This window comes from Saccostrea cucullata, unplaced genomic scaffold (assembly GCF_032062105.1).
Source record: "Saccostrea cucullata isolate Sc308-1 unplaced genomic scaffold, CSIRO_AGI_Scuc_v1 ctg6403, whole genome shotgun sequence".
NCBI classification, from domain to species: Eukaryota; Metazoa; Mollusca; class Bivalvia; order Ostreida; family Ostreidae; genus Saccostrea; species Saccostrea cuccullata.
This window is the reverse complement of record NW_026934883.1, coordinates 1-61,713: the sequence shown is the minus strand read 5'-3', so window position 1 is coordinate 61,713 and position 61,713 is coordinate 1. Positions and strand designations below refer to the sequence as shown.

The window sequence follows — 61,713 nt, the reverse complement described above, 5'->3', positions numbered from 1 at the left end:
GAATATGATAACAGAGGTTTGCAATATTCAGTACACATTTCATTGTTGGTTTACATGATAATGGAGTCACTGGCACGACAGAAATGTCTGTAAACTTCCGTCTTTGTGACATAACCAAATGTTTACATACAGTCCAAGTATGCAATTTAATTTTTTCTTTAAATATCTTATTCTATGTTTGATTTACCAGTATAGCAGGTTTCTGTGTGCAAAATATTTAAGGAGAATTTCAATGCTAGGCTGATTAACTCGTTAACTTAAGTCCTGAGTTTTTTTTTATAATGTATTCTTAAATCATTATCACAATTTTTGTATAAAAAATATTTGGCAATTCACGATATTAACTTTATTGCAAAGTAAAAAATAATTGTTTATAGACATTTAAATAATTAGCTGAGACTGTTTATAAACTAAATATAATGTATGTACGATGTTTTTTTTTATTTTAAAATAAATATTATTTACTGTTATTCCATACCATGTTTTGTTTTGTTTTTTAATATTGAAATCCTTAGACAATGTGCTATGCATAACTCAGTAATGTGGTGTCCAGTGATTGACATGTTACAGGGGCTGACAAATAGATTTTTAAGGCACCTGTCCAAGGGTAAGAACATAGTAAAAATTTACTTGCCCTAACTAAATTTTTGCTTGTTCTACCAAAAACTAATATTGTACTATTTATGAATTTAATAAAAAAAAAAAAAAAAGGAAGACAAATACTGCATGGGTAAATCATTCAAGTCCCTATGCCCAGCTTTATGGCTTACATACTGATTTTATTTTTGATAAGTTACTTGCCAACGGGCAAGTAGTTGACAAAACTTCAGTTGTCCATCCCTAAAATTCACTAGCATTGGGTGTCGGGCAATGGGATTTATCATCCCCTGTGCTACAAAAACATTGTGTCAAATTAGCAAAGATAATCATCATCTCTTTCAAGCAAGGAGAGGTTTAAACCTGAGACATAGCTATGAGCCTATGACCAAGTGTTTTATGTATCAGACCAATAAATTATCACTGCCAGGCCATCTTTAAAATAATGTTTGTTTGCCCCCTCCCCCCTGAATCAAGGTAAAATTATTGGTCCGATGAATAGGTGGGAAAAAAAAATTTTCCATAGACCTGTATGAATTCTAAAGGCGGATTCCGCCTGGAATTTGGGTGGAATTGAGCAGGAATTGACAAATTCCAGGCGTACTTGAGGCGGAGACGGAATTTTCAAAGTGTTACGCCTCAGTAGAAGAGACGTCTTACAGGCGTCATTTGTAATTTCCGGGCGTCAATTGGCAAGTTCAGATTTTCCGGGCGTAAAATGGCAGGAAAATAGAAACAAAAATTACGCCTGGAACTTTCAGGAGAAGTAAAAGCCTCTGATTGGTCAATTTAATTATCAATTAAGGGTCATTTCAGATAGGAGGTTAAGTTTGAATTTGATCATAAAGGAGGGAGTTTAGTGTGAGTGAAACAGGAAATGCAGATATCTCAATGTTAAGGCTTTTACACTTTTTGAGGATGACACAGTGTACTCTGCTGGTAAGTGTGATCATGAATATCTAGTACCTATTTGAGTAAATTTGATTATGATTATGTACAATGATAGTTATAACTGGTTGACCCTAAAATTACTTTAGATATTTGAGTTTGTCCTTGCACACATTCTGAGAAATATCAGTCTGATAGAGGCTGCAGTGAGAATCTAACTGTAAACTGCTGAGTAAATGAAGAATTGTATTCAGTCAGTAACTAAAATGTTTCAATATAATTATTGAAGTGATAAAATGTACATGCAGGTATTGTAAAAAAGTTTAATTCTAAATACACACTCAATCATGGTGGTCGTGTTTTAGTGTCCCTAATGCACAAAATTCCTGTTATTTTTCTATACTTGTTAATGATATATGTTAATGACCTGTCATTATGTTTTCTTACAGTTCAAAAAGCTAAATTTTTAGCTTTAACATTGTAAATCATAATCTGAATGTTTTTCTTTGTTAACATGGTAAATATATAGGTTTTTAGGTCACATAGTATTATATAATAATAAGGACATTCCAGGCGTAATTCTATTCCAGGCGTCATTTTAGTTTCCAGGCGTAATTTTTTTACGGGCGTCATTTATTTTTACGGGCGTAGCTCATTTGCATTTTTCGCCTCAAATTCCTGCCCATTTACGCTTGGTTTCCGCCTAAGTTACGCCCGGAACCTGTGTATCACCATATATGTAGAGAGACAAATTGACGCCTCTCCAAGTACGCCTCAATTCCCCCTATATTCCAGGCGGAACATTTCATACAGGGAATTTCAACAAATTTGTTGGTGGGATAAAGGGAATAAAAAGAAGAAGGAAAAAATGCCCTGAAATTTGAAAAAAAAAGTTTTGAGTTGGGCCATATTTAGTCAGTTGGTCGAGAGAGGGCAACTAAACAATTTTTTAAGATGGCCTCATATGTCATATTAAACAAATGTTAAAACATGTAAAAGACAATTACAGCATGGAAATATTGACAGAAGAATTATTATTTCAATTGAGTACCGTGCATACTGGCCTATAAGTTGGTTGCATTTTTTAAGCTTGTAAATAAGAGAGGGATTGAGTCCGATTGACCCTAAAAGATACCAACCTTTTTTATAACTCACCTATAAGTCAGACTAAGAATTTTGGACCAAAGTTTAACTCCCCCCCCCCCCCCCCCAAAAAAAATTAGAGGCGAGTATATACGGTATATCTGATGAAATTTTGAATGGTCTGTAACATTTATGTGTTGATCTACATGTTCCAAACTTTTCTATATGGAAAAAGGATTTCCTGACATACATATATATAAATGCAATAGCTATAATATAGAGAATTTCTGTCTCACCCCTTTGAGGTTGTAACATCAGCTCGTGACCATATTTTTGTTTACATTTTAGTTTCATACCATGATCTTGCAGATCTGGAAATGAAATTATATCCCTCATCAAAAGCTACAAATCTTAACATTTAAAGTTAAACTCAATATATATTGTACACATTTATGAGTATACTGGAGGCTACAGAATTTATTTAGTAATGAAGGTCTCCAGAGTGTTGATACTACACATAAATGTAAAAATAAAAATGCACTTTAGATCTCTTGCTTAATTACTCAAGCCCTAGAGGGGCTTGAGTTATCTAAAACGATGCTAGGTCCTAGATTTACTCAGTTTAAAAACACACAAATATATCATATTTGTAGATGAAGATATTTCTAGAAACAAAAATGAAGCTTATCTTGAAAACGTCTGTATGTTCAAAGATATTAAGTGTTGAATATCGGATTCTATTCTATGGCGAATGAACAATGAGTAAAGCTCCGCAGCCGCAACAGTATCTATATACAGAGATTTTCGCGCTTTCCTTTGCGTAGGAATCTCAGGTAACTTTTTACAATCACCGATGAAGCACACTTGGACGAGTCCACTGCAGACTCTGAAAGGTGACGCAGGTTATACCATCGTTAACAAATTCTACAATGCATGGCCAGAAAATGTATGGCTGTACCCCCCAACTGAAATTGCTTTTCACGGGCCTGCAAATGATGTGTACTTTGAGTGACAGGAAAATAAAAGCACAAAATCAATGTTAATTTCTCGTTTTATCTTTAGCTTTAGTGACGGAACCTTTTTTTATAAGAAATTCTTTTGGATTCATAAGGAATATATTATACATTAGGGCATGCCGCTCAGCTAGGCCATCGTCTCAAGCCACGGTTCGGCGTAGGAGAGGATCGTACATTTTGGCCATAATGGATGAACCCGTTAGTCACGTGGATTTCTCGGAGCCCGAAGCCCCCTATCCTTTTTGAAAAAAAAACTTTTCTACAGGCTTGTAGCAAGCGATTTAGATTGATGTCATATATTGAATGCAAGGCAAAAAATACAAAAACTTAATATAGTTTGCAGTATACCATGCAAAAGTCTACAAAAAATAATTTCATTAATTAAGAAACGGCAACGTTACTATGCTCTATAAAACATTCCTAAAATAAGTGTGTCACGTAAATTCATCTTAAAAAGTAGTACGATTAATTATATTTCTTCTAATTAAATTCAATAGATGAATTTTGTTTCATGTACATGTATGTAGTTTATTCAACAGAAGATTGAACTCAGCCCTCATCTTATACCATTTTAGGATATTAATGGCACTTCCTAATTCACTTTCTACAGCTTGAGTATTTCTGACGTTTTGTCAGTATATACTTGTTTTTTTATTACATATATTAATCTGCCAAATGCATGTCCACATGAAATGTTATAATTGAAAATGAAAGTAGAAATAAAATTTAAAAAATTAGTTACTGTGTTAATCAGCTGTTATTTCCATTTGGTATCATTTCACCTAATTGTTTAACCATCTTCTTTTTCCATTATAATCATAGATATACCCCTTTTACATTTTTCACACATTGGCTTACATACAGACCGTTATAGCACTAACGGTTTACCATGAGCCCTAAGCAGATATCTAAATGTCAGCATGTCACGCGTAATAAAATAAATATATATTCTGATCATTTGTAGACACTTCTTTCTTGTGTGTATATAAGCTAGTAAAACAACAACAGCTACATAAAAATACCATAGATTAAATAAACAACTTACCGTCTTACGTTTTTAAACACTGGCGAGCTTGCATCATCATGTCAACATCCATTATCCACAAGTTGTACTTCGTTAGATTCGGACTATTTTCTCGCAGTTTATTATTAAATTTTGTAAATGCTGTTAAAATATATTTTATTTCGAAGTAAAGGTTATTTTATCAATAAAAGCAATTTAAATGAATTCCTTTAATTTTTAAAGATTTTTTGTAAATTTATTCTGCAAAGGACGACTACTCCCTTCGAAAACTGGTTCCCGGCCCCGTAACCTAGACGTTAATGGACGAGTTTACCATGTTAAATCCCCGTAGACTTTGAATTTGCCGCCGTGTGTATACACTGGTTGACCTCGAGGGTTCGGATAAACGGAGGAATGTTGGAAAAAAAATGATCTATTAATCGTAACTGGTTTAAATGCCAAGTTATTTATATATTTTGAGATATTATGCGAAAAGTGCTTTGAAATTTGAAGTGTCTGTGGGTATGATCAACATCCAACTTTCTGAGCCTTAAATTCGTCCTGAAAGTGAATCCGTTCGTGACACCAATTATCTGTCAACCCTCTAACATGACCAATTATTAATTTCATGGGATATCAATGTATACCCTGTTGAGGTTTAAATGACCTCTCCAATTCCATGGCCAATGTCATTTAATAAACTAACTTCTTATTTTAGAAATGTAGACTGGCGTTTACTAAATACTGGTATATTATAACATGATTATCATTAATTTAACCAAGGTGATTCTCCAGTAATCATATTTTTCTCTGGATATTTTTGAAAATAACCTTTGATGTAAAAATACTTTCAGTGAGAATACATGTACATTTAAAAAGTGTGCTTAGATTGTACGTCTGAGAGTATATGCAATATTTGTCTCAAAAAACATTGTAAAAGAAACAGTGAATTTTTTATTTTGAAAATATAGATTTGATCTATGTAAAATTGTGATGTTATCAATTTTTTTTGTAATTATGTGGCACTAATTATTTCAGTTTTCATTGTACTTGTATTTGGAATTTGTAATCCTGGAATTCCATGGATTTCCATGGAATTCCTTAGATTTACAAATATCTTGGAATTCCATGGATTTCCTCCGCAAATTTCCTTTCTGGAATTGTTCCGCTCTTTTCCAGGCTAGATTCAAAATTCCAAATCATTCCGAAAAAAGTCCCGTCCCAATACTCCGGAGAATTCCTAAGAATTCTGCAGAACAAAAACTCCATGGAATTCCATGGAATATGCCTTGGAATTCCATGGAAGTTGCGGAAAATCTACATTAGGGCCCCTGAACACAGTCTCACATTTCCACAAATATTTAGTAAATATGAAACTGACATTAAAAATTCTATAACCTATATGAAACAAAACACTTCAAATTCTTACAAAGAAATTAATTTGATATATTTGTTTTATTGTAAGATGTTGTGATGTTTATTACATACTAAGACCCGTCAAAAAATCCATTGAAACAGTCTGGAGCTGAACGATTTCGAGCCCTTAAAAACTTCAGGGGTGAAAAATGAAACTTGTAAAATGTTGACAAATTAATATACGTTTAATTTCTGTATTTTTTCTAAGGTGGCAATTGCGAAGATAACTTTCTTCATCGACGTAGATGAAGTGAGGAGTACCGATAATAAACTTCACGGCGGAAGATGTTGTCAGGGTGTGACGGGTATCCAGTGTACCAAGTTGTGTAAACCTGTACTCACCGTATGTCTCAAGTAAGTGATGGCTGGCTTTTCCGACTTTGATAACGTCGAACAAACGCACACAGATTTTGATTATTTTATTTTTATTGCTACAGAAACAGAAATCACTCCTGTCGGTCAGGTTTTACTACAACATTAGACATGGGACGACAGGACGTTATTTATGGTTCTAAACTCGGAAATACAACGAACCTCCAGTTTTTAGAAATTGATTCTTGGGTAAATCCTCCTGAAAACAAATATGTACAGCGGGATATTTTTTTTCAATTTCTTAGTAAACAAAAATTCAATAACTCTTTTATCTTATAAACTCAGAAAAATTATTTGGACAAGATATCAGTGAGAGTGGAAGATTTACAACACTCCTCTTCACCGCTCATCTACAAGACAGACTTCTTTGACAGTCTCAAAATAGGAAACAACATACTCTCTCAAAACTGGCAACAGAAGAAATTGGCATCAAATTTTTTTTCGGCCAACAATTCTTTTTCGTATGTTATTTTTTTTTCTCTATTCACATCCACTAAAAACGATTCTCACAATAAGACATCAACTTTAAAAACTATTTTTTTACTACAAAAATGTCAAATTAGACTGTCATTTCAGTATCCAGATAACGTACAAGGCGTACTGTTCTGAGGGTTACTATGGATCAGACTGTACAGCTCATTGTCCTGGTAATCCACAAAAATGTGTCGTCAACGGTCACACCTACTGTAAAATAGGTAAGCCATTTACATAATGTAAGAATTACACAATTTTTCTTCCTATATCACTTAGATTTTCGGAAATGAAAAAAATCTAAATTAAAATTATTCAGTTGGCATTATTCCAGATTTTACTGTACATTATTGTAACTAATCTTATATTATACATTATTTTGTTTAACTCCTTGTCATTTACCTCATAAATTTACCAATTAATGGCAAATTCAGTTAGCCTAAGTATTTCCTTATCCGATTCAAGCAACAAGAACAAACTTCAGAAAAAGCATTTAACTATACAAAAGCGTGTATACCAGAATAGTTCCAGATAACTATAATAAACACAGTGATTAATATGTTCCTTTTCCGTACATTTCTTCAATGTAAAGGTGACTATTATACCCCTCGCTTGAAAACCAGGAGGTATTTAGTGACTGGGGTGTCCGTCCGTCCATCCGACTAGATGTACGTCCGTCTATTACGAATTCTAGTACCATGTCCACAACTCCTCTTATACCACCGAATAAAATTTAATTAGACTTTCACAGAATCTTTGTTACATAGTGTCATAATGCTCGCGCTAATTTACTTTTTGATTTGTCACATATTTCGGTTAAACCATAGCAAAACCTGGACTCTACCATTTTATCTATGATAATGGAAATGATAGGGTTTTAAATTTCCAGTGTTTAAGTGAAGATGCAGCGGTGTTGTAACCACTATTGAAATAACGACCACTATTGAAATAATTATATCAATAGTGGTTGAGAGTGCATTTCAATAGCAAACATAGTTAGTAACCACTATTGAAATACGCCCACTATTGAAATAATTATATCAATAGTGGTTGAGAGTGCATTTGAATAACAAACATAGGTAATAACCAAAATTGAAATACGACCACTATTAAAATAATTATTTCAATATAGTGGGTGAGATTAATTTCAACAACAAACATAGGTTGCAACCACTAATGAAATAATGTTCTCACTGGAAATAAAGATTTCAATGTGGATTAAATTATGGTTTTAGGTATGAAGTATTATCAGCAACTATCAAAATAATTATTTAAATCACTTTTGAAATTATGATTTTAATAACTATCTAAATCTATGATCGTTTGAGGAAAGTTGATACAAACAAAATATGGATGCCTGGATTGATATGTATTTTTTGGTCTGATTTCATTGAAAATGATGTAAATAATAAATTTCTAGAATATAAAGAAATTGTAAACCTTCCGTGTTGTTCAAAATTTTGCCTCACCAAAACCACCCTTATTGATGTATACACTTTAATTATTAATCTATATATTTATTACCTAAAATCCAATTTTTGTGAAATTTTGGATAAAAAATTAAAAATTACGCGGTGAAACTTTTCTTTCAATACTTGAGCATTATGCAATTGAAATGAAAAAAAAATATTGTCAATTCTTGAAATGAATCTCACCCACTATTGAAATAATTATTTCCATAGTGGTCGTATTTCAATAGTGGATATTACCTATGTTTGTTATTGAAATACTTTCTCAACCACTATTGATATAATTATTTCAATAGTGGTTGTATTTCAATAGTGGTTACTACCCATGTTTGCTATTGAAATGAACTCTCAAACACTATTGAAATAATTATTTCAATAGTGGTCGTATTTCAATAGTGGCTACTAACTATGTTTGTTATTGAAATGCACTCTCAACCACTATTGATATAATTATTTCAATAGTGGTCGTTATTTCAATAGTGGTTGCAACACAGCGGTCTTTCCCTCAACCTTCAATAGGCAAACAAAGGAATTGGTGCGGTAAATTAATGTAATATTCTTCATCACAAAAGGGCATTCCACCGTATTTCAAGTTAAAGATAACACCTTGTATTTCCAATAAATATACATCGACTATTACTTCCAAACTTTAAATTACAAGAAAACTTTACAGGGCCTGGATACCAAATACTTAAACCTGCATATAATGCCGCATCGTGTTCTTCTTCACCCTATACCTATAGTTCTGCTGGACACGTTATTGCACGTGACGTAAATAATATGAATAATAAGGACCTTTGATCACTAATTCAAAAAAAATCCTATATAATTATATAGGGGACCCCTTCAACTGGCGTCCAAATTTCGTAAAAATTATGGATTTTTTAGGAAATTTCGCCAGGTGATGGACCAGAAATGAAAAAGAAGACATTGACAATTTGTCAGAATGGGTTAAATTTATCAGATCTTTGTTACAATATCCGGAAAATATTTAAAAAATAATGGAAAAAATCCGTCGTCAATTCAGTGCATAAATAATGGACTAACAATTGGTATGAAATATGTCAGCCAGCATTTGACTCAGTGATAAACTGTATTTGCTAAAGGTCTTTGTATCGACCATAGAACTTACGAAATGATGACTTTAAACGAGACTGCTGATATTCTTGTTTCGTCAACTTGCTTGTCAATAATTTACCTCGTTTTGGAAATTTTTCATACAGCAAGTGTTTTCTTCTTTTCACGCATAAGATTTTGCATAAATTCTGCTTCATATGAATATAAAAATAAGTCTATTAATAACGGAGCGCAATTAATTTGTACCCATGGGAATTCCAATAGATTGTTGAAATACCTTGTTTTCAAAAACCACATAGATGTTGTCAATCAGAAATTCAAGCATATTTGTCAACTTCAGAGTACTGATGTGTGCAATCAGAATCTGTTTTAACAAAATAATTTTGCAAATGACCAATGACGAGGTGAGTAAATTTACGAGTTCCATTTTTATTGAAGAAGCAGCTGTCAATGATATCAAAAAGCCTGGATCTTAATTTGTCGTGGGGAATTGTTGTGTATAAAGTTGAAAAGTCGTAAGTTTTTAAGCCGTTGATTTTTGTAAAGTCTTGGGATTTCAAAGTGTCCAAAAGTTCTTTAAAATTTTTTAGTATCCACATCTGATTCACACCACTTCTTGAATATATATACTTTAATTTACTATGAAACTTTACTGTAGATTTTGTTTGAAGATTTGAGGCTTTAATATTTTTAAAATACATGCATGACATGACATGATAAAAAAGATTATGAAAAAACTAGAGCCGAGCTCGTTGCAAAGCAACGAGTAGGTCTTCCGTCGGAGCTGCGGACAGGGAGAAATGACCTTGGGTCAAGGTCATGCCACGTTCTAATGTTAAAGCAATCTTTTAAGGGTAGATCTCATTTTATTTATGTTTTACTATTAAAAAAGATAGTAAAGGAATGTTTGCAACCTTGACCTTGTTAAAATGACCTTACGTCACACCATGACACACGCTGGTGAAAAGCAAAGCCAATTTGTGTGCTACCGTATTGACGAATTCTTAAGCTATACTTTTTTCGATAGGCCTTGTCAAAGCTAATACGTGTATGCATGTGTAATTCTAGGTATGAAAGCGTTATCCTTTCTTTATCAAAAGTCATGGTCAATTTTAGGCAATGTTTAAATTTTGGAAAAGCCTGTTAAACTTCAAGGTCAAAGGGTCAAAAATCATAATGAATTTTCAAAGGCGTTGACACGGGTAATACATTACATGTTTATAAAATGAAAGCTTTCAATAGTTATGGTCAATTTAAAGTAGTGTTATTTTTTAAGTAGGTCAAGCTCCAAGATCAAGGTCACGGGGTTAAAAATCACAGTATATATGAAAATCACATGTCACAAGTAATGCACATGTGAAATATGAAAGTCCTAATTCAACTCATTCAATAGTTATTATCAAGTTTAAAGTTCTCGTGACAGATGGACACTGTCAGACTGGTTGAAAAATAAGGTTTAATGTGCCCTAATAAAAAATAATACACGTTATTTGAACATGATAAATTGAGAAATACGAATAATAAAAAAATAGAAAATATTAGAAAAAATTGCGCTGAAGCTATATTCAATATCCGTGTTTTTCAACTGCTTGAATCTAAAAATATTATTTACCGTGTGTCTCTAGCACATTCCTTAAATTTTTCTACAGTTAAACATTCCTTACAATCGTTTTTAATAGTACTAGTCCTTCTGAGCCTGAATTTGAGATAATGCTGTATGTGTAGCACTGTAGCTCTCTGGTGATCCATCTCAAATTTTTAAGAACAGCTATTGTCATAAAGTTAATTTTACAAATTCATTTGAAATGTAACAGAATTGAATTTTATGAAAAGAATTATTTCTAATGCTTATTTTTAACATTTGCTAAAATTATTTACCTATCAAGTTAAGTTAAGACAGTAAAAAGGAATTTGTCACTCAGTATTTATCTAAGGAATAAGTGTCAATCCTCAACCTCAAAGAGCGTTCTACTTGTATGATAATTGCGTATGTGTGATAAAACTGCCGTGGACTATCCCGGACGTGAACATTAGATGTATTGGACATTCCGTATCAAGAAAATATAGCTTTACTCTGGACTGTTCCGAGTTACCAAAACATTTGTGTGTATGTCCATGTGTGAGCGTTTCAACCTGTCTTTGTTTTATGTGACTTGACTTGATTTATTTTTCAAAATACAAACTTTAACTTTTTATTGCTTGACTTTCGTTTTATAAATCATTTGTGTTACTTTCACCAATTATATTCTATTAACTTTGTTAACGTTGAATTGCTAAAAACAATAGTGTAAAAATCTAGAATGAAAATAATGAATGTAACAAATAAAATTATTAATTGTCGGAAATGCAATGCAAAATTCGGGAAATCAAATGCAGCGAAAACTGGTAACCCCCCCCCCCCCCAAAAAAAAAACTACACTGTAGTACATGTAGTACATGTACAACACACTTCGATGCTCGATTGTACACTCTAATCGGCACAAGTTTTAGAAATTAAAAAGTTTATGAATAAGAAAGTTTAGTGAGGCATACTTATCTTTGCCGACTTTTTAAAAAAATTTATTTGACAACCTGCGAATTAAAAAAAAAAGATCGCGTATGATTATTGGTTAATATTATAATGGGTTATGGATTAATCATGGATTTCAACACCAGCTCTGGCCTGCCATTCTCGAGTCTGAAGGAAAGCATTGTATCATTTCAGGGGGGTTACGTATCGCAATGAGTGGACATTTAATACTTTAATCTCTTTTAGTCTAATAAACACGAAAGAATTTAAAGGCTTGGAATATTTGTTTGAAATTACAGGAAGCAATTTTGAATTTGTAAGAGAAATTTCTAATTCTTCATTTTTTTTCTCGTATTCTTAAAACTCATATATGTTGGGTGCTCTTCTGTGTAAAACAGCATGTACTTAGTTAATATCAAGTACATGCACATAAAATCGTGTCATTGTGATATTCTAGCTTTTTATTCGATGAAATAAAAGAAATTTATAATTTAATTTTCGATTTTCATGAGAATTGAAAACGTCACTTCCACTTACAATTTACTGTGTGCATTTCTCATGTTTGTTTGTAATTGCTATTATAAACAACATCGCAATTTTTCCTGAAATGATTTAAGCAACTAGAATAACTTGATATTGGCCCGTATACATGTAACGATTGCAATTACTTCAAAGTCGAGAGGGAGACGATGGCGCCTAAATATGTGTACCTTTCCAATAATAGAATCATCCGTTCAAATTAAAAACAATTAAGTTGCAGTTGTGATATCCCGATTCTTTAAATAACGAAACTATAATGTACTTCACAAGTGTAGAATTCAACATTAATTTATGTACATGTGCAGTTACAATCACAATCAAAATTGGCAGAGTTATCGATAGGTCATCCTGCGTCACCTATCAATGTAACCGATGGACTCGTCCAGAGAAATCATCTGTACCTGAGTAAAATCGCAACGCCTTTTATTCATCGTCAAAGAATAGAATCAGACATTTTATCTTTTAATACTCATACATGTTCAAGAAAACCTTTATATTTGTGTCTAGAAATATTCTTACGATTTACGCAAATATTATGTCAAATTCTTGATTTTAAACTGAGTAAATCGATGACTAGCATCGTTTTAGATAACTCTGGGACTCGCGTAAAAATCAAAGAGCGGTAATGTTGACCTCCGGAATGTATATAGGTCAATGCGCGATCGATAAACGGGTTGCACAATTGTAAACAAAAACAGTCGAAGTCCGAGGAAAATTCACGATGCATGAATTAAATGACAGTGAATTATTTTAAGCTTGATTTTTTTTTTATATAAATAATGCTACATTGAGTATCAATCGAATGAAAGATGATAAGTATTTTTCCTTTCTCCCGTCTTGTAATTTAAACTAAATACAAGGAGAAAGTTGTCTCTGAATAATCTGTATGACATCCAGCTAGAGAATACGTTAAAAACTTTATTTCAACAAAGTTTAACATTCAGTTTAGTTAAGTATATTATTCTTATCCAGTTTATTTCAGTTATAGTACGTGTTATTCGCGTACGCAAAAAGAATTCTTCACTTGCTGTATAAAATTAATCAGTTACCTGTACATGGATTATAAAGTTTGCTGCTCATTTAATAACACAAGATTCGAACAAATAACGTTTTCATGAGATCAATAAGATGTTAAAGACCCATTTCAAATCGATAACCATATCGAAATATTTACCGTTTTTGAGTTATAATGCAAAAACTTTCAAGCTCCCTTGACCCCTAATTTGAGGGGCCAGCCCCTTTTTAATGATGTCAAATGATAGATCTTAAAATTATGCACAATATTTGTGAAACATGTCTTAACAAATTATTTTTAGTTTAAAAGATACACAAGGAAATATATGTAAAATTTGGCGCTTTTAGGCATTCTCATTTTTGACCCCTATCTAACACCGTTTTGAGCGCATAAATCGAAAAAGAAAAACCGATGTGCACAACTTCAATTCTTTTAGTATTTAAATGCAGTAGACATTCTGCTCCAGCTTTTGTCGTTTCTGAGCCTTTGTGAAACGAACAGTACCAAATTTTCATTTAAAGGGAAATAACTCGAAAGCGGAAGGGAATTTTTGAAATGTATGAAAACATTTTAATTGAGTTTTGTAACGTCCAAAAACTCTGAAAATTTGAGCGTAGTCCGTTAAGAAATGAGCGAGTTACGAGGTCTCAAAGTTGGCGTCTAGAAAAAAAAAGAATAATAGGAATAACTAGAGCCGAGGTCGTTGCAAAGCAACGAGTAGGTCTTCCGTTGGAGCTGTGGACAGGAAGTACCGACCTTGGGTCAAGGTTACTGCACTTTCTAATGTGAACAACCTTTCTTCTCAGCATGAGCCTCCAGTGAATCTTAATTACAAAGTTATGCTTAAACATTTTTTTCTCTGTCAGTGACCTTGATTTGCCAGAAAGACCCTTGATCAGGATCATGACACAACCTCCAATCATAAGTAATCTATGTTTCAAGTAAGAGCCTCCAATGTTTTTCACTTACTAGTTCATAGCGTGGAAAAGAAAAGATTTCTTCTGTCAGTGACCTTGATTTTAACACAATAACCTTGGCTCTTTGTCAAGACAAACCCTCAATCTGAAACAACTTTTAGAAATTCATAACCCTAACAGGAGTTTTACAACTTTTCAGTCATTAGCCCTAAATTTGTTAAAATGAACTTATTTTAAGTCATCTGAAAACCGGCGGACTATAAGCAATTTGTATCAAGTATGGATTTAAACAAATATAGTCAGAATGAAAAAAATACTGTTTTCTGAGTCAAAATCGTAAAAAAAATCTTTTTGTCCCAAGCAATCTCTGATTCAAGTATGAGCTTACAGATATTCTCGATTACATATAAATGATGCAACAAAACATTAATTCTTTCTCCAGTGACCTTGAATTTGCCGTAATATTGCCTTGAATAAATAAATACAATGACACATCCTAGGATCACTTGAAATCTTTGTATCGAGTACAAGCTTCTGGTTTCTTTATGTTATAGCCTGACCTTCTGGGAAAAACTTTAAGGGGCAGACAGACATATGGACAGTTAAACAGACCGTTTAATTCCCATTCCATCCACACTACCCCCCGAAATACACAATCACTTTGCAAGGGAAAACTCTAGTCATGATTTGAAAAAAAGTAATCTTTCTTATATCAGGAAGCTTTCATAAATATGGTTTCTCATTCTTGCCCTGAAGTTCGTAAGAATAATACTTTAAAACGACCCCTTCTTATTTTTTACTAACCGTTTTCTTCATTGTTTTCATTTTATATCCCCCAAGGTCGCCCGCATGGCGCAGTGATTAGAGCGTCTGTTTTATAGTAGCGAAGTAAGGAGTTGATCCTTACGTCGTGGTTCGAATCCCACTGTGGGACATGGGTACCTGTCCTTCCGATGAGACCGTATAAAACAAGGTCCTAGCTGTGTCACTTTAGGTACTGGCACAAAAAAGACCCCTCCCTGTTCAAAGGCCGTAAGTGCCGATTGTAAGACAATTAATGTTTAACTATGGTGCCGGTTATGATTTTAACAGTTTAAATTAGGTCATAAAAGTGTGTAATTACATGATAAGTTTGTGATATTCAGTAGCTGCAGATTGATATATATAAGTTCTTAAATTTTCGATTCCGTACATACTGCCCTCTACAAAAATTTGAATTTTTCAATTAAAGTCATATACAAATTTTAATTGAAAAATTCAAATTTTTGTAGAGGACAATACGATGCGGGTTTATTACTACTTACATGTACATTGTATAACCTGCTACTGATATTTTTAAAATCACAGAACAAAATTAAAATGTTAGCACACTATACTAATCATTTACAGGTTTTGAATAAATTATAAAACAAATAAAATTCATTTCTTTACAATATTGAATTATTTTTTTCAACTTGACTATTCAACGTGTAATATAAATAGGCATTGTGCAGCACAGAAGTCACTTATGAAGTTAAAACGTGCAGGAGATACTTATCGATGTTTAGTCCATTTCATTGAGTAAAATTCTGAATAAATCCTTATGATTCGGAAGATTTTCTTTAAAATTTAAAACTGAAATAGCCATGGTAAAACTCTGTGATGAACAAAAATGAGTTTGGGAAAATTTGTGTTGAAAACATATTTATTTGTGTATTAAAAGCGCAAATTAAGCTTGTGCATTTAAATCAATTTTGGTTGAAGTAAAGTTACCGCAGATCGCCAGTCCTTACGCTATGAATCGTCAAAACGAAAAGTAAAATTACACATGGAGCTAACGAACTATAAAAATTGAAGACTTATCAATGTACATGTAAAATAAATACCCCAGCGTTTTGTTCTAAAGTCAAACCTAAGATATTTTAAAATATTTTTGAAAGATTCGATTTACTTACAGAAAATAATGTTTTCCGTAAGTTTGTAAAATAAGATTTAACATTCGACCACGCTGTGTAAATTAATGTCAACAAGCGATGGAAGGAATGGTTGGTCGCGTAAATGTAAACAAACACAAAACCAAGATAGCTGTTTTAGATAAACATGTATCACGATCAAATTTAAAACGAATTAAGCCAACATATTAATCTCAAACATACGACAATAATAATTTTCCATTAATTGTAAAATGGTTTTAATACACCAATTATTTTGCCTATCGATGGTTCGCCGCGGCGTGTCGCTTTAGATTTTCTTGGACACGTGTAATCGTAATATTACGCAATGGTCAACACCTTAAAATCTGGGTTCCAGGTGAATGTGAGAATTGCGCAGTAAATAATTTTTGTATTATTTGACTCTTTAAAAGTTCTTTTTATGAGATCCGGGCGTGTATCGTTTTCGTTCATATTGTTTGTGTTCATATTTTAACGAAGAAAAGATACTCGTGCTTTTTTCTAAAACTCTTTCTCTTGGAAAGATCTTCAAGTTGATTAATGAAAGGAAAATGATGCCATTGAATACTCTGAACGGGAACCAAAGAACACGTTTAAAACCTAATTAAAAAAAGAGTTATGATACAGCATTGTAAAATATTTATTACGTACGGCAAGTTTACTTCAATTCTGCGCATAAAGACTACAGAGTTTTTTCAATAGCAAGATGAGAACTGTCTAGCTTTCTTTCCTATAATACGTAAGACTCGAACAAAATAATATTTTCATAGGACAGAGATAGTATTAAGGTACAATTTTATATATTAAAAAAATGAATTTAACCATTCTGTGTTTTTATTTGTGTATAACTGTGGGTCGCTGGATTACCCGCCGATTGATTCCCGGTGTCCGACTTTGGCCCGCGCTATCGAGGGAGGCGTGTTATATAATTGTAAACAAACAAGGTGAATGTAATCGGAAAAACGCTACCTGTTTACCTTGCCTGCTTTCTACCGCATATTATGCAATATTCCCGGCATAATCGAACAAAACAGCATTTTCATCAGATCAAAAAGGTGTAAAAGAACAATTTTGTTCGTAAGATCTAGATCGAAACATTTACCGTTTTTGAGTTATAAAGCAAAACCTTTCAAGTTCCATAGAGCCCTAATTATAGGGGCCAGCCCCTTTTGAATAGTATTACATAAAAGCCCTTGCAATTATGCACAACTTTTGTTCTACATGTCTTAACAAAATATTTTTAGTTTTTAAGATATAAAGGAAAATATGTCGAATTTTTTGCTGTTTTCCGCGTTCTAACTTTTGACCCCTCTCTAGTGCCATTTTTAATGCAAAATTCAAAAAACAAAAACCGATGTGCACAACTTCAATGCTTCCTCTCCTCGATTTAAAAGAGTTTTGTGCTCCAATTATTATCTTTTCTGAGCCTTTGTCTGGAAATCGGAGGTAAGAAAAATTCAATCAAAGGGCAATAACTCGTTAATAGAAGGTAATTTTCGAATTGTGAAACAATATTCTAAAAGGGTTTAAAAAAGTCTAAAACCTCTGAAAATTTGAACAAAATCCGTTCAGGAATGAGCAAGATATGAAGCGTCAAAGTTCGCGTCTAGGAAGAAAAAAAAAAAAGAATAAGAAGAAAAATCTTAATCATCAGAATCAGTAGAAGGTCTTCCGTTGGAAACGGAAGACCTTAATTTTAACCATCAGAATCAGTAGAAGGTCTTCCGCCTGAGCGGAAGACCTTAATGATAACTAACAAGAAATTTATTTTAAATATACAAAATTACTTGTAGGATGTTCTAAAATATGTTATCGCCGAAAACTATATATTAGCAATAATATTTTGATTTACTATATGCAAACTGTGAATTAGCATAGTCAAGTGTTGTATATTGTTTTAAATATTGCATGGTTATTGAAGACACTGAACATCTTTCGTAAAAAGTGTAAACTTTGTGAAAATATTTGGAGGAAAATTAGTTTATTTTTTCACTACTAAGTCAGAAACGTACTGACATTCCCATTTTTTACTGACAAACTTAGAAAATTACTGACAATGTGCTGTCGTTGCTGTAAAACTTAGACAATTACTGACCTTTTTACTGCCGGTACTGATAAACTTAGAAAAGTGCTGACAATCTTAGTCGGTGCTGAAAAACTTAGACAATTACTGACCCGTTTACTGTCCCTGCTGAAAAACTTAGACAAGTGCTGACATTTACTGATAATTACTGTCCCTATTGTTCTCGCTCTCGGGGATGCTGCAGTGGTGTGAAAATGACTGTGTGTTATACTTTGAATTTAAAAACAGTCTTACTTTAATTTTTGATGAAAAAAACCCAGGCAGTTCTCATTTTCTTAATGTAAACATTATTGATATCTGTAAAATAATTCAGAATATGATTTGAAATTAACTATGAGTAAATCAAGTTTAAATTTATGTGTTGAATATATCTATCCCTGTTCAATTACAGAATTAAAATTAATTAATCTTCAAGTTAGTTTTCATCTATTTATTTCTTTGCAGAAAGATATCTGACTTTAATGTTGAGCCCCCCCCCCTGTTTTCACGATCGGAAAGTTGTATCAATTTTCTTTTCACGAACAGGACAGATGTCTCTTGTTAAAAAAGGAAATCTTCTTAATATTGAATAATTACTGATAGGTAATTCAGTTTCCTAATGTTCTTGGACATCTGTACAAGTCATATAATTATATACCCCTGTTTAAGATTTCCGGTTTCATTTGCTCATGCGGGAGTTCCCCTATTGAACAGTACAGTGTTCCATATATAAACTTGTACTATGCCTTGTTAATTTTGTCACTTAAAACATTATTTCTAAATGAATGGTTGGTTGATCGATTACGCAGGGTTCATAAGTACCCAATGTCTGTAAGTCCGAGACTAATAAATAACTATCAGACTAGTAATAAAAATTCATGTACTGGCAATTATAGTAATCTTACGGAAAATATTTATATTTACTAGGTCAGCGGTAAGACTAATATTAGCAGTAGCACCATTCTCAAATATTTTTCTTCTCTCTCTCCCTCCCTCTCTCTCTCTCTTAAAGATACAAACAGTATTGACACTTTAAGTTACCTAAATACTTGACAAGTGCTCCGTTTATTCACATTGCCGAGGGGGTTAGATCACTATTTAGTTTTTAAACTTAATCTTTAAGTATTTTTTAATCATGATTCAATTTTAACAAAAATATTACATGTTTCGAACCTTCCATTTCCCCCCTGTAGCTATTGGTGAATTGGGAATTAATTTGATTTTAGGTGCCGAAATTAGATTTCATCTCATTAAAGTAGGTAGGCGTAGGGGGTGTTATGATGTTAACAAAATGATAAGGCAGAATGTGGACTTATCTAGTAAAATATTTTACAAAGTAGTGAAAATTGGAAGTCATTAGTCCGTCGAACCAGTGCTCACAAATATTTATTTCGAACCCTCTAGCATACATGTATAAGTCCCCCCCCCCATGCACACACGTTACATGAAAAAAAAATCTAGTATACCGGTACTTGAATATGATTTATAAAAATGTGTAAGTTTTTTGAATGATGCAAATTTCTTTGTCCATTTGATCAATTTATACCCGTCCCGTAATCATTATTTATTTGATTCAGGTTTCATTAACATCTTTAATTCCTTTTCATAAGATTAAGATTATTCGCTAACTGAAGGTTCCCACTATCTTCCGTGACGAGTTACCATTCATCTCTCTCTCCGTCCTCTCTCTCTCTCTCTCCAAAAAACGATATTGGCCCAGACAAAGTTTAAAATACATGTATAGTTAAATTCCGGCTGATTTTTTTTTTACTGTTATAATACTGCTGCATATAAATTGTGTTTGGTTTTTAATTATTCTTAATTACTGATTTACTATGAACTATTTTTATTTGATTGATAATCAGACAAATTCCGCACTCCGCTGTCTCACACACACACTAACACAACTTAACAAAAAATATTTAGTACCAGTAATTTTTACAAAACTTTGGACGTAATGTACCCCTTCTCATAAATTCATTTTTGCTGAAATCTTTAAACAATTTGTGCCTTTTCCCGGTTAGTTTTTACATCAATCTTCTTTTTCATTAATCTTCCGTTTCCAACGGAAGACCTTCTACTGATTCTGTTGGTAAAGATTATTATTCTTTTTTTTTTCTTCTACTTCCTTTACGCCAACTTTGAGGCCTCATATCTCACTCATTTCTCAAAGGATTTCGCTGAAATTTTCAGACATTATAGACATTAATAAACTCTATCAGTGAGCTATTTAACATTTCAAAAATTTACTTCTGCTTTTGAGTTATTTCCCTATAAACGAAAATTTATAGACTTTCATTTCCGGATAAAGGCTCAGAAACCACAAAAGCTGGAGAAGAAATTCTACCGATTTTTGGTAACAGAAGGATTGAAGTTGTGCACATCGGTTTTTGTTTTTCGATTTTTGTATTCAAAATGGCGCTATATAGGAGTCAAAAATTAGAATGCCTAAAAGAGCGAAAATTTACACATATTTTCCTTTTTATCTTGAAAACCACAAATATTTTGTTAAGACAAGTTGAATAAAAGTTGTGCATAATTGCAAGAGCTTTCATTTGATATCATTTAAAAGGGGCTGGCCCCTAAAATTAGAGATCTACGGGCCTTGAAAGTTTTTGCTTTATAACTCAAAAACGGTAAATATTTTGATATGGTTATCGATTATAAAATATTCCTTTACATCATTTCTGTCCTTTGAAAATATTATTTTGTTCGAGTCTTGCGTATGGTAGGAAAGAAATCTAGATCCGTAAACAAGACTATGTTCTCATTTTGCTGTTGAAGGAGAACTGTTATGTGTATAATTGAAGTAAATTTGCCGTAAGTAATAAATATTTTAGAACGCTGATTATATCTTTTCTTAAAAAATAGGTTTTAAACGTGTTCTTTGGTTCCCGTTTAGAGTATTCGATGGCAACCTTTTCCTTATAATAAAGATCTTTCCAAGAGAGAGAGAGGGAGAGAGAGAGTGGTAGAAAAAAAAAACGAGTATCATTTCTTCGTTTAAATATGAACACAAACAATATTAACGAAAACAATATACGCCCGGATCTCATAAAAAAAGCTTTCAAAAGTCAAATAATACACAATTATTAACTGCGCCATTCTCACATTCACCTGGAACCAGATTCTTAGTGTGTTTACCGTTGCATGGTATATCCTTCGATTACATGCGGCCGAGAAAATCTAAAGCGACACGCCGCGGTGAACCATTGACCCGTAAGTCATAGGCAAAATAATTGATATATTTAAACCTTTTTACAACAATTAAAACAATGGTAAATTATCATTGTCGAATATTTGAGATTAATATACTATGTTGGCTTATCTTTGTTTTAAATTTGATCGTGATACATATTCATCTAAAATAGCTAAGTAGGTTTTGTGTTTGTTTACAATTACGCGATCAACCATATTCCTTCCATTGCTTCTTGACATTAATTTACACCCCATGGTCGACGTGTTAAATCTAATTTACAAACTTACGGGAAAGTATTATTTTCTTTAAGCAAATCGAATCTTTCAAAAATATCTTAAAATGTCTTAGGTTTAACTTTAGTACAGAAGGCTGTGGCATTACTTTACATGTACATTAATCAGTTTTTAATTTTTTAATATTGTTAGCTCCATGTGCATTGCATAAGGAATAGCGATCAGTGGTTACTTTATTTCAGCCAATATTGATTTAAATGCACAAGCTTTGCGCTTTTCACACACAAATAAATATGTTTTCAACACGAATTTTCTCAAACACAATTTTTTCATCACAGACTTTACCATGGCATTTACTTTTAACATTACCAATTCTAAACTTTTAAAGAGAATCTTCCGAATCATAACGATAGAATTATAGTCAATGAAATGGATTAAACATCGATAGGTAACTCGGCACGTGTAAACTTCATAAGTGTCTTGTGTGCTGCACGTTGCCTATTAATATTACAGGTTTGATAGTAAAGTTAAAAAAATAATTTAAGATTATGAAAGCAATGAATCGAACTTAATTTGTTTTATAATTTATTCAAAACCCATAAATGATTAGTATAGTGTGCTAACATTGTATAATTTTGTTCCGTGATTAAATATCGGTAGCAGATTATACAATGTACATGTAAGTAGTAATAATCTCGCATCGTATGTCCAGAATCGAAAATTTAAGAACTTACATAACAATCTGCAGCTACTGAATATCACAAACTTATCATGTAATGACACACTTTTAGAACCTAATTTAAACCGTTTAAATCATAAATCAAACCATTTGTATCATTTACCGCGTATATAACTCAGTATTTTCTTTAAAATTATGAACTTATATCTAACGCACATTACTTTTCTTGGTTTAAAAAAATACATGTATGAGAGAAAGCGAGAGAGAGGCATTTTATTCAGGTACATTCATGTATTTACCAGAGAGTCCCTGTATCAAGTACTGTCTAATTTATTCTATTAAACATAATCTCCCTTTCCTATTGAAATTAAATTTATTTGATGATTTTATTTAACTTCAAGCACAATATGTAGTACTAAAATGAAGTCCATGCACGGATGCTTTTGTACATCGGGAATTTACTTTAATCTTTTATCCTTTATGCATTCCTCCTTTAAGGAAAATTATTATGAATAAATTAATTGAACGATGTGTAAAAAACCACGTGGTTTTGTTTTGTTAACGTGTTTAAGGTCATGATTAGCAAATCACAACTTCTTCGAATGTACTACGTATACATCATGACTCCCCCATGCACCTCACCCCCTTTCCCCAAACTTTAAAATATATGAGGGAAGATGTTTTATTTGTTTTATTTAAGGTAATTCCACCCTCCTATGATGTCATAGGTTTTTGCAAAAACTGTAATTAGTTTAAATTCATACCTTATAGAAAAATATCTCTTGGAAGAATGCTTTACAATAGGTGTAATAATAAATATTGTTTAGTTAAAGAATTTTAAAAATGCATATTTTCTATATTTAATCAATTATTCAATCTTTAAAAAATGTTGACAAGGGCAATAACTCCTTCTAAGGTCTCTTCATTCAGTCATTTGCTTTACTGTAAAATATTTTATCTGATATTCACAATTCAAAAGTATCTTTTAAGTAGGAAGTGTTTAGGAACACTCAGCATCAGTGTCAGAAGTGGGATGATTAGTCTGTTCAGTCAGGAGTATTTTTGTATATTACACTTATGTTTTTTTTTCTTTAATCATTTTTGTTGTATTTTGCAGTCAAAGAGTTTGTAGATTTTTGACAGTCTCAGGGTGTGAGTACTTGGTTTATTGATGGAGCCCCAAATGGAGAAAGCTAGGTTACCGTTGCTTTGTTTCGTATGAATTGAGTTTGTATACTTAATTTATCTGTTGAGATACTAGTATACACATTTTTGAGAAAGATTTTTCACATTTCATTTTTGTTTTGAAAATCAATGTTGTTCTACTGGATTGTAGTAATATTTTTCATATTTAGTCAGTTAGTGTTAAGTTCTATTACAATGTCGACATTGAAAGAACTTGCAGAATATGGACAGAGTCTGAACTTGACTGGTGCGGACTTGCAGCAGTTTATACAACAGCAACAGGCACATCAGCGTGAGCTACGAGCGGCGGAAAGGGAGAAAGAGAAGCAGGACAGGGAGTATCATCTCAGTAGAGAAGCACTTGAAATTGAGAAACTCAAACTACAGGAAAAGAAAGGTATGGAAGAGATTGAGAGTAAATTCATGCAAACTATTCAAACCTTAGAGCAAAAGTTAGCTGTAAAGGAGTCAGAAACGAAATCAGAAAATCCTAGTAATGCAAAGTTTCCAAAAATGCCTGTATTCGATGAAGTTAAGGATGATATTGATTCTTATTTGAGACGTTTTGAAAGGTACGCTGCAGCACAGAAATGGAAGTTTGACAGTTGGGCAGTTAACTTGAGCGCACTACTCAGAGGTCGTGCACTTGATGTGTATGCACTGTTGCCGCAGGAGAAAGCGTTGGACTATGATGCTTTGAAGACGGCGTTACTAAAAAGGTTTGAAAAGACGGAGGATGGATTTCGTCAAAAGTTCCGTAAGAGCAGTTAACTCTGATCTGCCGCATCGAATCATTGTGGAGGGATGACCACATCAGCGGGTTATAAACCACGATGCTTCCTAGACATCGAGATCGATGGAAAGTCCGAAGGAAGAATTGTGTTCGAGTTATTTGCTGATGTTTGCCCCAAAACTTGTGAAAATTTCCGATCATTATGCACAGGAGAGAAAGGAGTTGGACAGAAGTCTGAGGTACCTCTGCACTACAAGGGAGCCCCGGTCCATCGTGTGGTGAAGGACTTTATGATACAATCAGGCGATTTCACCAGAGGTGATGGAACCGGGGGAGAGTCTATATATGGAGGGATGTTCCCAGATGAGAATTTTGTGTTGAAACATGACAAAGAATTCCTTCTGTCCATGGCAAATCGTGGTAAAGACACAAATGGCTCCCAATTTTTTATAACAACGAAACCTGCACCACATCTTGATAACAAGCATACAGTCTTTGGACATGTGATCTTTGGTCAAGAGGTGGTCACAAAGATAGAGAACTTAGAGACGGATGAAAAAAGTCGTCCAAAAGTGGATGTGAAAATTGCCAACTGTGGAGAATTAGTTCTTCAAGTAAAAGCCAAAGCTAAAAAGAGAAAGAAACACTCGGAGTCGGAAGCCAAGAGTTCTGGTGATTCAGATGAGTCATCTTCAGAAATGGAGAAAACGAAGAAGAAAAAGAAGAAACACAAAAAAGAATCCAAAAAGAAGAAGCACAAGAAAAGAAAAAAAGAGGAGGAAAGGGGTTCCTGATGTTATCCAATGTTAATCTATCCATGTGTGTGTTGGCAATGAACTTACCAGACCGGGATACCCACTGGGAGCCAGTTGGCGGGAGTCCGTCGTGAAACGGGTCGTGTCTGGATAGACGTGGTTTAGAGTCAACGATATTGAGGATTAATAGAGACTTTAATTTCTGTGTATTGTAAATAATAGCTGTAAAAATATGTTGTAAATATTGTTTTTATTGATTTTATTTATAGATAAAAAAAAATGTAAATAGAAAAAAAAATCTTGTTATATCTGACTGGACAGAGCACGACGGCTGTCGTGACAATCAGATTTATGCATTTTAACCAGTTTTTACATATTTTTCTCAATACTGTTTACAAAAAATGTACAATTTTTTATGTGGACATACACTTCCGTTTATTTATATTTCGCATCTTAAATAATATGGTGACCTATACATTTTTTGCAATAAATGGAAAGATTAAAGTATATTGAATGAAAATAAATGCAGTTTTTGTACTTTGAACCTATAAAATTGTGAGGGTGGAAATTCCTTAAATGGAACGAGATGATGCGAATTTTAAACATCTTCATCGGCCGATATATAATCAATCCAAATAAAAAGGTAATTAAATATTTAACTGTAAATCACAGGAAAAAAATTTTTTATAAAAAAAAGTTTCAAATAAATAGATCTATGCAGATAATCAAAAACATCTATATAATAGTTATTTTAGTTTGTCTATAGCAGATGTCAATTCTGTTCTAAGCTGAAATTAACTTAGTATAATACGTTTATAAATTGATACGAAGACTGTACAATTGTAAAGAAATATTCCGAAGTAAACATTCTTTTTCAATGGTCTGATAGTTGTACGTAACCTAAACTTTCTACACCCCTCCCGAAATAGTTCAAAGGCAAAATTCTTATTCGTTTTATTTGGGGGGGGGAGGGGTCGATTGTATGTTTTAACGTCCCTCTCGAGAATCTTTCACTCATACAGAGACGCCATCCTGCACTTGCCAGTGGAGAGCTTCAAATATTGTCTTATAGTCGACTCTTAGGGCCTTTGCACAGGGAGGGATCTTTTTCGTGCCAGCACCTCAAGCGACACGGGACCTCGTTTTATAGGTCTCATCCGAAGGACAGGTCCACACGCCCCACAGCGGGATTCGAACCCACGACGCAAGGATCAACTCCTTACTTCGCGACTATATAGAGCAGACGCTCTAATCACTCCGCTATGCGGGCGACATTTGGGGATATAAAATGAAGATGATGAAGAAAACGGTTAATAAAAATATACTGAAAGGAAAAAGAAACGCAGGGTAGCATAATGTTCGAAAAAATGTTGACCACATGACCGAAAATTACGAAAATTGGTCAGAAGAGAAATTTAGTTACTGTGCACCAAAATCAATGTTCAGAATTACTCAACCGTAAAATTTCTGACGTCACGTAGGGAAAACGCTAAAAAGCCCAAAACACGTGCAATTTGATAACAACGAGTTTGTAAACAAATCTTGTTGCATTATTTGATGCATATGAGGTATGCACAACGTTTTTCATTATTTAAAGACATTATGAATTTCTTCGATCTTGGCACAGTTTATGGAAGTTCAATGGGGTCTTGTTGTTGAATTGCCTAATTAATGAAAACGGCAACAACGGTTTACTAAGCAGTTTCTTGTAAATTTTCCCCCATAAAACTTGTCACCCATTGTCAGAGAGGGTCTGGAATGGTTTTTACTCAACCGTGACGATGACGTTTACACGAAACAGAGTCATGTTACGAGCGGGTTATTCGTCCTGCCATCTCTTAAATCGCCGCCTTACTACCACAAAAACAGCCATTTATACAGTAGACGATTATTATCATTACATTCATACGAAATTTGAAAGAAAACAATTCCGCAATTTGGTTTTTTGAGACAGTCAACTTACTGTTGTATTCCTCTCACTGGCGCATGCGCACGCCTTTTGACTAATTTTTTTGCGTGGTCACCCATGCCAAATATAGCCAGGGTTTGAAAGATAAACACTCTGATGAAATTCCATGCGACGGAGAAATAAGGCTCTGACAGATGCACGGGAGAGACATTGAAGATACTGAGAGTTTTCAATTTTCACTTTTGGGGGGTATTGTCGTTTGAGCTTCAATAACTCATGATTTATTAGCCAAAATCAAATGGGAATTTGGTTATACATTTTTGAAAGATGATTTTAAAAGTTAGATCGGAAACTTATAATATATTTTAAGAAAAACAAATTTAATTCACCTCAAAAGTTTACCCTGCGTTTCTTTTTCCTTTCAGTATAATAAGTGGTCGTTTTAAAATATTATTTTTACGAACTACTGGGCAAGAATGAGAAATCATACTTATGAAAGCTTCCTGATATGAAAAAAGACTACTTTTTTTAAAATCATGACCACAGTTTTCCCCCGCAAAGTCATTGTGTATTTTGGGGGGTAGGATGGATGGGTTGGGAATTAAATTGCCTGTTTAACTGTCCACATGTCTGTTTGTCCCTCAGAGTTTTTCCCTGAAGGCAGGGCTATACCTTATAGAAACTGGAAGCTCGATACAAAGATTTCCAATGATCCTGTTTCATTGTATTTATTCAAGGCAATATTCAAGGCAATATTACGGCAAATTCAAGGTCATGTTTTGTCACAATCATGTATATGTAATCGAGAATATCCACAAGCTCATACTTGATACAGAGATTGCTTGTGACAAAAAGGTTTTTCTACGATTTTGGCACAGAAAATAGTATCATATCAATCTGGACTATAATTGTTTAAGTTCATACTTGATACAGATTGCTTATAGTCCGCCGTTTTCAGATGTAAAATAAGGTTATTTTGACAAATTCAGGGCCAATGACAGAAAAGTTGTAAAATTCATGTCAGGGTTATGAATTTCTAGTTCAGATTGAGGGTTTGTCTTGACACAGAGCCAACATTATTCCGTTAAGGTCAAGGTCACTGACAGAAGATATATTTTCTTTCCCACGCTATGAATAAGTGAATGAAATCATTGGAGACTCTTACTTGAAACATAGATTACTTATGATTGGAGGTTGTGTCATGACACTGATCAAAGGTCTTTCTGGCAAATCAAGGTCACTGACAGAGAAAAAAATGCTTAAGCATCAATAACTTTGTAATTAAGATTCACTGGAGGCTCATGCTGAGAAGAAAGATTGTTCACATAAGAAAATGCAGTGACCTTGACCCAAGGTCGGTACTTCCTGTCCATGGCTCCAACGGAAGACCTACTCGTTGCTTTGCAACGAGCTCGGCTCTAGTTATTCTTTTTTTTTGTTTTCTTCCTAGACGCCAACTTTGAGGCCTCATATCTCACTCAATTCTCAATGGATTTTGCTCAAATTTTAAGACATTATAGACGGTAATAAACTCTATCAGAATGCTGTCGATAATTTCAAAAAGTCACTTCCGGTTTTGAGTTATTTCCCTTTAAACGAAAAATTATAGGCTTTCATTTCCAGACAAAGGCTCAGAGACCACTAGAGCTGGAGCAGAAATTTTACTGGTTTTAGATAACAGAAGGATTGAAGTTGTGCACATCGGTTTTTGTTCTTCGATTTCTCTATTCAAAATGGCGTTATACAGGGGTCAAAAAATAGAACGCCTAAAAGAGCGAAAATTTACATATATTTTCCTTTTTATCTTGAAAACTAAAAATATTTTGTTAAGACATGTTGAACAAAAGTTGTGAATAAATGCAAGGGCTTTCATATCATACTATTCAAAAGGGGCTGGCCCCTATGATTAGGGATTTAGGGAGCTTGAAAGTTTTTGCTTTATAACTCAAAAACGGTAAATATTTCGATCTGGATTATACGAACAAAATTGTTCTTTGACACCTTTTTAATCTGATGAAAATGTTTTTTGATCGATTATACCGGGGGTATTGCGTTATACGTAGAAAGCAGGCCAGGTAAACAGGTAGCTTTTTTCATTAGGAAAGGAAATCAGACCTCTTCATGTGTATAATTTACACAAACTTCCTATCAGTAATAAACCCTATGGTATTTAATTTTAATTTTCTTCTAAATAGGGCTTTATACGTGCTTTACGGTTCACTATTAAATTATTTATAACGATTAGTCTTTCTTTTTTATTTATTATTAATCAGTTTTATAGTGAACACGTCTTCATAAACGGAATATATTAAATCTATCTTTCTACATTGATTATTATAACAATTATAACTTATTTTAACTCTATGCATCGAATAATTCACGATCATTAGTTGCATACATTTGGCGATCTCCAAGATCGCCTAGATGTTTGTAACAGTTATGTAATCCAACACCCGAATCCCACGCTGTCGATCGAGGTCACTAGTGTACCAGCCACCTGTCGTAAACAATGCAAGTGTCTGTGATCGTGTTACCGTTTGAAATCCATTGTGTACAAAGACCTATCAATTTATAGAAAATCATGTTTTTAATTTATCGAATCAATAAAAATACTTCACCGATCTTTCATTTAATCTAATTCGAAACACTGGTGCATAAATCATTTTGAATTGTGATCGCTTTCTTTGGCCTGTTCACGCAAAAATTATTTCTCTATTCCGTGTTAATGTATTTTATTTAAATTGTGTAATTGAAAAGGGGCTTCGGCAAATAACTATAATTAGTGATGGAAGTCTTGTGATACGTAATGTACTATTATGTACGTTTTATTTTTACCATCACTCTTTTGTTTCTCCATTATTTTTTTTTTATAATAATCAACATTGAACGTTAAAAGAATACTTTAAAATATACTGTTATTCACGTATTTGTAATAAACAGTTTACATCCAGCTTTGTCGCTTTGTGTCTAAAATTTTGTAGTGCAGTCCTCATTTACAAGCACGTGTCCGCAGATAGCAGCGGGTATCTCGATTTGAATATCAGTTGTGTACTCCGATAGTTACAAATGGAAAATTGGGTTTGAAATCATCATGATCATGTCGACTCCTTTCATATCATTCAATTTCACTCTATTCCAGCTTGTTTTAATCAATCGTAATCGCTTGTGCATTTATTAAGGTCTTCCGCTCAGGCAGAAGACCTTCTACTGATTCTGATGGTTAAGATTATTCCTATTATTCTTTTTTTTTCCTAGACGCCAACTTTGAGACCTCGTAACTCGCTCATTTCTTAACGGATTTCGCTCAAATTTTCGGAGTTTTTAAACATTACAAAACTCAATTAGAATGTTTTCAAAAATTTCAAAAATTCCCTTCCACTTTCGAGTTATTTCCCTTTAAATGAAAATTTGGTACTGTTCGTTTCCAGACAAAGGCTCAGAAACGACAAAAGCTGGAGCAGAAATTCTACTGAATTCAAATACTAGAAGAATTGAAGTTGTGCACATCGCTTTTTAGCTCACCTGAGCTTTTCTGATCACATTTTGTCCGTCGTCCGTCCGTCCGTCTGTCCGTCCTTAAACTTTTCACATTTTCGACTTCTTCTCCAGAACCACTGGGCCAATTTTAACCAAACTTGGTACAAAGCATCCTTGGGTGAAGGGGAGTTTAAATTATTAAAATAAAGGCCCAAGTCCCCTCCAAAGGGGAGATAATCAAGAAAAGACAAAAATAGGGTGGGGTCTTGAAAAAATCTTCTCAAGAACCAGTGGGCCAGAAAAGCTGAAACTTATATGGAAGCATCCTGGTGTAGTGTAGAATCTAAATTGTTCAAATCATGGCCCCCGGGGGTTGGGCGGGGCCACAATAGGGAATCCAAGTTTTACATAGAAATATATAGGAAAAAACTTTAAAAATCTTCTTCTCAAGAACCAGTGGGCCAGAAAAGCTGAAACTTATGTGAAAGCATCCTGGGGTAGTGTAGATTCTAAATTGTTCAAATCATGGCCCCCGGGGGTTGGGCGGGGCCACAATAGGGAATCCAAGTTTTACATAGAAATATGTAGGAAAAAACTTGAAAAATCTTCTTCTCAAGAACCAATGGGCCAGAAAAGCTGAAACTTATGTGAAAGCATCCTGGGGTAGTGTAGATTCTAAATTGTTCAAATCATGGCCCCCGGGGGTTGGGCGGGGCCACAATAGGGAATCCAAGTTTTACATAGAAATATATAGGAAAAAACTTTAAAAATCTTCTTCTCAAGAACCAGTGGGCCAGAAAAGCTGAAACTTATGTGCAAGCATCCTGCGATAGTGTAGATTCTAAATTGTTCAAATCGTGACCCCCGGAGGTTGGGCGGGGCCACAATAGGGAATGAAATCTTTACATTGAAATATATAGGAAAAAACTTTAAAAATCTTCTTCTCAAGAACCACGAGGCCAGAAGAGCTGAAACTTATGTGGAAGCATCCTGCGATAGTGTAGATTCTAAATTGTTCAAATAATGACCCCCGGGGGCTGGGCGGGGCAACAATAGGGAATCCAAGTTTTACATAGAAATATATAGGAAAAATTTAAAAAATCTTTTTCTCAAGAACCATTGGGTCAGAAAAGCTGAAACTTATGTGGAAGCATCCTGGGATAGTGTAGATTCTAAATTGTACAAATTGTGACCCCCATGGGTTGGGTGGGGCCACAATAAGGAATCAAAGTTTTACATAGAAATATATAGGAAAATTCTTTAAAAATCTTCTTCTCAAGGACCAGTGGGCCAGAAAAGCTGAAACTTATGTGGAAGCATCCTGGGGTTGTGTTGATTCTAAATTGTTTAACTCGTGACCACCGGGGGTTGGGCGGGGCCACAATAAGGAATCAAAGTTTTACATAGAAATATATAGGAAAATTCTATAAAAATCTTCTTCTCAAGAACCAGTGGGCCAGAAAAGCTGAAACTTATGTGAAAGCATCCTGGGGTAGTGTAGATTCTAAATTGTTCAATTCATGACCACCGGGGGTTGGGCAGGGCCGCAATAAGGAATCAAAGTTTTACATAGAAATATATAGGAAAATTCTATAAAAATCTTCTTCTCAGGAACCAGTGGGCCAAAAAAGCTGAAACTTATGTGAAAGCATCCTGGGGTAGTGTAGATTCTAAATTGTTCAATTCATGACCCCCGGGGGTAACACGGGGCCATAATTTGGAATCACAATAGGTTATTACAAGGGGGAAATCTGATAAAGAACAGCATGGTCAAAGCTAATCAGGTTTTTTTTTAGCGATGAAAATATGGGCCTCTTTAAATCTTTCAAAAAGCCCAAAGCTTTACAAAAACCTTTCAAAAACTATTATTGCCTAATGAATTTTGTTAAAGATGTAATTGCCCCTTTATGCTTTTTTATTTTTTTTAAAAGATGCAATTTTCTAGCAGCTTATGACATGCGAACAAACAAAGCATTATTAAAGTGGGGTTTTTCTTTTGCCACAGGTCACAGTAGGCCACCATTCCACACTATGGAGGTTTTAAAGCCAGAGGAATGGTAAGGGGATAGAGTTTGGAATAACAAATAAATATTCCACGCCACACTTCTAGTTATATCAAAGTAAAAGAATAATTCAGTGATTTTTAAAAAAACGCTTCCCTCTCTTAACAATCACTCGCAGAGAAAGAAATATTGTAAGTATGTAACAAATCTTGCTAAAGCTTCTGAAAACTTACAAGTTTTTTGAGATTTGACAAAAATGAAAACCATATGTCAGGAGTTCTTTCTTTCAAGACTCTGAATTCAATTTGAAATTCGAAATCCCGGATACTCAAACACCTATCCTCGGTTATAAAGTGTCAGACACAGGAAGTGAGGCTCACAAACCAAGCCTCATCAATTAACTTAACAACACAAAAACTTCACATAACTGTCCGACGGATTCCAATTTATACCATTCTGACTTTTTATGTTTTTATTCTGCACTGAAGTATGTGCAACATCTTGAATAGATCAAGGGGTTGCTTGTAGATTCAGAATTGGTTTTTAAGAAGAAAAAAATTTCATTATTGGATTTGTATTTGGTCAAAAATAAATATTTACTGAATTTACGTCTTATTTTCAAAGCAGGGGGATGGTAGGCGTCTCAAGCTAAGAAGAACAATGTCGTCTCCCAAAGAATCAGTCCACGTACCCAATCAGAATCTCGCCTACTACTGCGACCATTATTGTCAAGTTTTACTGCTTTTTAATGGCAACACTTGAACTTTTCTTCAACCTTTGAGAATACAATCTATTCAGAACCCCAAGAGACACTATTCACTGGGTTGGACAACTGACACAGCTATACCTTAATCAGTCTCTTTTATCTTAATATCATTATATTCCAGAACGTGATTTAAAAAGTATAAAATCCTCAAAAATAAATAAATAAACTAAATCAAATAAAAAAAATATTCAAAATTGGGAAATATATGTCATTTCTTGAGTCTAAAAGAAAGTCTAAATTAAAAAAAAGCCCCTCCCCGCCTTTATACTCCAAATTATTTTAAGTGTTACTCCAAATTATATTTTAATTAAGTGATCAAATCTTAACACTGTTAATTACAAAGTTAAATGTCTATACCTATTGTCAAATGTAAATTCTTAATAGTCATCAAAACATTCTGTTTTGTGTCCTGAACCAGACCTGATAACAAGTTTCTGATAAATTTAATTATTTTTCGTTAATTCTCCAAGCTTTATCTTACCAGGGGTCTTGCAGTCAACAACATTTGGTTCCTCGTTTTTCGTTTCTGCAAAATATAATGAAAATGCACTTTATAACTTCAGCACTGTCTTTTGTTTTGTAAACAACAAGGCAGCAGCTAAACAGAGAGATTATCACGGGGATTAAATACATCTTAAAAAACCATGAACAGTGTCCGCAATAACCCCTAAAACACAACTGACTAACTCATAATAAAATAACAAATATTTCATCATATTCAAGATAAATTAAAATATCCTTGAAAAATTCAGTTGTGTTTCAGCACCCAAATATAACCCTGACCACAAATGTTTGATCTATATACATGAATCATATTTATTTTGTTGAGAGAACTAATGAAGCAGAAAATGGATTACTAGACAATCAGTTAACCAGTTCCCGCATTTCTCTTTCCTGTTCAGCGGTCATCAAATTAATTGTTACATTCCTGTAGACCTAAGTAATGCAGTGAACGTTTAAGTTCACCTGACCCCTTGACCTACAGTATTTTCTTTGGAGTAGCGTACCTACCGGTTTTCACGGTCAGTGTGTAATTTTTCCAGACCTCCCCGTGTATGTTTTGTCTGTGACAGGCGTACACCCCGCTATCCTCTACCCGGGGTTTGACTATCAGCAGGTAATTTGGTTTCACTTTTAGTCTGCAAGACAAAATATATATTTTAATTATATATCACGACTATTCATACAATATTAAAGATAACATATATGCACAGATATATAGTCAAACCTTGTTTTCTCGAACCTGATGAGACTAACGAAAATATTTGATATATCTGATAATTTGAGACATTGAGGATGAAATACTAACAGAATAAGTGGTGGGGACTTTCAAATTAGTTCAACTTATCCATGGTATTCAGGAAATCAAAGTTCAACTATCTATCTAATCATCATGATCATAATCTGTTACTTCCTTACTCTATTTGAGACACAATAACATAGTACACAGCATCAATTAGTCTAAGTGTAATTGAATTACATGTATTACACTAAAAGTACCACAGAGAGAGAGAGAGATAGAGAGAAAGAGAGAAGCAACTTTCTTTAAAAAAAAATTAAATTGATATTTTATAGGTGATTTATAATTTTTTTTGACAAACCTTCTGATATCCTTTCTGGTTATTTTTTCTCCATCCTTATACCAGGTTATAAATGGCTTCGGGTCTCCAGGGCCTTTACATCGTAGTCTTAATTTGGAACCTTCATTTACTTTAATTTTCTTTAATGGTTCATCATCCACTTTCAAAGATGGGGCCTCTGAAACAAAGTGAAATATTTCATCTTATTAAATAATCAGTTTTCCACCCAAAACATAATAATCCAGTCTTCCCCTACCCTTTCCCAATAGAAGAGCAACCTTGCAAGTTTTAATGTTTCTGGTCTTTCCGATAATTACATTAATTATTCATGGCACACATTCGCAAACTGCTAATGTTATGGATGTGGCGAACATAAGGACATTCAACTTGAATACTTGCCATGGAATTACATTTTCTGAGTTTAAAAAGATAACACACTTTCAAAATATAATTCTAATTTAAGCCACTTTTAATTAAATGATCATTCTCGGACTCCGAAATGAAGATGCACCTGGTTCGATGCATGCTGTACAACTTTCTTTCTTTTTTTATGGTGGGGCATGGAGAGATGTTTCTTTCTTTGTAGAAAACCTCAAAAATGTGGTCTTTAGTTCTAAAGCCGTACAACAGATGAGGCTGATGAGGTTTTAAACTGTGTTTCCATACCAGGCATTCCAGACTAATAAAGACTACATATCAGGCGTGCTTCCTCCCCCAAGGTCCCCCCTACCACTCTCCATCCACCGACCCCCCTCGCCATAGGAGGATTGAGCCATTATAGAGCAATCAACCTCAAGTTCTTTGTCATCCTGATCAATTCTTGTCACTCATTGGAAAAAAAGCACATTCCATCACTGTCAAGACAGAATGCACTGAGACAACATAAGCATTCCAGAGGTTACCTGAAACCTGTTTCAATTCCCAGGTAAAGCACCCGGTAGTTTACCGGACAGTCCAAAAATAAAACGGCTATCATTCTCAAATTATTTCCACTGTTATGTAGTTAATGTAAGCAAATTTCCTCCTTGTTTGTAATGCAATGACAGGATACAGGTTTTTAAAATTAAGATACATGAGATTGAAAAAGCTGATTTTAAAAGAACAGATTCTAAAAAAAAGAAATGAGGAAAAGGAGCAAATTTTACCCTCACAACAAAAAAGAAAAAGATTTGAAATCTCTAATGATCATGATGATGAAGAATGAATGCAATAAAGAAACGGTTGGCATACAAGTTAAAAAGGCTTTATATCACAAAAAATTGCGAGTTTTTAAATTAGAGGCCCAAATTAATTTCGAAAATATCCCACGGTACCATTCTTTTTAGAATAACAAACAGGCATGAAAAAAGCTGACCAGAATCTGGAAAACATCTTTTTTAGGCTCAGATAATAAGGAAAAAGTTACTAAATAATTGACTAAAGGCCTAAAAAAAATTTTTAAATAACAAAATAGGATTATTATGATATTTGTTAAAAGTCTGCTCATGTGTGGCTAGAGGATAATTTACACTAAATACAAAGTCCTATTCATTTTGGCATTACTTTTCAGCATCTAATTTCCGAGGAACAAAGTCTCCGCTACACTTATAGGAAATTTTAGGAAAGACATCATTTACCAGCTATGAAAGAGAACTTGCTAACAACACTTTGTGCCTGATAGCTATCTTTCTTTGTGAGTTGCAGCAGAAATTATTGGTCTCTCAATCTGATGCATATCAAGCCTATTAGATTCAAGGGCTGTAGAAATTCACTACTGTCTATAATTTGCCACATATTTCATTAATTATCTAATCTGCTTTTCTTTATTATACTATATTCTGTGAGAAAAATGGGGCACATATTTTTAATAGCACTATTAGAGGCAACGCCTTTTTGATAAATCAATACGTATTGATCATGTTGATGCTCTTTTTAATATAAATCTTGTTAGACTATACTAATATCTTTATTAACAAAGAAATGAAAGATTAAATTGAATACTTACTTCCAGTAGCAGGTGTCGTTGTTGCGGACAGTACAGGCTTAAAAACAAAATTCAGAGCAATGATAGATATAATAGTCACAGTCTGAATGTAGCCCATTTCTTGAAGGGATATTGTCCCATGTAATATTTCTCTTCTACATTATGTAGCACACCGAAATCCAATACCAATAATCCAATGTTTCCAACTTGTTTCTGAAAGGAAAAAAAAAGTTAACATTTTGTTAAAAAGGGTAATCAATTTTTTTATTACACCAAACTCCCATAAGTACTTTACCGGTCACGGTAGCCTAGTGGTAGAGCGTTCGTATCGTGATCGGGAGGCCCGGGTTCGATTCTCGATCGCGGCGCCGCGTCATACCTAAGACGTAAACAAAGGTAGTGACTGTTCCTTCGCCAAGCGCTCGGCACTAGAAGTGAAAGTCATCTTTCGGATATGACCTTAGGTCCCGTGTCACGGTAGGCGTTGGCACGTTAAAAACCCTCACTACTAATGGCCCTAATGCCTATTATAATGTTAAAATTAAAGCCATTCGCCGGCATTGGTGACGTCTCCATAAGGGTGAACAAATTAAATGAAAAAACAATATACAATCAATCAATCCATTAGAACTTTTGTGTTCCAAACAGTGACCCTGCATTTCCCAGGGTAATGGCCAGAATGGATTAAATATTTAACTTGTTTAACCTTATATGTAAAGACTTCCAAACTGCACAGTATGACACATATTCTATACAGTAATTCCATAAGTTATCTACCTTTGATCTGTTCCGATAACTTTATAGAAGTTTTCACCTTAGTGTGAAATTTGACATCCTGCTAGTATATCAAGATCTATAGAGTACTTATCAATTAAACCCCCCTAATAATTTGGCTAATTAGTTTTAATGGGATTGATTTATATCCCGCTTGGTAAAAAGTTACAAAGGCGGCGCAGCGAAATCGCTAGTATCATTTCAAGACGCTTATTTCAAAATTAATTTGAATTTTTTTTTAAAAACTGTGACGTAATTATTTTTAATAAATTGCAGACCCCTTACTTGGTGAATATACGGGAACTGCGTCTTCAAATCACAAGACTTTTCAAATTGACCTCCTGAACTTTAGTTTTCGGGTTAGCAGGGGGGGGGGATGTCCAGTACAAAGAATCTCTCACACAACATACGGTAGCACTCAGTTTATAATCATAGGAGTATATTGTTAAGAAATATAATACAACAGCTTATTAAAAATTTCAAATAACTAATAATGAAAAAAATTAGTTAAGAACCAAAAAATTCATCGTTAAAAACTTTTGTCACAGCTGCAACAGAATGCAATGTCCAGAAATTTGCTAAAATTTTAAAACCTTTAGAAAATTATTCAAGTGAAAAAAATATAGATGGATAAAACTGTAAAATCAATACAAGTTTCAAAATTTCCCCCTATATGCTTACTTTTTAAACTTCAACGTATCTAATGCTAAGATTTCTTTGTTTAATCTGAATTCCGAAAGACAAGTTTTCATAAAAAAAATTAAAATATTAAATCCAAATCGAAATCACCACTTTTATAAATCCATGTGAATTATATACGGGCAATGAGAAAAGTGCAAGATGTTAAAACGGCATTCCCTTTGCAGTATTTAAAATAAAATAAAATCCACACACATCTATATCTGAAGTTTGTGGGCCCTTCTCTCACATCAACACTGACTGTACTACTACCGAGATTGTTCAGCACGCTGAGCTTAGTGTGACTGTTCAGTGCGTCACGTGATCCCATTCAAAAAAATTTGGGAGAGTTGACCTGGAGTCGCGTGTACAATATAAATCTTTTTCACGTCTTACTTATTAAAATAACACTGTCAAGCAATTTCCCATGGCATAGATATTTAATTTTGATTTTCAAATAACATTGTAAAAACGGTTTCAAAGCTTTTCCCACAGTTCGTACCTGCATCATTTTTACCTGTTGACAGGTACAGTGTATATAACTTTTAATGATAAGCGGCCTTTCACATGCAAATCATGAGTTCAATGTCAAGACATTGTAATTATTATCTTTGCCGACTGAAAACATTTCATAATATTAATATTTCGTCAGAGCTTTATGCAAATGTGACAAATTCATAGAAATCTGGACATGAACTGCACTAACAAAGATTCATTTAAAGGGATAAATATAAAATGGATATGCAATAAACACATTTATTACTTTTAATTTTATATTCATTAATGAATTAAACACTGATTTTATTAATTAACTCTGATTTTATCAAAGATTTTCAGAATGGTCCTCTTCCTTCAAAACTTGTTCTTTTTGTCAAATATACATGTATCCTTGTCCAGTATCAGCTGAGGTCTTTGGTATTTATGTACAAGTAATTCTCCACAGTTGTTCAGTTGTTTTCAATATCCAGACACCCATCCTTAACAATACCGTTGTACATTCCTGTGTATAACACAGTATAACAGCTGATCCCTTTATCCTCCTGTGTGCAGTACTGTACACTCCCTCATTACACAATCACACTTACCCTGGCCACATGTTACATTTACTTGTATATTATGTGCAGGATTATCCCTCTGTACTCTAGGAATTAGAAATACGCTCAGCTTCTCTTGATGTGGAATCCTGTATTGATTTGTTTTTGTTGTCATTTGTGAAATTTTTTTGTTCATGTCTTGAGTATAACAGATTAGGAACGTATCTGGTATTTTTATTGTCAGCTGTTCTTTAATTGGGCACTAATTTGTCTGATAAACTCACTAATTTTTAACCTGTTCATATCAAATTCTGCGCATTTGGCAGCTGTACTAATTAATCCCATTACTGCATTATAGAGAGTCTGAGTTGGATGTAGTACACACTTGAGAAATTGCCTTGACCACAAAATGTTGTCATTTTCTGAACAGTTATAGTCCTTTATCCAATTACACTTGAAATGTCAAAGTCATTTTTCCGTCATACGGTTAAAAACAAACATTACGCTGAATACATGTATGACTTATTTTCATTTCAAGTTTGAGACACAAAATTTGAAAACCAGTTTTCAATTAAATGAGCACTTTTAGTGAAAGAGGATCTGAAATTTGTCTGTCAGGATACAGGTTTAGAAAAAAAACAAATGATTGCTGGGTGGGCATCGAACACTTGTAAACATCTGCAAATTAAAAATATGAAAACAGACACAACACATCTGTGTAAGCAAAAACAACATTAGACAAAATAGAGAGAGTATCTGGCTGTTTCAATTTCTCTTTCACCTATTTTTGAATATTTTCTTCACAAATAAATTTTCTATAAGTCGATCAAAGATGCATTTTTTTCAAAGATATCTGGACGTAGTTTAAGATTATTTGAAAAAACAAATAAATTGAATAATAATTTATGTTAAAATTTAAAACAGAAATCAATTTCACACCTCTGTTGCCTCTTTGAGAGCGATAACAGTAGGGACAGTAATTATCAGTAAATGTCAGAACTTGTCTATGTTTTTTCATCAGGGACAGTAAACTTGTCAGTAATTGTCTAAGTTTTTTCAGCACCGACTAAGATTGTCAGCACTTTTCTAAGTTCATCAGTACCGGCAGTAAAAAGGTCAATAATTGTCTAAGTTTTACAGTAAGGACAGCACATTGTCAGTAATTTTTTAAGTTTGTCAGTAAAAATTGGGAATGTCAGTACGTTTTCGACTTGGTAGTGTTTGTTTGTTTTGTTTTTTTTGTTTGTTTGTTTTTATTGGGAGGGGGTGTAAAATCACATGGAAAATACTGGCAATTGGTTCTACAATAAATCAATACCCAAACAACAAGATTGAATAGTTTATTATCATTCATTTGATTTACCCTTTATGAATATGAAATGTAAATGTAGATTTTGAAAAATGTATATTTGGAAGTCCTTCGAAAAAAGATTGTTAGGTATACTAAACTAAGGTTAAGTATAGTAATTTTTGTTGGGATAATTTGCTAATCTGACGACAAAAATATAGCCACTTTTCCATTAACGTATTTTGCCCCTAAAAAATTTTAACTACACTGTAGTCCTATTTGTAATGTAAACCAACGAGTACGCGTACAACGGATAGATTCAGTTGCATTTTTAAAAAGCCTATGATTTGTAATATCCATAATTACAGGTCCGGGCCTAAATTCTGGTGTGTGTCGAGGTATCTAAAAATGGACTTTTTAGTAATTTTTTGTAAGTCACACTTACATTGTTACACTATGGACTGGAAAAATATCCAACGCTATCAAAATTGTCATGTTACTTTCATAGGGAAAGGCTGTCCGTCTATTTAACTAATGAATTGAAGGAAAAAGTAAGACATATGTAATTCGTTATATTTAGTCAAAGTCCCGAGTTGTCAACTGCATATTCTCTCTGCTGTCGCCTTATTTTCTTGGACATATTTCTTTACTACACATTTCAACACTAAATATATTTAGAGCATTTCGTCATATATATAGTATCAGCCATTTTCGAATTTAAACAAGGCTAAAAGAGATTAAGTGAATACAAAGTATTAGACAAACAAGATGCATTTAAAGGAGTTTACCAATAGCTGAATAACTTTATCTTAAAATAAGGTTTATTTTCAAATAAAGCAAGTTATGTTAAAATAGCTGAATAATTTTATCTTAAAGGATGGCATGGAAATAGCTGCGATCAGGACATTAATGAATGTGCTACTAAACTGTTTTGTGGACACGGTACCTGTACAAATACACCTGGTAGTTTCCATTGTAGCTGTCCTTCCTCTGTTTACGGTCTCAAATGTCAGCTTGATGAGGATGAATGTCTTCTAGAACCGTGTAATGGAGGAGAGTGTGTCAACAAGATCGGGACTTACTCGTGTCAGTGTAGAAAAGGCACAACTGGTAGAAACTGTGAATCGTTGATTGCTCACCAATGTCACAGTGATACATGTAACAATCACGGACAATGCCATGTAGCGCATAGTAAGGTCGTGTGTACATGTAATAATGGTTATACCGGTCCGGACTGTTTCATAACGAACTTCTGTGCTAACAACCAGTGCCAGAATGGTGCTACATGTGTGAATACTGGAGCTAACTACACGTGTCATTGTGCCAAAGGCTTCATGGGAGAACTGTGTGATAACATTAATTATTGTGCGATAGATCCGTGCAAAAATTCTGGACATTGTATAAATACCGCGTCTGGATATAATTGTTCATGCACTGATCATTTTATGGGACAAAACTGTAGCACGTACGATTACTGTTTTGGACAGAACTGTAATAATCGTGGACACTGTCAAAACATACCGAACGGTTATTTATGTCAATGTAGGTCGCAGTATCTTGGGAAGAATTGTGAGCTGAAAAATCATTGTAATAACAATCTATGTCAACATGGAAATTGTTCAAATTCAAACTCTGGCTATACTTGTTTTTGCACCAAAGGATTTACCGGAACAAACTGTGACAAAATTAATTACTGTAACGGTAAGAACTGTAATGCACATGGACAATGTCAGAACGGGCAACATAATTACACCTGTAACTGTAGTCCTGGTTTTCTAGGTAATAACTGTGAATACGACCATTGCTTCAATAATACCTGTAAAAATGGTGCAACTTGTCGTATTGGAAGTTCTAATTATACATGTTCGTGTAAACCTGGTTATAAAGGACCTCATTGTGAAACACGTGATCACTGTCACGGACAGAGATGTAGCGGTCATGGAACCTGTCATAATGGACATAGTAGATACACCTGTATCTGCAAACCAGATTATAGAGGAAATGATTGTGAATTGAAAAAGTACTGTCATAGTAATCCATGCAGACATGGAAATTGTACCAATACAAACACTGGGTATATTTGTTCTTGTAATGGAGGGTATCTTGGAACGAACTGTGATTTAATAGATTACTGCCGTAATAAGCACTGTTCTAATCATGGTACCTGTCACATCACAGGAAATTCTTATACTTGCACTTGTCATGGTGAGTATATTGGAAAAGACTGTCAGACACGGAATAATTGCTATAACAAACATTGTTCTAACCATGGAACTTGTCATAATGGATATAATTCCTACACGTGTCAATGTAAAGCTGGATACCTAGGAAAAGACTGTGACCACACTTACTGTTCTCATCGTCAATGTCGGAATGGAGCCTCTTGTGTTAATGGAGACTCTAACTATACATGTAAATGTGCACCAGGATATATAGGATCGTACTGTCAAACACGTGATTACTGTAACCATCAGAACTGTGGTGGCCATGGAACCTGTCAGAACGGTCAAAATAAATATGCTTGTACTTGTAATCCTGGTTATTTAGGCAGAAACTGTGAACATGATTATTGCTTTAGTAGCCCCTGTAGGAATCGGGGTACCTGTTAAAGTGGAGCCTCAAATTATTCCTGCTCATGTCTTGGTGATTTTATGGGACGCCATTGTGAAGTACGTAATTTTTGCCATGGACATACCTGCAATGGACATGGGACTTGCCAAAATGTAAAGCAGGGTTACATTTGTCAATGTAAGTCGGAATACCTCGGGAATAACTGTGAACGGAATAACTATTGTCATAGTAATCCCTGTAAACAAGGTAACTGTTCCAATACAAACAGTGGTTATAATTGTTCTTGCAGAAGTGGATTTACCGGAACAGACTGTGACAAAATTGATTACTGTAACGGTAAGAACTGTAATGCACACGGACAATGTCAGAACGGGCAACATAATTACACCTGTAACTGTAGTCCTGGTTTCCTAGGTAATAACTGTGAATACGACCATTGCTTCAATAATACCTGTAAAAATGGTGCAACTTGTCGTATTGGAAGTTCTAATTATACATGTTCGTGTAAACCTGGTTATAAAGGACCTCATTGTGAAACACGTGATCACTGTCACGGACAGAGATGTAGCGGTCATGGAACCTGTCATAATGGACATAGTGGATATACTTGCACCTGCCAACCAGATTATCGAGGAAATAATTGTGAACTGAAAAAATACTGCAATAGTAATCCATGCAGACATGGACGTTGCAACGACAAAAACACAGGATATAATTGTTCTTGTTATGGAGGGTATCTTGGAACGAAATGTGATTTAATAGACTACTGTTATAATAAGCAGTGCTCAAAACATGGTACCTGTCACATAACAGGGAATTCTTACTCTTGTACCTGTAATGATGGATTTATGGGAAAAGACTGTGAAACCCGGAATTATTGTTATAACCAACATTGTTCTAACCATGGAGCTTGTCAAAACAAGCATAGTTCTTACACGTGTCAATGTAAAGCTGGATACCTAGGAAAAGACTGTGAACAAACTTACTGTTCTCATCATCAATGTCGGAATGGAGCCTCTTGTGTTAATGGAGACTCTAACTATACATGTAAATGTACTCCAGGTTTTAAGAATACATACTGTCAAGAGACGTACTGTTCTCAAAATAAATGTCGGAATGGAGCCTCTTGTGTTAATGGTAACCGTAACTATACGTGTAAATGTGCTCCAAATTTTAAGGATACATACTGTCAGACGCGTGATTACTGTTACCATCAGAACTGTAATACAGGTAAATGTGTCAATGCTAACGGAAGTTATACGTGTGACTGTGCGAATGGAACAACTGGTAGGAACTGTGAATCACTGGTTGCAAACCGGTGTCACAATGGCACGTGTAATAGTCATGGACAGTGTCGTGTTTATCAAGAAAGGGCAGTGTGTACATGTGACAATGGCTATACTGGCCCTGATTGTTCCATTATTAATTCCTGTACTCACAACCAATGTCAAAATGGTGCCAAATGTGTGATAACTGGAGCTAATTACACATGTAACTGTGCCAAAGGCTACTTAGGAGAGTTTTGTGAGATTGTTGATTATTGTGCAACGACTCCTTGCAAAAACTCTGGATCATGTATTAATACCTATTCTGGATATAACTGTTCATGTCCTGACCATTTCACGGGACAGAACTGTAGCATTCCTGATTACTGTTTTGGGCAGAATTGTAATAACCGAGGGAATTGTGTGAACAAGATCGGGGGGTACCAATGTCAGTGTGGGAATGGAACAACTAGTAAAAACTGTGAAACATTGACTGTAGATAAGTGCCAGGGACATGTATGTCTAAATAACGGACAATGTCATGTTAAGGAAGGCGAGGCCGTTTGTATTTGCAACAATGGATATAGCGGTCTTAACTGTTCCAAAGAACGCTCGTGTGATTCAAATCAATGTCAGAATTCTGCTATATGTTTAACAACTGAAAGAGCTTTCTTCCACTACGCATTCTTTTTTATATTGCTTTCAGTTTTGCTTAAATCATAATTATGATGGCCTCTACAGACATTTAGTAAACTTTGTATATATATATCGGACCATAAAAAGATGCATACCATGTAATCAAAGACGTTTATTGTTCAATTTACGATCAGGGTTTTTGTAAGATATTAGATACAATTTTTTATATATAAATGCAGAAATGTATCTTTTTTTAATATGGTACATATACGTGGTGCATACAATTAGATATTCCTAACAACGGGGGCTTGTAACTTTAATGCAAACATTTTAGTTTAATCGATCATTTCATTTTGTTAGAACTCTAGAAAAGCTCTACCATCATAATATGAAAACCCAAAAGTATCAATTGGGTTAAAAGAAGAAAACACTTGCTTTGGTCTTCAACTACACATTTAGATATATCGACGACGTATTGTCAATTAACAATTGTAATTTCCATTCTTATGTCGATACGATATATCCCGATGAGCTTGAGATAAGACATACCAAAAAGTCTGACAAATCTGTTTCATATTTGGATATTGTGCTTGAAAAAGACGTTAGTGGTAATTTAAACACCAAGCTTTATGATAAACGTGATGACTTTAACTTTACAATCGGCAACTTCCCTTATTTACTTATGCAGCAATATACCTTCACCTGCATACGGGGTTTATATTTCTCAGTTGATTCGATACACAAGATATGCTCTACGTATGAACAATTTCTAAAACGAGTTAAACTATTGACAACCAAGTTGATGAAAAAAGATAATTAGCGGTATCATTTAAAGTTATCATTTTGTAAGTAAAATGGTCGATACAATTACCTTGTCATCAAATAAATTTATCATTGAGTCAATTGCTGAATGACGGGACTTCTCCATTATTTCCCGACCTTGGCAGGGAGCACACGGCGGGGGGAATAAGCAAGATGCATTGATGAAACACTGATTCCACTGTATGGCCAAGTCAAAAGGTAAGAAAAAAGTATCAAAAGGAATGTCTTTCACAAGAAATACACCTGTGAAGTATGAAAGCCATAGTGCCTACTAAATTTTACAAATTATGACCAGGAAAATGCTTTTGAAAAGTCTTTCAAAGTTTTTTCATACTCTTAGGTCAATGTCAAATGGTCAAAAATAGTTATACCTATAAAAAGGCCTTGTCACAATAAATACTCATGTGAAGTATATTTGCCCTAGCACCAACTGTTCAAAATTTTTCTTTAGTATTTTTTTGTCAAGCTCAAAATACCGAAGTCAAGCGCTCAAAGTTGATGGTACCCTCAAAATATGAACGGAAACTGAATATAGACCGTCGGACGGACTTATCGACAGACGGACAGCAGCAAAGAAATATGAACTCCTTTCTTCGAATGTTGTATATCCAAATTGTATGAGGTTATTTTAACTTTTCCATCGTCGGCTTTCCTTACCTATGCAGCAACATTCCACTCTCTTCCCAATATGGCGTATACATACCCAAACTGACTCGAAACAAGAATGTGCTCATAGTACATTCAGGTTTTATAACTGTGAAAGGCTACTGACAGACAAGTTGCTGTTACAGGGATTTCAACGACCTCGTTTACAGTCAGCATATCGTAAATTATAATGACCATTTAGCAAATATAACCATTACTTTGGGTCATATAGTTCGGTTCACTTGTTTCATACCAATTGCTAGGCCTTTGTTTTAAGATTAAAATTTGACTAAGGAAAGATCCGTTTACATGAACCATACATATGGTATGAAGCAGATGTGACCGGTCGATACTTAAAAAATCATGCTATATTCCACAAAGTACGGGATATCTAATAAATATTTAAAACTTTTCATTTCAGAAAATAAATTTCATAAACACGGAATGATTAGTTTAAACACTGTCCTATATCTGTAATTCTTTTTTAATTTTATTTCATAGGGACAGTTCAAAATAATCATTTGAACTTATCATTTACTTAGATTAAATTGCCTATCAATAATCCAATTTAATCATTATAAACAGTAATAATAATTACAGTGTCCCTACCCAATAGAAACCCTTGACCATGGGGCCACACATTTTAACATGTAGAAACAAACACCCTTCTTCAACATAAATGTTCGATTAATTTCAAGGAGCAGAATTCAAAGCATTCATTTATTTTTAGAATATAATCATTACAGCCCCTCCACTCGGTACCCCTGACCAAGGGGCTTTGAAATTCAGAATTCTGGAAGAAGGATTCTTGATTCTTGATTTTGTTAACTATATACTTTTATTACCAGTATAATACACAGGGGCAGACGAGAAGATTTTCAAAAAATTAACGTATTTTCACTATATAATCATTTGCACACCGCCCTAACACCAGAACCTCTGACCCAGGGTCATGAAATTTAAAATTTTGAAGAGGTATTCGTCCTCGTCATAACTTTTTACATAGTTTATTGGTTTAATACTCAGTCTGCACCAGAAAGAAGATTTTTAAAGAAATAATACATTTTCATTATGTATTAAACAGAGCTCCGGCGTACTAGCACTATAACACAGGCACCTGACGTTACTTATTTTGATTAGTAACAAATAGTATACCCTTCCTTTATTATTAGGTAGGGGGTATATTTTTTTTAATCAAAAGATAAATCAGAACCACTGAGGGCAATGATTTTCACAACTTTGTTAGATAACTCAACGCTTATTACAATCATGCCAAGTAGATTGCATTAATCTTAATGGTTTTAGTCCCATCCCTTAGGCCTCAGGGGGATAGGGACCGTGAAAATCACAATTTGTGTTTCCCTTTACCCATAGATTTTATATGCCAAAATTGATTCAATGGTTTTTAGAGAAGAAGTAGTGAAAATGTTAAAAAAAAATAACAAACGACGGATGAAACGCGAAGCGCAACGACGGACGAAAACAGATAGCGATAGGTTACCTGGGTGACTTAAAATTAATATATTTCGTCCACTTTCAATTTAATGAAAGCAAATCGCAATATTCAATTGAATATTTAAAAATGTGATCATTACAGTTCCTTAGACCAGACTTTTTTTTCTCTACATTTTTCAATATCAACTTGTACATCAGTAATACAATTTTACTAAACCAAAGGAAAATTTATCAATATTGAGATATACTAAGCAAGTATTAGCTAGAATTGTTTACGGTTTACAATATTTTAAACTAGCTACATATCTTTTTATATCCTTAATTTGATGCAGAACTGCCATTTTTGTGACAATGTATTTCTACTCATTCATAAGAATTTTGTAAATATTCCAAATAACGATTACATTTTTGAACATGGATTTTAATGTTGTATCAGGAAAGATAACGTTCTTCATCCACATAGATGAAGTTAAGAGTCCTGGTAATAAACCTCACGGAGGAGAGTGTTGTCAGGGGGTGGTTGGTACTAAATGTACCAAGTTATGTAAACCTGTACTCACCGTATGTCTCAAGTAAGTGAAGTTTTGCTTTAAATTTTAGAATTAAATAACAGTAAATGTATATTCTACAAGTAAAGGATTCTCTCTCTCTCTCTCTCTCTCTCTCTCTCTCTCTCTCTCTCTCTCTCTCTCTCTCTCTCTATATATATATATATATATATATATATATATATATATATATATATATATATATATATATATATATAAAGCACTAAAAAACCAACAACACTGTATATCCTAAATGTCGGATCTACCAAGTAGATACAAGGTCACGGATGGAAATTTATATAAAGCACTAAAAATGACCAACGACACGAACAATAAAAATTGTCAAATTTTCGGGACGCCCTGTCCCTTCCTCAGGACAAAGAAAAAAAGTTAAAAAGTCATAAGAACAAAGGAAAAAGAGAAACAAAAACAACTAGCACTACTACTAAACTACTAAACACTAGATATTTACATACTTAATTACATGTTGAATTGGAAATTTTTAAGAACACTAACAAAGAAAGAAATCCGGACCGCTATGAAATGCGTCCGGTCTATCGGGTATACTCGGGTGAAGTGCGATTTACATAATTGAACGAATTAATTATGCTAATTAATTACGGCAATCAGTAAATCGTACATTGTTTCATTCTCTCAAAATGGCGTAACTTTACTTAATAAAGAATAATGAAAGAAAAATCATATAGTAGGGATATTTAAACATATGAATTATGATCAATTACAAATTTTGAAATATTTAAGGACTTATTACCGGGAAAAAATAATTAACAAAGGCCTAAGCAATACATAGTTATGTGGGTTGTTCGAGAGTTGGTGACGCAAATTAACTGTAGAGTTTACACTAAATTGAGAGAATAATCTTGTTTAGTATGATCAGGGTCGAGTTTACGTTCATTCTGGTGAAGTCATTCAATTTGTTAATACATGTACCATTAGGGCGGAATGACTTCAATCTGTGCATCCAGAACTTTTCTTTGCTTTTCCTCTGAGCATCTGTCCATCTTGGGTTGTGGTCAATCACCACTACTGTCATGTCCTCCCATTTGTGACCCTCAAGGTTGAAATGTTCCCCAACGGGTTCATTGAGTTTTTTGGTCCTAATGGTCGAACGGTGGTTATTGACTCTCCTGCGGAGATCTCCTGTTTAACCAATATACTGTTTGGAGCAAACTCTGCAACTGATGAGATAAATGCAGTTGTCAGTATGACAGGACAAATTTCCTAGTATTTTGTAGCTACGGCCTGTAACAGGGCTGTTAAAACTGTCTGTGTCAGTGCTGTGCTTACAAAGAAGACATCTCCTGTCAGAGCAAGTTTTAAAGCCCCCGTTAGGTAATGGGTTGTCCAGTCTGGTTCTTACTACCTTAAATCTTATCGACTGTAGACCAGGACAATTCTATCTGCTTCCTAAAATACACAAAGAAGGCATGCCAGGTCGCCCCATAGTCAGCGCAATTGGACACCCCACGGAGAAAATTTCTGAATTCATTGATTTACATCTCCGTCCACACGTAGAGAATTTGCCATCCTATCTCAAGGACACCACGGACTACATTAACAAGACGCCCTCTACTGGCCTCCCAGATCATACCCTCCTCGTGACTATGGACGTCACATCTTTGTACACCAATATTCCGCACGATGAGGGTATCGAAGACTGTAGAGAAGTCTGGGATAGTAGATCCATACAAATTCCTTCTACCGAGTCCCTTGCTAAGCTCCTTGAACATGTTCTCAAGTTCAACAACTTCATGTTTAATGGAGAACATTACCTGCAGGTTAATGGCACTGCTATGGGTACGAAAATGGCACCGTCTTATGCCAATGTCTTCATGGGCAGACTGGAACGCAACTTGTTACTTCAAGCACCATTTAGGCCCCATAGCTGGTTGCGTTTCATTGACGATATAGAGATGAAGTGGGTGGAATGTCGCGAGAGCCTCGAGGCATTCATTACGTTTGCCAACACCTTTCATCAGTCGATCAAATTTACAGTAGATATATCTAATTCGAAAAACATTCCTAGATACTACATCTACCCTGATTGATGGTGAAATCGAATTCAGTCTCCACATCAAACCCACAGACTCCCACCTATATCTTATGCCCAATAGCTGTCATCCCCCACACACTTTCAAGGGAGTGCCTAAGGGTCTAGCCACCAGAATTCGACGCATCTGTTCGTCCCCTGCCTTATATCAGGAGCAAAGTGGTCTTCTTAAGTCCCACTTATGCAAAAGAGGCTACAATGCCCGCACCGTACAAACAGCTATTGATGAGATGGCGGAACATGACAGGCAAAACCTATTACGCTACAAGGAAAAAGACAATAGCGGCAGAGTCCCTCTGGTAACCACATACCATCCCATCCTTAAGAACCTTAGCGGTATCCTTCAAAAGAACCTACCAATTCTCCATTCAAACAAACGGATGGCAGAGGACTTTAAGGAACCTCCATTGGCTGCATACAGACGCCCAAGGAACCTAAAGGACATGGTAGTAAGAACCAGACTGGACAACCCATTACCTAACGGGGGCTTTAAAACTTGCTCTGACAGGAGATGTCTTCTTTGTAAGCACAGCACTGACACAGACAGTTTTAACAGCCCTGATACAGGCCGTAGCTACAAAATACTAGGAAATTTGTCCTGTCATACTGACAACTGCATTTATCTCCTCATTTGCAAAATTTGCTCCAAACAGTATATTGGTGAAACAGGAGATCTCCGCAGGAGAGTCAATAACCACCGTTCGACCATTAGGACCAAAAAACTCAATGAACCCGTTGGGGAAGATTTCAACCTTGAGGGTCACAAATGGGAGGACATGACAGTAGTGGTGATTGACCATAACCCAAGATGGACAGATGCTCAGAGGAAAAGCAAAGAAAAGTTCTGGATGCACAGATCGAAGTCATTCCGCCCTAATGGTATTAACAAATTGAATGACTTCACCAGAATGAACGTAAACTAGACCCAATTCCTGATCATACTAAACAAGATTATTCTCTCAATTTAGTGTAAACTCTACAGTTAATTTGCGTCACCAACTCTCGAACAACCCACATAACTATGTATTGCTTACGCCTTTGTTAATTATTTTTTCCCGATAATAAGTCCTTAAATATTTCAAAATTTATAATTGATCATAATTCATATGTTAAAATATCCCTACTATATGATTTTTCTTTCATTATTCTTTATTAAGTAAAGTTACGCCATTTTGAGAGAATGAAACAATGTACGATTTACTGATTGCCGTAATTAATTAGCATAATTAATTCGTTCAATTATGTAAATCGCACTTCACCCGAGTATACCCGATAGACCGGTGTCGCATAATAATTGGTCCGCCTCGTTTAAAGGTCCGGCCGGACCTAATACGATAACATATTTGGTCCGCCTTTTATACGAAAAGGTCCGGCCCGTATAAGAAAAGGTCCCCCTGCGTTTTAAGGTCCGGGTGGTGCAAAATGTTGTAATCTTGACTTTAACATATGAAACTAAGGCTACCGAGTGGTTTGTTTATATTATATGATGAAAGAAGGATTAACCCTGTTGTGTTTTATTTTTTGTACAACATACATGTATCTCTAGACAAGAATCTACTCGTATAGTGTGCTTTAAGCAGTGCCGTTTAGGGCCATGATTTCTTTAAAAATCATGCCACAATTATTTTGCAAGTGTTTGTTTTTCCTTAGAATTTGCTTTTTGTAAATTGGTACGATTAAAGGTGTGAAATCTGTCGGTGTGTATAGCTAATAAAACAATTGGTGTGTGACGTATTTGTTTACCTGACAGGTACCCACAGGTAGAGCCCGCGGCAGATGGCGCTGTCATTGAATGGTCGGTGAACCTAATGGTCATGTGTTAGCTTTACATATCAATAGATCTGATTTTTTTATTAATAAATTATGCCAAGGAACCAAATATTCAGGCGTACACTTCAAAATTGCGACATTTATAATAATTATAACCATAAATGTTTAATCTTTATTTGAATATTTAAAGCTAAATATGGCGTATCTGAGCTAAAAATTAAAAATGCAAGATTAAGCGTAGATTTACATGAGATTTGGTTTTTATGTTCAAATTAAAATTTTCACCGATATTGAACTTAAATATCCCCACGTTTCTATTAGTTCAATTCAAACTAATTGAATTAAAACTGTGTCTGATATTTATTTAAATTCCGAGTCGATAAGAATCGGCCATTGTTTTAAATCTCGGATATCTACATGTATGAAAAGCGATTGATTTATATTGTTTGATTTTCATTAAATATTTCAGTCTGCATTCAATTTCGGATTTTTTATTTTGTTGAAATTGTAAACTTTTTATTTCCGACATTTTAAGCTTTCATTTCCGACATTCTAAAGTGTTCATCTCCGACATTTTTTCAGGAAGTGCTTCCCGCATCGTCTCAAGCCACGGTCCGGAGTCCGCATTAGCTCTCTCCTACGGAGAGGAGCGTACATTTTGGCCGTGGTTTGCGACGATGTGCTTTCCGGTAATGAAAAATTTTAAAGAAAAAAATTAAAGACTGTTTAGTAAATCAATGTTCGGCGCAGTCTTTGACATTTAGTGAACATTTAATGCAATGAAAAAATTGCATGCTCATTAAACTCTGTTAACTAGACTTAATGATTCATGTACAAATGTATATAAATGTATATAATAATTTAAATTTTATATTAAAAATGTCCTGTATAATAAATTCCTCCAAAATTCCATTTCTACATACATGTACCTGGGAAACATTAAATTGCCGGCGCGGAGAGGTACCTTGCAAAAATTCCAGAAATGAAAAGAAATAAATGTCGGAAAAGAAAAGACATATTGTCGGAAATGAAATAAAGAAAAGGCGGAAATACCATGCCGATTTCCGGAAATGAAAAGCAGCAGTCCTATCTTTACAGTGGTATATAAAGTACCAAAACAAATAGAATGTGATCTTTTTAATATTTTTAGTCTGAACTTATAAAAAAAACACCTTATATGACTTTAAAGTTTTTAAACGCAGTACAATATAAGGTCCGCCCTCTGTATTTCATTTATCTTCATATCATAAAGTGAAATTTTTGGACAGGGTTTATTTTCGTAGCTTAAAAACTAGAAAAATAGACAGGGCGGACCTTAAAACGCAATTATGAGAGAAGGTCCGCCCTCTGTATTTCAGATACTTTTATGTAATATAAAGGGACATTTTTGGACAGGGTTTATTTTCGTAGCTTAAAAAACTAGAGAAAAAGGCAGGGCGGACCTTAAAACGCAGTTATCAGAAAAGGTCCGCCCTTGTATTTCAGATATTTTTATGTTATATAGGAAATTTTTGGACAGGTTTATTTTCGTAGCTTAAAAAACTAGAGAAAAGGACAGGGCGGACTTTAAAACGCAGTTATCAGAAAAGGTCCGCCCTCTGTATTTTAGATATTTTAATGTTATAAAGGGAAATATTTGGACAGGGTTTATTTTCGTAGCTTAAAAAACTAGAAAAATAGACAGGGTGGACCTTAAAACGTCGTTATCAGAAAAGGTCCGCCCTCTGTATTTCAGATATTTTAAGGTTATAAAGGGAAATTTTTGGACAGTGTTTATTTTCGTAGCTTAAAAACTAGAAAAAAAAGGCAGGGTGGACCTTAAAACGCAGTTATCAGAAAAGCTCCGTCCTCTGTATTTTAGATGTATTCATGTCATTAAGAGAAATTTTTGGACAGGGTTTATTTTCGTATCTTGAAAACTAGAAAAATAGACAGGGCGGACCTTAAAACGCAGTTATCAGAAAAGGTCCGCCCTCTGTATTTTAGATATATTCATGTCATTATAAGAAATTTTTGGACAGGGTTTATTTTCGTAGCTTGAAAACTAGAAAAATAGACAGGGCGGACCTTAAAACGCGATTATCAGAAAATGTCCGCCCTCTGTATTTCAGATATTTTAAAGTTATAAAGGGAAATTTTTGTACAGGGTTTATTTTCGTAGCTTAAAAAATTGAAAAAAAGGCAGGGTGGACATTAAAACGCAGTTATCAGAAAAGGTCCGTCCTCTGTATTTTAGATGTATTTATGTCATTAAGAGAAATTTTTGGACAGGGTTTATTTTCGTAGCTTGAAAACTAGAAAAATACACAGGGCGGATCTTAAAACGCAGTTATCAGAAGAGGTCCGCCCTCTGTATTTTAGATATATTCATGTCATAAAAAAAAAATGTTGGACAGGGTTTATTTTCGTAGCTTGAAAACTAGAAAAATAGACAGGGCGGACCTTAAAACGCAATTATGAGAAAAGGTCCGCCCTCTGTATTTCAGATAATTTAATGTTATAAAGGGAAATTTTTGGACAGGGTTTATTTTCGTAGCTTAAAAACTAGAAAAATAGACAGGGCGGACCTTAAAACGCAGTTATCAGAAAAGGTCCGCCCTCTGTATTTCAGATATTTTTATGTTATAAAGGAAATTTTTGGACAGGTTTATTTTCGTAGCTTAAAAAACTAGAGATAGAGACAGGGCGGACCTTAAAACGCAGTTATCAGAAAAGGTCCGCCCTCTGTATTTTAGATATATTCATGTCATTATAAGAAATTTTTGGACAGGGTGAATTTTCGTAGCTTGAAAACTAGAAAAATAGACAGGGCGGACCTTAAAACGTAATTATCAGAAAAGGTCCGCCCTCTGTATTTCAAATATTTTTATGTTATAAAGGGATTTTTTTGGACTTGGTTTATTTTCGTAGCTCGAAAACTCGAAAGCTCGAAAACAAGAGAAAGGGACAGGGCGGACCTTAAAACGCGGTATAATATAAGGTCCGCCCTCTGTATTTCATATATCTTTATGTCATAAAGGGAAATTATTTTCATGTAATTAAGTATGTAAATATCTAGTGTGTAGTAGTTTAGTAGTAGTGCTAGTTGTTTTTGTTTCTCTTTTTCCTTTGTTCTTATGACTTTTTAACTTTTTTTCTTTGTCCGGAGGAAGGGACAGGGCGTCCCGAAAATTTGACAATTTTTATTGTTCGTGTCGTTGGTCATTTTTAGTGCTTTAGATAAATTTCCATCCGTGACCTTGTATCTACTTGGTAGATCCGACATTTAGTATATACAGTGTTGTTGGTTTTTTAGTGCTTTATATATATATATATATATATATATATATATATATATATATATATATATATATATATATATATATATATATATATATAATTATAAAAGAAAAAGAAAATGAAGTTTCCAAATTTCATTTAACACAAGCGCTTTCTGGATCTCATAATCCGTCTTCAGGTGTACATAAATTGAACTGATTGTTTTGCTTAGTAACGTTAACTATGACGTCATGACGTCATGAGAGTCTTTGCAGGGAAGGAAGTAATCTATGACGTCATAGTATGGCTACGTTACGTAAAAGTTAGGGAAAATCAAATTGGACAATAATGGACAATACATCACATATTTTTCAGTCTCAATAAACAAAGTAAACAGAAATTCTAATTGATGATATATAAAATTAGGTAATTTCTCAATGTTAATGTTTGTTCAGTTTTGGTGAAAAAAGATTTATGAAGTAGTTTTCTTTTGCTAATCTCATTGCAGTGGAATCGTTCCTAAGTTTATAAAAGGGGAACACACAGTAGTTTCCTTGTGAGCAAATATCGAAATGTTCACTGCATGGCGTGTTTCTTAGGCTCGGATTGTTAATTTGTTGGCGATGTACGCGCATGCGGGCGGTTAATTGGGTCCCGGTCTGGCCGATGTATTCCTCTCCGCAGTTGTTACACGTAATACAATAAAGGAGGTTTTTGCTCTTACAGGTCATATTTTCATTCACAAGAAATGTTTTTCCACACTTGAAAATAATAGAGGATCCTGTTCGTAACCTATATATATATATATATATATATATATATATATATATATATATATATATATATATATATATATATATATATATATATATATATATATATATATATATATATATATATATATATAAGTGGAAGTGGGTATCCTTGTAAAAGTGAATTTCTCTGTGCTTTCTATATTAATATTTCTTCACTTAGGGCAGTTATATTAGTTTAAGAGTTGTTGTAATTTGTGCTTTATAAATTAAATTAATTTCATCACAACATGTATTGGTAACGATCCTCTAAAACTAATGTCCGAATAACTGTATCTCACTTTCATTCTCAATGACCGTGTAGTGTAGGGCAGGGTTGTGAGAATTCCATCGGCATCGAAAGCAAGTTTTTTAACTTGCCTAGATAGCCGAGCGGTCTAACGCGCTATTCTGCACTGCTAGGAGACAGATTCCGTAGGTCGAGAGTTCAACTCCGGGCTGGGGCGGAAGTGGGTATCCTTGTAAAAGTGAATTTCTCTGTGCTTTATATATATATATATATATATATATATATATATATATATATATATATATATATATATCACCCCCTGACAACACCCTCCTCCGTGAAGATTATTACCAGGACTCTTAACTTCGTCTATGTGGATGAAGAACGTTATCTTTCCTGATACAACATTAAAATCCATGTTCAAAAATGTAATCGTTATTTGGAATATTTACAAAATTCTTATGAATGAGTAGAAATACATTGTCACAAAAATGGCTGTTCTGCATCAAATTAAGGATATAAAAAGATATGTAGCTAGTTTAAAATATTGTAAACCGTAAACTATTCTAGCTAATACTTGCTTAATATATCTCAATATTGATAAATTTTCCTTTGGTTTAGTAAAATTGTATTACTGATGTACAAGTTGATATTGAAAAATGTAGTTAAAAAAAGTTTGGTCTAAGGAACCGTAATGATCACATTTTTAAATATTCAATTGAATATTGCGATTTGCTTTCATTAAATTGAAAGTGGACGAAATATATTAATTTTAAGTCACCCAGGTAACCTATCGCTATCTGTTTTCGTCCGTCGTTGCGCTTCGCGTTTCATCCGTCGTTTGTTTTTTTTTTTAACATTTTCACTACTTCTTCTCTAAAACCATTGAATCAATTTTGGCATATAAAATCTATGGGTAAAGGGAAACACAAATTGTGATTTTCACGGTCCCTATCCCCCTGAGGCCTAAGGGATGGGACTAAAACCATTAAGATTAATGCAATCTATTTGGCATGATTGTAATAAGCGTTGAGTTATCTAACAAAGTTGTGAAAATCATTGCCCTCAGTGGTTCTGATTTATCTTTTGATTAAAAAAATATACCCCCTACCTAATAATAAAGGAAGGGTATACTATTTGTTACTAATCAAAATAAGTAACGTCAGGTGCCTGTGTTATAGTGCTAGTACGCCGGAGCTCTGTTTAATACATAATGAAAATGTATTATTTCTTTTAAAATCTTCTCTCTGGTGCAGACTGAGTATTAAACCAATAAACTATGTAAAAAGTTATGACGAGGACGAATACCTCTTCAAAATTTTAAATTTCATGACCCTGGGTCAGAGGTTCTGGTGTAAGGGCGGTGTGCAAATGATTATATAGTGAAAATACGTTAATTTTTTGAAAATCTTCTCGTCTGCCCCTGTGTATTATACTGGTAATAAAAGTATATAGTTAACAAAATCAAGAATCAAGAATCCTTCTTCCAGAATTCTGAATTTCAAAGCCCCTTGGTCAGGGGTACCGAGTGGAGGGGCTATAATGATTATATTCTAAAAATAAATGAATGCTTTGAATTCTGCTCCTTGAAATTAATCGAACATTTATGTTGAAGAAGGGTGTTTGTTTCTACATGTTAAAATGTTTGGCCCCATGGTCAAGGGTTTCTACTGGGTAGGGACACTGTAATTATTATTACTGTTTATAATGATTAAATTGGATTATTGATAGGCAATTTAATCTAAGTAAATGATAAGTTCAAATGATTATTTTGAACTGTCCCTATGAAATAAAATTAAAAAAGAATTACAGATATAGGACAGTGTTTAAACTAATCATTCCGTGTTTATGAAATTTATTTTCTGAAATGAAAAGTTTTAAATATTTATTAGATATCCCGTACTTTGTGGAATATAGCATGATTTTTTAAGTATCGACCGGTCACATCTGCTTCATACCATATGTATGGTTCATGTAAACGGATCTTTCCTTAGTCAAATTTAATCTTAAAACAAAGGCCTAGCAATTGGTATGAAACAAGTGAACCGAACTATATGACCCAAAGTAATGGTTATATTTGCTAAATGGTCATTATAATTTACGATATGCTGACTGTAAACGAGGTCGTTGAAATCCCTGTAACAGCAACTTGTCTGTCAGTAGCCTTTCACAGTTATAAAACCTGAATGTACTATGAGCACATTCTTGTTTCGAGTCAGTTTGGGTATGTATACGCCATATTGGGAAGAGAGTGGAATGTTGCTGCATTGGTAAGGAAAGCCGACGATGGAAAAGTTAAAATAGCCTCATACAATTTGGATATACAACATTCGAAGAAAGGAGTTCATATTTCTTTGCTGCTGTCCGTCTGTCGATAAGTCCGTCCGACGGTCTATATTCAGTTTCCGTTCATATTTTGAGGGTACCATCAACTTTGAGCGCTTGACTTCGGTATTTTGAGCTTGACAAAAAAATACTAAAGAAAAATTTTGAACAGTTGGTGCTAGGGCAAATATACTTCACATGAGTATTTATTGTGACAAGGCCTTTTTATAGGTATAACTATTTTTGACCATTTGACATTGACCTAAGAGTATGAAAAAACTTTGAAAGACTTTTCAAAAGCATTTTCCTGGTCATAATTTGTAAAATTTAGTAGGCACTATGGCTTTCATACTTCACAGGTGTATTTCTTGTGAAAGACATTCCTTTTGATACTTTTTTCTTACATTTTGACTTGGCCATACAGTGGAATCAGTGTTTCATCAATGCATCTTGCTTATTCCCCCCGCCGTGTGCTCCCTGCCAAGGTCGGGAAATAATGGAGAAGTCCCGTCATTCAGCAATTGACTCAATGATAAATTTATTTGATGACAAGTAATTGTATCGACCATTTTACTTACAAAATGATAACTTTAAATGATACCGCTAATTATCTTTTTTCATCAACTTGGTTGTCAATAGTTTAACTCGTTTTAGAAATTGTTCATACGTAGAGCATATCTTGTGTATCGAATCAACTGAGAAATATAAACCCCGTATGCAGGTGTTGGGGGTATATTGCTGCATAAGTAAGGGAAGTTGACAATAGTAAAGTTAAAGTCATCACGTTTATCATAAAGCTTGGTGTTTAAATTACCACTAACGTCTTTTTCAAGCACAATATCCAAATATGAAACAGATTTGTCAGACTTTTTGGTATGTCTTATCTCAAGCTCATCGGGATATATCGTATCGACATAAGAATGGAAATTACAATTGTTAATTGACAATACGTCGTCGATATATCTAAATGTGTAGTTGAAGACCAAAGCAAGTGTTTTCTTCTTTTAACCCAATTGATACTTTTGGGTTTTCATATTATGATGGTAGAGCTTTTCTAGAGTTCTAACAAAATGAAATGATCGATTAAACTATAATGTTTGCATTAAAGTTACAAGCCCCCGTTGTTAAGAATATCTAATTGTATGCACCACGTATATGTACCATATTAAAAAAAATTTCTGCATTTATATATAAAAAATTGTATCTAATATCTTACAAAAACCCTGATCGTAAATTGAACAATAAACGTCTTTGATTATATGGTATGCATCTTTTTATTGTCCGATATATATATATATATAAAGTTTACTAAATGTCTGTAGAGGCCATCATAATTATGATTTAAGCAAAACTGAAAGCAATATAAAAAAGAATGCGTAGTGGAAGAAAGCTCTTTCAGTTGTTAAATATATAGCAGAATTCTGACATTGATTTGAATCACACGAGCGTTCTTTGGAACAGTTAAGCCCGCTATATCCATTGTTGCAAATACAAACGGCCTCGCCTTCCTTAACATGACATTGTCCGTTATTTAGACACACATGTCCCTGGCACTTATCTACAGTCAATGTTTCACAGTTTTTACCAGTTTTTCCATTCCCACACTGACATTGGTACCCCCGATCTTGTTCACACAATTCCCTCGGTTATTTCAATTCTGCCCAAAACAGTAATCAGGAATGCTACAGTTCTGTCCCGTGAAATGGTCAGGACATGAACAGTTATATCCAGAATAGGTATTAATACATGATCCAGAATTTTTGCAAGGAGTCGTTGCACAATAATCAACAATCTCACAAAACTCTCCTAAGTAGCCTTTGGCACAGTTACATGTGTAATTAGCTCCAGTTATCACACATTTGGCACCATTTTGACATTGGTTGTGAGTACAGGAATTAATAATGGAACAATCAGGACCAGTATAGCCATTGTCACATGTACACACTGCCCTTTTTTGATAAACACGACACTGTCCATGACTATTACACGTGCCATTGTGACACCGGTTTGCAACCAGTGATTCACAGTTCCTACCAGTTGTTCCATTCGCACAGTCACACGTATAACTTCCGTTAGCATTGACACATTTACCTGTATTACAGTTCTGATGGTAACAGTAATCACGCGTCTGACAGTATGTATCCTTAAAATTTGGAGCACATTTACACGTATAGTTACGGTTACCATTAACACAAGAGGCTCCATTCCGACATTTATTATGAGAACAGTACGTCTCTTGACAGTATGTATTCTTAAAACCTGGAGTACATTTACATGTATAGTTAGAGTCTCCATTAACACAAGAGGCTCCATTCCGACATTGATGATGAGAACAGTAAGTTTGTTCACAGTCTTTTCCTAGGTATCCAGCTTTACATTGACACGTGTAAGAACTATGCTTGTTTTGACAAGCTCCATGGTTAGAACAATGTTGGTTATAACAATAATTCCGGGTTTCACATTCTTTTCCCATAAATCCATCATTACAGGTACAAGAGTAAGAATTCCCTGTTATGTGACAGGTACCATGTTTTGAGCACTGCTTATTATAACAGTAGTCTATTGAATCACAGTTCGTTCCTAGATACCCTCCATAACAAGAACAATTATATCCTGTGTTTTTGTCGTTGCAACGTCCATGTCTGCATGGATTACTATTGCAGTATTTTTTCAGTTCACAATTA

General features: G+C 34.2%; 3 protein-coding genes across 6 annotated transcripts; 2 read left to right on the top strand and 1 right to left on the bottom strand.

Moving 5' to 3' along the window:
• Nucleotides 1-6,199: 6,199 nt before the first annotated feature.
• Nucleotides 6,200-44,974, top strand: LOC134241487 (neurogenic locus notch homolog protein 1-like; the record flags this gene model as incomplete). Its single annotated transcript, XM_062723529.1, has 6 exons — nucleotides 6,200-6,357; nucleotides 6,441-6,564; nucleotides 6,661-6,836; nucleotides 6,952-7,070; nucleotides 41,499-43,220; nucleotides 43,440-44,974. Coding segments are annotated over 6 exons (3,834 nt in total), but the record flags the coding sequence as incomplete, so codon positions are not given.
• Nucleotides 24,428-25,189, top strand: LOC134241488 (peptidyl-prolyl cis-trans isomerase G-like). The gene has a single exon (XM_062723530.1). It carries the CDS (start codon nucleotides 24,467-24,469, stop codon nucleotides 25,187-25,189), a length of 723 nt encoding a protein of 240 aa, XP_062579514.1. The 5' UTR covers nucleotides 24,428-24,466.
• On the bottom strand, nucleotides 33,691-38,935 carry LOC134241486 (fibroblast growth factor receptor-like 1). 4 transcript variants are annotated; one of them, XM_062723525.1, is made up of 5 exons: nucleotides 38,442-38,935; nucleotides 36,870-37,061; nucleotides 34,907-35,063; nucleotides 34,317-34,444; nucleotides 33,691-33,831 (listed from the first exon to the last, which is right to left on the bottom strand). In XM_062723525.1, the coding sequence occupies exons 2-5, from the start codon at nucleotides 36,964-36,966 to the stop codon at nucleotides 33,749-33,751; spliced, it is 465 nt and encodes a 154-aa protein (XP_062579509.1). In that variant the 5' UTR covers nucleotides 36,967-37,061; nucleotides 38,442-38,935; the 3' UTR covers nucleotides 33,691-33,748. The 4 variants fall into 4 exon arrangements, with proteins under 4 accessions (XP_062579509.1, XP_062579508.1, XP_062579511.1 ...); XM_062723524.1 differs by having other exon boundaries at nucleotides 38,304-38,934; XM_062723527.1 differs by having other exon boundaries at nucleotides 38,517-38,541.
• Nucleotides 44,975-61,713: the final 16,739 nt, after the last annotated feature.

Excerpts from the sequence above, each read along its gene's own strand:
- LOC134241486 (XM_062723525.1), bottom strand. The coding sequence starts at position 36,966 with ATGGGCTACATTCAGACTGTGACTATTATATCTATCATTGCTCTGAAT. Across the intron at positions 34,445-34,906 it reads ACCAGAAAGGATATCAGAAG|ACTAAAAGTGAAACCAAATT; the intron begins GTTTGTCAAAAA and ends TTTGTCTTGCAG. Across the intron at positions 33,832-34,316 it reads CACACTGACCGTGAAAACCG|AAACGAAAAACGAGGAACCA; the intron begins GTAGGTACGCTA and ends TATATTTTGCAG.
- LOC134241488 (XM_062723530.1), top strand. The coding sequence starts at position 24,467 with ATGACCACATCAGCGGGTTATAAACCACGATGCTTCCTAGACATCGAG.